Source organism: Capricornis sumatraensis, chromosome 8 (assembly GCF_032405125.1).
Source record: "Capricornis sumatraensis isolate serow.1 chromosome 8, serow.2, whole genome shotgun sequence".
Taxonomy (NCBI): domain Eukaryota; kingdom Metazoa; phylum Chordata; class Mammalia; order Artiodactyla; family Bovidae; genus Capricornis; species Capricornis sumatraensis.
The window spans coordinates 40,237,708-40,309,796 of NC_091076.1; positions in this window are offsets into that span (position 1 = coordinate 40,237,708).

A 72,089-nucleotide genomic window follows, 5' to 3' on the forward strand; every position below is an offset into this window, starting at 1 on the left:
CACACACTGATTAGTAGAATATGGAAAAGCAAGTATTAGCAACAAAATGAACTAAATCATTCTGAAATAACTGAGAGAAATGGCTCTCAAGATTTGACTAAGAAACAAGTACAAATTATTTTCTAATTAATTTATCCAATAACACACCACTACTGGTAAGAATAATTCAAAGAGCACAAAATTGACAATGGCTGAACTTCAAAAGGTAAACATTAGACTACAAAATTTTTTTTTTAATTGCAAAATTTGAACTCAGTAAATTGTGCTTGTTAGGGACAGTGGCCCCAAAGAAAAGCTCACAACTGAAGGTATAATCTCATTGGGGGAAAAATAATTAATTTGCAATCAAAACATCTTTGAAAAGATAAGGCAGAAAAGAAATGATTTTGATGAAAAAGTTTCAGTAGATAAAAATATGAATTAAAGAAATTAAAAGTTATTTAAGTATAGGACAGATTGACTAAGATACCTTTTCAAAGAAAATTTTTCAGTGTTAATTCTGACCAAAAAAAAAAAAAACTTATAAATTACAATATAAAGTCAACATTATCTTTAGAGTTAAGGTGGGGAAGTCAAATACTTACTTGGTTAAAATGTCAGAGTAAAAGCATCTTACATCTATACACCGAACATTGCAATAAGTGTTTTCTAGAACAAACTGTCACAAGGCTTTAAAATAGAAACTTAAAATGATCTAATGGAGCATGCAGTTCCATATAGCAGAATGAGTGCATTAACCTCTTCTTCCTTTAAAGACCTCTTGAAATGAGAGTGTGTGTGTATGTGTGGAGAAAGGGAAATTTACATGTATAAGAAATGAAACTACATATATATACATACATACATATGTGTATATATATATACATATATAGAGGGAAAAGAGAGAGGAAAATATATATGTATAAATGGATAAGGAATGAAACTATATATATACACATATATACAAGGAGGGGAGAGAAGGAATTTTATATACATACATGGATTAAAAAAATGAAACTACAACAATAACATAAGAATGAGAAATGGGGTCTACATTTCCTTCATTGCTCTAAAACAAAAAGGAAACTTTCATATCAAGCGGTAATTCAGATGAGAAGTCCAGAGAAATCTCTCAATTTAGAATAGAAGAAAATGCTGGGTAGAATTGTTTTCATTTTCTTATATGTTTGTAAGAGTGAGAAAAAAAAAAAACCCTCAGAGGGTAGAAATGAAGAGAAAACAAAAATCCAGAGAGGTAAACAAGCTCTGAAGTTGGTATTTATCACAGGGATAAATAGGCTACCAATCCATGGTGGCCTAGGGCTTAGGTTTTTACAGAAGACACACTTGGGCCACATACAAAGTGAAAAAGAAATATTGGTCCCTGAAAACAAGACAGATCAGATTGAGACACTGGAACAAATACATACCATCCAAAGGCAATGAAAAAAATTAAAAATAACTCATAAGGGGAAGGAAATGGTGAGAAACCTGCATCCTTTGGTCTTAAACCTTATGGATGGGGAAAAAAGATGTCTTCCTGGAGAATTCCTAAATGCAAGCCTACACTCATACTGGTTTGGGGCCAGAATTTATGCTACCTATATAAACTCAAAACTAAAAATGTAGCTGAAAGTGGTCCCAGCATTATAAAGCCCCAGGAACTTGCAAAGGGCCAACTCACAGGAAAAAGACACAGATGCTGGAAAAGATGAAGGGCAAGAGGAGAAGGGGGTGACAGAGGATGAGATGGTTAGGTAACATCACCAACTTAATAGACATGAGTTTGAGCAAACTCCTGGAGACAGAGAAGGACAGGGAAGCCTGGCATGCAAAGGGTTGGACACAACTTAGAGACTGAACAACAAGGAACTGTCAGAAGCAAACACTAAAACCTCTTTGCAAGAATGCACCAACAAACCAGGCCTCAAATAATCTCTCCAAGGAATATGAGTTGACAATTATTTAAAAATCACTAAAAACCTATAAAAGCAAATTACCATAAGCAAGAGTCAGTGAAAACAACAAACTCCAAATAACTGTACAAATTCCACAAATATCAGGATTATTGTGTGTAAAACATAAAATAATTTAAAAATTAAAGGAGGGGTAGAAAGCATAATGAAAAACAACAGCACTATCAAATGTGACCAGACAGATTTCTCAAGGGAACCAAACAGAATACCCACAAATATTAGATATAATCATTAAAATTAAAAATAGAAGACTAAATGACAGGTTGGATATAGCTGCAGAAATAATTAGTAACAGACAATGGAACTGAAAAAATTAACGAAACTGAAACATAGAGTGGTATTAGAATGTACAAGAGATATTAAGAGATAGAAAATATATCAAATTGGAGTTCCTGACTATTCAATATTCTATAATAATTTATATGAGAAAAGAATCCTTAAAAAAGGATGAATATATATATATACACATATAACTGAATTGCTTTGCTGTATACCTGTAACTAACACAATACTGTAAATCAACTATATGCCAATAAAATTTTTTAAATGAGATCAGAAACTAAAAAAAAAAATAAAAAAAAATAAAAAATGGAATTCCCAGAGAGGATAGCAAGAATAAAAGAGATACACTGTTTGAAGAATTAATGGCAGAGAATGTTTCCCATAAATGCATCTTAAATGAAAATTATACTTGGAGGGTTCATTCTAGGAGGGAAAAAAAAAAAAGAATACAAAAGGGAATATGACATAAGACACAAGAAATAGCAACTGCCAAGTATTACCAGAACAGAACAGCAAAAGATTAAAAGAATTTCTCTGTCATAATAAAAGAGAATCCATTTGATCTTGACACTTAGAATACATTTTTCTATAATTCTTTGCTCTTCAGCCTTAGAGGATCCAAACAAGATGGTTTCCACAGTTACTTACATTAGTTGCTTTATTTCCTATCCAGTTCAATGTAGTTAGGTTATTCACTTGTAGTAAGTTAGGTTAACTTGTTAGGTATACCCACTTTTAGAAAGTTTCAGTTAGGCCACTTTACTTTTACCAAAGATCTTACATTAGTACCTGTTTTCGAAGGAGCTCAGTCCTGGGTGTTCACTGGAAGGACTGATGCTGAAGCTGAAACTCCAATACTCTGGCCACCTGATGCAAAGAGCTGACTCATTGGAAAAGACCCTGATGCTGGGAAAGATTGAAGGCAGGAGGAGAAGGGGACGACAGAGGATGAGATGGTTGGATGGCATCACCAACTCAATGGACATGAGTTTGGGTAAACTCCGGGAGTTGGTGATGGACAGGGAGGCCTGGCATGCTGTGATTCATGGGGTTGCAAAGAGTTGGACGTGACTGAGAGACTGAACTGAACTGAAAGAAATCTGAGGGTTTCTCAGGTGGCTCAGTGATAAAGAATCTGCACGCAATGTGGGAGACCCGAGTTCGATCTCTGGGTCACGAAGATCCCCTGAAGAAGCAAATGGCAATCCACTCTGCTATTCTTTCCTGAGAAATCCCAGAGTCAGAGGGGGCTGGTGGGCTACAGTCCACGGGGTCTCAAAAGAGTCAGACACAACTTACCAACTACAACAACAACAAAAGAAATCCGAACAGGATTTGTGATTTTATGAAAAAGTCCATTGCCATAATAATGTAGGTCTTTCATAAAAGCAGTGTGAACTTTTGGAGAGGGGGGGATACTCTTTCCTTTATGCCATTTTGGCTTATGAAAGTTTTCATAGGCATGCTCTATTTCCAAGAGAGGAGAAACCTATATTGTTGTTCAGTTGTTAAGTCATGTCTGACTCTTTGCAACCCCATGGACTGCAGCATCCCAGGCCTCCCTGTCCTTCACCATCTCCCAAATGTTTTGAGGATAAGTGAGGGTATATGAAATATTACTATAGTTCTAAGAAAGTTACACAAAAAGATGAACTCAGTGAAGCCTATCATATCCCTGTTACCATTTCTCACTTCTTTCCATCCCATTACCGCTCACCCTCTGTAAATGACAATCTCTTCAGTTCCTGATTTAGCCTATCTATATTTATTCTGCACATTGAGCAAATATCTGTGTGTTTTCTTGGATCCCCTTTTTTATATGAAGGATATAATATTGTTGTTGATATTTAGTGGCTAAGTCATGTCCAATTCTTTGTGACCCCAAGGACTATGACCAGGCTCCTGTGTCCATTGGATTTTCCAGGCAAGAATACTGCAACGAGTTGCCATTTTGACCATTGGTTTGTTTGTTTTTAACTAAACAGTGTGTTCTGAAAAATCATACTTTGTCAATTCATAGTTATCTTAATAATGTTTTAACAGATAGAGTATTTCATGTGGAAGTACTATAACTTAGTTAAGCACTGTCTTTTGTATGGATATTGTGTGTGCATGCCAAGTCGCTTCAGTCATGTCCAACATGTGACATTGTGGACTAGGCCACCAGGCTCCTCTGTCCATGGGATTCTCCAGGCAAGAATATTGGAATGGATACTGTAGTTGTTTCCAGTATTTTTCAGTGACAAACTATGCTGTAATGAATAACCTTCTGCACAAACAATTTTGGTTTTTTAGAGGATAACTTTAAGACAGATTCCTACAAGGCAGATAGTTCAACTGAAAGACAAATACAATATAATTGTGTTGAGTATTGACAAATTTCCCTCCAGAAAGGTGGTATCAATTTGTGTTCTCACCAGCAATGTAGGAAAGTGCCTGTTTCTTCACAGTTTTGCTAACAGAATATGTTGTCATATTTTTTAAATGTTTTCCAGTCAGAGGGGAAAAATATTACTTCAGTGTAAATTAGCATTTCTTATCCCTTTTTTATGACTTTTCTGTTCATGTCTTTTTCCCATTTTTACTGGGTTTTACAGTCATTTGTTCCTTAATTTTTGAGAGTCCTTTACGTATGAAAAACATAGCCCTTTGTCTATGGTACAGGTTGTGAATATTTTATCCCAGTGTGTCAGATGGCTTTTAACTTTGTCTATTGTTAGTTGTCATCATTTATTTTTAATCAAATTTATACACCTTCTTTTTATTGTTGATAGAATTTGAGTTAAAGTAGATTTTCCCAATATAAAATGAAAAAGAAATTTGTGTATATTTTAATTTTGTACTTATATGACTTCACATTTTATGTTTAGATACAAAATCCATTAGAAATTAATGATTTTGTATGGTGTGAAATACAGATCTAATTTTGTCTTTTTACAAGGCAATGATCCATAGTGAAGGGGCTATGATCCATGAAGTGTAAGTACCGCGATGTTAAAGTACTCTTGGGGCATAATGTTGCTTACCACCCTAAAGAAAAACACTCTACAATTCAACAGAATAGGAAGGTACAATAGCTGTGTAACTTGAGAGAGCCTTCAAGAAGAAAAGGAAGTTCACATGTTTTTTAAGTACTGCTAGATGTCAAGTAGTACATATTTTTTTCATATATTATTTATTTTAAATTTCACAACAATCTCATGAAGAAATTCAAGCTAGAGTGTTTCCATTGAAGCTTCAAATTGAAGTTTCATAACTACATGATTCCCAGGGTCATATAGCTAGAAGAAATGGAACCAAGATTCACACCAGGTCTGTGCTAAATCCATGCCCACTCCATCAGCCCATGTTTCATTGGTGCACAACTCTTATTCCCATAAAATATCTCAACTGGTCTAAGAAGCAGTAACTACTCCTCTTCCATCGCTCTTTCTGCTTACCTGAAATTCTTACCTCCATTGACCTGATGAAAAAATTAGAAGACAAAGCTATATAAAGAAGACCACAAAGATTTGTTACCCTGTAGGGCAAGGACTGTTTCCCTATATGGTGTCTTCTCAACAACAAAAGTTATTTGATCACATATGATACACTATTGCTTTTAAAAATACCAAATTTGGTTTTTATGTTTAGCCAGATAAGAATTCATGAGGCTGCAGTAAGATATCGAAAACAGTAAGTTATATCACAGAGAGAGCAAATAGGGGTGAGGCATCCATTCCTTAAAAGGCTAGAGGCAGAGAGTGAATGAACAAGGCAGACAGCGGGGCAGGAAGTTACAGTAAAAAACAATGAAGCCAAGAGGACAGAGCCCAGGAAATATGGCAGCTCTGATCAAAGGGCAGAGAAGTAGGCAAAGTAATCACAGAGGTGCCATGGAAGAAAATTATTTTCAATAAAATACAATCACACATAAAAAGGGATGTCAAACCACCATTCCTCATCTCAGATTTAAAAAATTTTCAAATCAAAGAAACAACATAAATATCATGTACATAATTTACTCATTCTTATTCTATTTTGCCACTATTGGTTTTTTCCCATTGGTGGCATGGTATAGTAAGAAGCATTCTGAACTTATAATCAGGAACCTATACCAAGGCATTTGACTATTCAACATGCCTAAAAGTGAAGTTATTGTCTCTTTCCTCTCCTCCAAGTCTTTCCCATAACAGCAACCTACTCCTTCATACTTCCCTTCTCTTGGAGACATGATTTCCATTCCTGAGTAAACCAACTATCTCTAATCATCTCTCCAACCTTCCCTTCATCTCCATCTCCATTAATAAATCTTAATTCAGGTTCTCATTACTTTTCCTTTGAATTATTTTAATGCTTCCACACTGCTGACAGTGTTCTTCTAACATGCAAATCTGATCCATTTACTTCCTTGTTTAAAATTCTTCAGTCAGTCACCATCCCTTTCAAGATAAAATTCCAAAACTTCTGAACATGATGTACAATGTCCTTCTTTATCCAGTTTCTACTTGGCAATTCAGCCTCATCTGTGATCACAAAGACACATACTCCAAAGGAACTATACCAAACTATTCACACTTCATTGGACACAGCAGACTGTCCTTTATCCATGTCCCTTTACTTTAAAAGTCATGCTAACTTCAACCACCCTTTCTGCGTGTCCTTCAAGATCCACCTTAATACCTGTGCTTAGCTGTATCTAATCCCATCAAATTATAACTAATTCAATATGTATTTGTGAATAAAAGAGTGACTGAAAAAAATCTAAAGTGAGGTCCCGATTCCATCACTTACTAATCCCAGCTCACTCCCTGGTGGCTCAGACGGTAAAGTGTCTGCTCGCAATGCAGGAGACCTGGGTTCAGTCCCTCAGTCAGGAAGATCCCCCAGAGAAGGAAATAGCAACCCACTCCAGTACTCTTGCCTAGAAAATTCCATGGATGGAGGAGCCTGGTGGGCTACAGGAGTCCATGGGGTCGCAAAGAGTCAGACATGACTGAGTGACTTCATTTTCTTTCTTTCTTAACCTAGCAGAGTCTACATTTTCTCAGTTGGAAATAATTACAAAAGTTACATCCCAGGGCAAAAATCACTGCATGCATTTGTGACTCAGTAAAACACTCCATGAGACAAGACTACTTCTCTGGGTGACTGCTTTCAGAAATCCTTGGAAATTATTCCTTGAGAGTCCTTTTAACCAATACTCAGTCCCCACTTCAGCCAGTTCAACTCTGTCATTATGTGTATTTCTTTTCATTCACATTGATTGCTACTGCCTCAAGATTGTTATCAGTTTCTATACAACCTGAATATGGGAAGAAATTCTAGACAGCAATTGCAACTATCTGCAAATAACAACGTAAATAAACTCGCTATAACTCTCCAATACAGTGTGCTAACTTTTTTCCTCTGGGAAGGCAAGCAGGCCCTTCTATAACAAGAAAACTTAGTTAACTGAGGAATGTTAGGAAACATGGCCCTGATGGCTGCTCTGATGATGCATTTTTGCGAAAAAGTCTAGCTTTTGATTCTGTTCAAGCCTTTCTCTGATATCTTGGATCACTCTCTCCAGTATAAGACCTGCTTTCTTCAAAGTTCATTCCTTCTTTTCTCAAATATCAACTGCCATACATTGAGTTATCTAGAAGAAAAACCTTAGAGGAGGACTATTATTGTTCAGTAGCTAAGTCATCTCCAACTCTTTTACAACCCCGTGGACTATAGTCCACCAGGCTCTTTTTACCACAGAATTTTCCAGGTAAGAATACTGGAGTGGGTTGCCATTTCCTTCTCCAGGGGATCTTCCCAACTGAGGGATCAAACCTGTGTCTTCTGCACTGCACTCAGACTCTTTACCACTGAGCCACCTGGGAAGACCAAGAGGAGGATTAGTGTCATGCAATTTATTAAGTTCTTTGAGGAATAACCAGTAGCAGATCAGAGAAACAAGACTGGGGATGGACAGGCAGTGTGAAAGAACATGTTGGATTATCCCCTACCAGACAAACAAGGGATGAGAGGAGGGCTTCAAGGTGAGCTGCTCAGATGGCCCAAGGGTAATGGTTCTGAGAAGGTTGAGATGTAAGCTCACTGAACCTGCATCAGATGCATGATGGGCACAAAAACCAAAATAATAGAAGAATTCCCAGATGACCTGTGTGGAGCAACAAGTCATCCACTTTTAGACCGCCAACAACTTCTTGTATCCAGTAGATACTCAACAAAAATTAGCCAATAATGGTCAAACCATAATCAATCAAGTCTCAACTAACAAAAGAATAGAACCACGTAACTAAGTTTTTAACTTCCCAAAGATATAACTAGATAACACAATCAGATAGCATTTCAAATTTAAATGGCACTTGCAATATGTATGAGTACAACAATGTCCATAATACAGAATGTCTTCTATGATATCTTTCTCTAAATAATCCTAAAAGATTAAATGTGCCTCATAATATATTTTCATTTATTTCTACATAAATTAAGATGATATATGGGCTTCCTAAGAGAGCTTTGGTCTTAGAAATATAAAACAAATTCTAAAATTGGTTAAAGCAAAGAAAAAAAAAAGAGAAATTTAAGTGAGGTTAGAACCATGCTTTGCACTTTATAAAGCTGGCTACTGCACATAGGGTTTAAATAATCACAATTCTATCCTAGAATGTGCTTCCAATTTCTATTCATAGTTCTCTTATACTTACAGTAAACTGGAGATCTATCTTCTTTATTGCCAAATTTGAAAAAAATAGATTAAAAAACAGTAAAATACTCTGACTCTTTCAGCTCATAAATAAATTTAGTTTTTAAATTCTTGCATTCATTTGCAACCTGTATGCCCAAGAATTCAAATTAAAGGGACTATTAATTAAAATGACACCCCAAGGAAAGGCAGTATCAAGCCATTCACCAGAACTCTACTGATGTATAAGTAAAAGCTAAAAAAAAAAAAAAAAAACAAAACTCTGCTCTCATAAGGGCCTTAAATTGTGAAGAGAGAAAAAGTAAATCAGAATCTGGTTGTGGTTATTAAGGCTATAAGCAGTAAATTAAATTTTAGATATATTTAAAAATTGAACTCTACCCTCTTTTATGGACAGAGATCGTACCCTTACCCATGCACTGTCAATTTCCAGAGCTTGTCACAGACCTGGCACATAGTGGCATCTCACTACATAGTTATTTAATCAAGACTATAAAAATCAAATATCTGTTGAGTTACATCATACACAGGACTATGTTAGTCTTCTAATATAGAAGACTGCACATTTATCAAAGAGACAAGAGGTACAGTACACACCCACACACACACACAGGAAATAGTATCAAGCTTACAAGTATATATACTCAAGTGCTATGTAGTATAATTCATATCTTAAAAGTCTAAGAAGGGACCTCCCTGGAGGTCCGGTGGTTAAGAATCTACCTGTCAATGCAGGGGACATGGGTTCAGTCTCTGGTCTAGGAACTAAGATCCCACATGCCAGGAGGCAACCAAGCCTACGTTCCACACAAAAGAAGCTCACACACCACGACTAGCAAAGCCTGTACACTGCTGAGCAGCCGCTATGCCATAACAGAAGCCAGCACCTCGCGACTAGAGAAAGTCCATGCACCGCAATGAAGAGTTAGTACAATCAAAATAAATCTAAGGAAAAATGGAAAAACTGCATGCTAGAACTGTTCAGAAAGGCTCTATAGAAAGGAACTTGAAGACTTGTAGGGGAAGGAGACGGTGGGATGGATCGATAGAGCAGCCACGGGGAGTAAAATGAAGTTGCTCAGTCATGTCCAGCTCTTTGCGACCCCATGGACTGTAGCCCACCAGGCTCCTTCATCCGTGGAATTTTCTAGGCAAGAGTACTGGAGTGGGTTGCCATTTCCTTCTCCCAGGGATCTTCCCAACCAAGGGATTGACCTGGGTCTCCCGCATTGCAGACAGACGCTTTACCGCCTAAGCCACCTGAAACATATATGTAACCATACGTAAAATAGATAGCCAGAGGGAATTTGCTGTATGATGCAGGGAGATCAAATCTGGTGCCCTGTGACATCAAGGGGTGAGATGGGGTGGGAGGTGTGTGCATGTGTATGTGTTGTGTGTGTGTTGTGTGTGGGGGTGTGTGTGTGTATGTGTGTTAGTCGCTCAGTTGTATCCAAATCTTTGCTACCCCATGGAATCAAGCCCTAGAGGGAGGTTTGAGAGGGAGGGGACATATGAATGTCCGATGTCTCATTCATGTTGATATATGGCAGAAACCAATATAATATTGTAAATCAATTATCCTCCAATTGAAAATAAATGTTTTTTAAAAAAGCAAAAAAGAAAAAGAAAGGAACTTGAAGGGTGAACCAGATTTGGAATGAGAAAGAGGGATGATTTGAGAATTCCATGGAAATGCTTGATTATGACAACCAACTGGAAAGAGTATCCATGCAATCTACCCTCCTCACTGCTACAAAAGTGATGTTTCTAAAGTACAAATATCCACCCTTTTGGACTCCCTTATCATTTTCCATCCTCATGACTCCTATATTTGCCCTAATGCACCAAGATCATTTGTACTGAACCCTTCACTTTCCTCAAGCAGTACATGCCATCTGAAGAATCTGTTCTCTCACCAAGTCTTAGCACTAAGACCTCCTAGAGACTACATTGCAAGAATGAAGCCAAATATGCCTCATTAGTGAGACCTTTGCTTACCTTCCCATAGGACATCTGACCCTGTCCCCAAGTGGCCCCTTAGTATTCTGTTGTTATCCTATTATAGCACCTATACTATGTCAGAGCATTAAACTGTTTAGATCTGTATCTCTCATTAGACCACAAGCATCACAAGGACTCATTTTTGAATCTTTAACAAGGGAATATATAAGTGTTTATACAAGTGTTACTTATACAAGTGCTTATAGATGTCTGATAAACAAGGAGGTAACTGAAAGGAAAGAGTGACAGTGAAAAACAAGACTAGCTGAAGAAAAGCATTTATGTTAGAGAGAGAGAACAAACAGGGGCATGTATTACGGAAAGTTCTGAATTTCAGACTCAGAAGTTTAGACTGTTTGGGCGTTCTGAACCAAGAGTATAGAAAGATAAAGGGAGAGAAAAATAAGAGGGTACCAATGCACTATGGCAACTCCAGAGGAAAAAGACACCAAAGGATGAGAGAGGAGACTGATGCAGTTGAAGTTTAAAAGCTTACAAGAAAAGACTCCCTTCCCCATTACAGACCACTGGACTATGGTCAAAGGAACTGTACCACTTGTGAACTGAACTCCAGTTTAAAGAATCAATGGCATTTCTGTGAGAAAATAAGACATGCATTTATTTTCACTTACTTCTGAAATAAGAGGTTGGCAATGAGCTTTTCAAAATGCATAAATTTACAGAGATAAAGAGAATAGGAAATGAGACAACAGACACAAAATTGCAGATGCCAGAAGGCAACAGGATAAACAGAAACTGATCTAGAACACTTAATGAAGGAATGGAAAAAAGCAAACAACCAAATTCATCTTGCAGAATCTTCAGAAGTATCAGGAATTACCAGCATTGAGTACTTCTTGAAGTAAAGGGCTAAAACAGAAGAATCTTTCTGAAAACCTATCTGAGAAGCATTTAGAACCTTAGATCCTTTGCCCAATGCTATGTACCAGATGGCTGTCCCTCCCCATTAGCAGAAAATCAGAATTTATTCTCTGCATGGAAAAATGGGTTTTGGGGATGAGAAGACATAGATCAAGGTAAGAGTGAGATACCATAAAGTAAAACATAGAAAATAAATGAACGATTTGCACACCTTGGGCCTCTTCCCCAACTACCAGAACACCAGACAGGCTTGTACCTTTCAGGGAAAGTACTGGTAAGTCCTTCTGTGCAGAATGTGATCAGCACCCCAAAAAAGATCAGAAGATGCTGACACTGGAGTTTCCCCAATTAAACAACTCCGCCACAACACCTACTGTGAAGCCCATGATTAGCAAGTCACATTCAAGGGGTTCTCTCCAGGTTTTAATGCCCTGGTTTAAATACAAGCAGAGAATCAAAGATCACCAAACATCTGATGAATGTATCTATAAGACAGACCATAAAAACACAAGCACAAAAACGTGGATGTAGCAGAGATCAAACAGGGAAAAGGAAACTTCAAAAAATAATCATTGGGAGCCTCTGCCAGATAGAACATATTGCATTAATAAAACAAGAAGATTTTATAAATTTGGTTTAAAGAACAAAAATGATCTAAAACATGATGAAAGAAATCAAAGGCTGAGTAGAAAGACTGTAAGATGAAGTGAGAAAACCACTGATAAAGTAGAACAAAAAGAGATGGAATCCAGAAAGAAAACCTAAGAAAATCAGATGACCCATCCTGCAGGTCCAATATCTGAAAAACGGAATTTCTGGAAAGATCAGAAAAGATAGAGGAAAGAAGATCATCAATAAAATAATTTATAAACAGTGCTGCAATGAACATTGGGGTACATGTGTCTCTTTCTATTCTGGTTTCCTCGATGTGTATGCCCAGCAGTGGGATTGCTGGGTCATAAGGCAGTTCTATTTGCAATTTTTTAATCCACACTGTTCTCCATAGTGGCTGCACTAGTTTGCATTCCCACCAACAGTATAAGAGGGTTCCCTTTTCTCCACACCCTCTCCAGCATTTATTGCTTGCAGACTTTTGGATCGCAGCCATTCTGACTAGTGTGAAGTGGTACCTCATTGTGGTCTTGATTTGCATTTCTCTAATAATGAGTGATGTTGAGCATTTTTTCATGTGTTTGTTAGCCATCCGTATGTCTTCTTTGGAGAAATGTCTATTTAGTTCTTTGGCGCATTTTTTGATTGGGTCGTTTATTTTTCTGGAATAGAGCTGTATAAGCTGCTTGTATATTTTTGAGATTAGTTGTTTGTAAGTTGCTTCATTTGCTATTATTTTCTCCCATTCAGAAGGCTGTCTTTTCATCTTGCTTATATTTTCCTTTGTTGTGCAGAAGCTTTTAATTTTAATTAGATCCCATTTGTTTATTTTTTCTTTTATTTCCAGAATTCTGGGAGGTGGATCATAGAGGATCCTGCTGTGATTTATGTCGGAGAGCGTTTTGCCTATGTTCTCCTCAAGGAGTTTATACACAATGGAGTATTACTCAGCCATTGAAAAGAATACATTTGAATCAGTTCTAATGAGATGGATAAAACTGGAGCCTATTATACAGAGTGAAGTAAGCCAGAAAAAAAAAAACCAATACAGTACACTAACACATATATATGGAATTTAGAAAGATGGTAATGATGACCCTGTATGCGAGACAGCAAAAGAGACACAGATGTGTAGAGTGGACTTTTAGACTCTGAGAGAGAGGGAGATGGTGGGATGATTTGGGAGAATGGCATTGAAACATGTATACTATCATGTAAGAAACGAATCGCCAGTCTATGCTTGATGCAGGATACAGGATGCTTGGGGATGGTGAACGGGGATGATCCAGAGAGATGATATGGAGTGGGAGGTGGGAGGGAGGTTCATGTTTGGGAACTCATGTACCCCCGTGGTGGATTCATGTCAATGTATGGCAAAACCAATATGGTATTGAAAAGTAAAATAAAGTAAAAATAAAAATTAAAATAATAATAATAATAATAATAATAAAATTAAAAAAAAATAAACACTGCAAAAAAAAAAAAGAATTGTCAGTTTGACAGTGGGTTTATTTCTGTACCCTTCTGTTTAAGTTAAGCCCTTTATATGCCTTAAGGCTAATATTGCACTGACTTAATTATTAAAGCTTTGATATCACACATTACAAAGTACATGTATCACTTTTACCCTTTTAAAATATGATTTTGTGTATTAAAAATTCTTTAAATTTTCATATAAATTTAAAAATGTCTCTCTAAAAAAATAAAAATAAAAAAATAAAATAATTTAAGGCACCTTTCTAAACTTGAAGGGCATGCATTTCCAAACTTAAAGAGCTTGCTCAAGTATTCAGCCAATGCATAAATATGTACACGAAAAAAAAATCATTATAAAATTCTAAAGTAGTAATGACAAGAAAATATCTTACAAGCTTCCCAGAGGAATAATGAAGGACTTGGGGAGGAATAGATTACATTTAAAATATCAGGAGTTACTAATGTAAGGACACAGAACTCTATAGCAACATTTGAAGCTAGAAAACAGTAGAAAATGCCTTCAAATTTCTGAGGAAAAATATTTTCAAACTTACAATTCTATACCCAGCCACACAAATAAGCATGAAGTAATTTAAAGACATGAAAAATCTCACAAAATGTACCTCATATGAATGTTTTATACAGAAGTTACTGGATATTCCTCCAAGTATAAGAAAAAATCAATAAGAGGGAAGAGATAGGACACAGGAAATAAGAGCTCCAACTCAAGGGAGAGAGAAAAAGGAATCCCCAGGATGATGGAAAGAAAGAGTCCAGGAAAAAATGTAAACCAGGGATAAAGAGCAATGAGTCTACAACGGAAGATCTGTCAGATCAGAAAGCTACTGAGATGTCATCAAGTAGATACAATACAACAGAACACCTGATGAGAATGTACTGAGACAAATTTGATATTGTTAGAGAGTTTGGATTTAAATTAGTGATTGGTACATAAAATAGCTGGCAAATGAAAAAAAAAAAGTGAAGTATTAACTGAAAGAAAAAAAAAATCAATGGGAATATTCAGTTCAGTTCAGTCACTCAGTCATGTCGGACTCTTTGTGACAGCATGGACAGCAACACGCCAGGCTTCCTTCACCATCACCAACTCTTGGAGCTTGCTCAAACTCATGTCCATCGAGTCAGTGATGCCATCGAGCCATCTCATCCTCTATCGTCCCCTCCTCCTGCTTTCAATCCTTCCCAGCATCAGGGTCTTTTCCAATGAGTCAGTTCTTTGCATCAGTCAGTCAGTTCAGTCGCTCAGGCGTGTCCGACTCTGTGACCCTATGGACTGCAGCACACCAGGCTTCCCTGTCTGTCACCAACTCCCAAAGCTTGCTCAAACTCATGTCCATCGAGTCGGTGATGCCATCCAACCAGCTCATCCTCTGTTGTCCTCTTCTCTTCCTGCCTTCAATATTTCCCAGGATCAGGGTCTTTCCCAATGAGTCACTTCTTTGTATCAGGTGGCCAAAGTACTGGAGCCTCAGTTTCAGCATCAGTCCTTCCAATGAATATTCATTGACTGGTTCTCTCAAGAGTCTTCTCCAACACCACAGTTCAAAAGCATCAGTTCTTCAGTGCTCAGCTTTCTTTATGGTTCAACTCTCACATCCATACATGACTACTGGAAAAACCATAGCTTTGACCAGACAGACCTTTGTCAGCAAAGTAGTGTCTCTGCTTTTTAATATGCTCTCTAGGTTGGTCATAGCTTTTCTTCCAAGGAGCAAGCGTCTTTTAATTTCATGGCTGCAGTCACCATCTGCAGTGATTTGGGAGTCCCCCAAAATAGTGTGTCACTGTTTCCACTGTTTCCCCATCTATTTGCCATAAAGTGATGGGACCAGATGACACGATCTTTGTTTTTTGAATCTCGAGTTTTAAGCCAACTTTTTCACTCTCCTCTTTCACTTTCATCAAGAGGCTCTTTAGATCTTCTTTGCTTTCTGCCATAAGGGTGGTGTCCTCTGTATATCTGAGGTTATTGATATTTTTCCTGGCAATCTTGATTCCAGTTTGTGCTTCATCCAGTCCAGCATTTCTCGTGATGTACTCTGCATATAAGTTAAATAAGCAGGGTGACAATAGCCTTGACATGCTCCTTTCCTGATCTGGAACCAGTCTGTTGTTCCATGTCTGGTTCTAACCGTTCTTGACCTGCATACAGATTTCTCAGGAGGCAGGTAAGGTGGTCTGGTATTCCCATCTGTTTAAGAATTTTCCACAGTTCTTTTGTGATCCACACAATCAAAGGCTTGGTGTAGTCAATAAAGCAGAAATATAGGTTTTTCTGGAACTCTCTTGCTTTTTCAATGATCCAACAGATGTTGGAAATTTGATGGGAACATTAAAAATAATTATACTACATAGCTTAACTGTATATGAGGTTTACATAGACACACACAAACACACACACAAATATTGATTTGACCTAACTTACAATGTACCTTTATTCAGAAGAAAAGTTCCTACTCTTTAGCCACTATGTCATGTCCATCTCTTTTGCAACCCCATGGACTGTAGCCCACCAGTCTCCTCTGTCCATGGGATTTCCCAGGCACGAACAGTGGAGTGGGTTACCATTTCCTTCTCCAGGGGATCTTTCCCACCCACTCATTGAACCCAAGTCTCCTGTATCTCTTGCAACTGGCAGGCAGATTCTTTTCCATTGAGCCACCAGGGAGGCCCCTCTGAATCCTTATTCTTCTCCTGAATCCTTATTCTTCTTCTGAATCCTTGTTGAGAAGAAGAGGATAGAAAGGAAAAATGAGTACATGTGTATTTGGGGAAGAAATTCCTATGAAAGAGGGTACTATCTCCATCTTCTAGACTAGGAAATTAATAGACAATCCTTTTTAAAAGACAAAGAAGATATAAAGTAGATCTAGAAGTGTGTTACTCTGTGATAAAGAGTTAGATATGAAAAATTTAAAATATTAGCCATTGCAGTTAAAACTGGTAACTTCTGGTGAGCAAGCGATGACAGAAAGAAGGGTCAAAAGACCACTATAGACCTGAACTTGTAGAATGATCTGAATCATTAAACAATGCATAACTCAGATTTTAAAAATAAAAACTTAATTAAAAATGACTGACAGAACCAATTATGCATCTAAATCTATAACCTATAACAGAACATTTCTTGTGCACTGTCACTTGTAAAAACTAAACCATGACAGAGTCACTACTTCACTTGGAGGAGTGCTCTCCTGTTATTCATTTTTTCTCTAGCCTCCTCTTCTCTGTCCTCCCACCACTATATATCCAAAAAACCAAAGGGAAAAAAGAAAAGTTACTGTTGTTGTTCAATTGCTAAGTGACTCTTTGCAACCCTGTGGACTGTAGCACACCAGGCTTCCCTATCCTTCACTAATTCCAAGAGTTTGCTCAAATTCATGTCCATTGAGTCGATAATGCTATCTAACCATCTCATCTTCTGTTGCCCTTTTCTTCATTCGCCTTCAGTTGCCCAGCAGGAGGGTCTTTTCCAAAGAATCAGCTCTTCACATCAGGTGGCCAAAGTATTGGAGCTTCAGCATTAGTCTTTCCAATGAACATTTGGGATTGATTTCTTTTAGGATTAACTGGTTTTATCTCCTTGCAATCCAAGGGACTCTCAAGGGTCTTCTCTAGCACCACAATTCAGACATTAATTTTTCAGTACTCAGCCGACATTAATGTTTAAACTCATATATCTGTACATGACTACAGGAAAAACCATAGCTTTGATTATACAAAACTTTGTCATCCAAGTCATGTCTTTGCTTTTTAATATGCTGTTTTTGTCATAGCTTTCTTCCCAAGAAGCAGGCATTTTAATTTCATGGCTGCAGTCACTATCCACAATGACTTTGGAGCCCAAGAAACTAAAATTTGTCACTGCTTCCACTTTTTCCTGTTCTACTTGCCATGAAGTAAGGGGACTAGATGCTATGAACTTAGATTTTGAATGCTGTGTTTTAAGCCAGCATTTCACTCTAGTTTGATCTATGGTTCCTCTTCCTTTTCTAAATCCAGCTTGTATATCTGGAATTTCTTGGTTCACTGTTGAAGCCTAGTTTGAAAGATTTTGAGCATTACCTTGCTAGCATGTGAAATGAGCACAGGCAGTAGGTTGAACATTCTTTGGCATTGCCTTTCTTTGGGATTAGAATGAAAACTGACCTTTTCCAGTCTTGTGGTCTCTGATGAGTTTTCCAAACTTGCTGGCATATTGACTGCAGCACTTTAACAGCATCATCTTTTAAGATTTGAAATAGCTCATCTGAAATTCCATCATTTCCACTAGCTTTGTTCATAGTGATGCTTCCTAAAGACTAACTTGATTTCACACTCATGGATGTCTGGCTCTAGATGAGTGATCACACCATCATGGTTATCCCAGTCATTAAGATCTTTTTTGTATAGTTCTTCCATGTATTCTCACCCCCTTTTCTTTATCTCTTCTGCCTCTGTTAGGTTCTTACCATTTCTGTCCTTTAGCATGCCCATCCTTGCATGAAATGTCTTGAAGAGATCTCTAGCCTTTCCCATTCTATTGTTTTCCTCTACTTTGCATTGTTCATTTAAGAAGACTTTCTTATCTCTCCTTGCTATTCTCTGGAACTCGGCATTCAGTTGGATATATCTTTTCCTTTCTCCCTTGTTTTTCACTATTCACTATTCTTCTTTCCTCAGGTATTTGCAAAGTCTCCTCAGACAATCACTTTGCCTTTTTGCATTTTTCTTTTTCTTTGGGATGGTTTGGGTCACCGCCGCCTGTACAATGTTATGAACCTGTCTCTATAGTTCTTAAGGCACTCTGTCTACCAGATATAATCCCTTGAATCTATTCATCACATCTACTGTATTACCATAAGGGATTTGATTTAGATCATATCTGAATAGCCTAGAGGTTTTCCCTAGTTTCTTCAATTTAAATCTGAATTTTGCAATAAGGAGCTATGATCTGAGCCATGGTCAGTTATAGGTCTTATTTTTGCTGTCTGTATATAGTTTCTCCATCTTTGGCTACAAAGAATATAATCAAACTGATTTATCTGGTAATGTGTAGAGTCGTCTCTCATTTTATTGGAAGAGAGTATTTGCTGTGACCAGTGTGTCCTCTTGACAAAACTCTGTTAGCCTTTTCCCTGCTTCATTTTGTACTACAAGACTAAACTTGCCTGTTACTCCAGGTATCTCTTGACTTCCTCCTTCTGCATTCCAGTCTCCTATGATGAAAAGAACATTTTGGGGGGGCCAAGGGGGGGCGGTGTTAGTTCTAGAAGTCTTGTAGATCTTCATAGAACTGGTCAACTTCAGCTTCTCCAGCATCAGTGGCTGGGGCATAGACTTGGATTACTGTGATGTTGAATGGTTTGCCTTGGAAACAAACCAAGATCATTCTGTTGTTTTTGAGACTGCACCCAAGTACCACATTTCAGGCTGTTATGTTGACTATGTGGGCTATTCCATTTCTTCTAAGGGACTCGAGCCCACATTAGTAGATAAAATGGCCATCTGAATTAAATTTATCCGTTCTTGTCCATTTTAGTTTACTGATTCCTAACATGTCAATGTTCATTCTTGCCTTCTCCTGTTTGACTACATTCAATTTACCTTGCTTGATTCATGGACCTAACATTCCAGGTTCCTATGCAATATTGTTCTTTACAGTGTCGGACTTTATCATCAGATACATCCACAGCTAAGCATCATCTTTCCTTTGGCCCAGCCTCTTCATTTTTTCTGGAGCTATTAGTGACTGCCCTCCACTCCTCCCCAGTAGCATATTGGACACCTTCTCACCTGGGGAGTCCATCTTTCAGTGTCATATCTTTTTGCATTTTCATACTGTTTATGGGGTTCTTGCAGCAAGGATATTGAAGTGGTTTGCCATTCCCTCCTCCAGTGGATCCTATTTTGCCAGAACTCTCCACTATGACCCGTCCATCCTGGGTGGCCCTTCACAGCATAGTTCATAGCTTTATTTAGTTATGCAAGCCTCTTCGCCAAACATGGCTATGATCCATGAAGCGTAAAAGTTATTTCCAACTTTTAATCCTTATGTAGGAAAAAATTTTAAGGCCAAAGCAACCTCTTGTCTTGAGATAATTATTCTAAGACATAAAGTAAAAATATGATATCAATTACAACTAACTTGACAAAATGACTTAAGTATTGATTCCTATATGCCAACCACATTAAGCATGATATTTATTTGTATTATATATATAATTACTGCAAACCCAGATATATGAAGGCCACTCTTCCACCTGAAGAGAACAAAAAGGAGGTCGACAAATGTCCACAGCTGCACCTTCTCATAAAGTCATTACTTCTTTCCCCTTCTTCCCAGAGGCATTCCATGCCTCCAGTTTTTATAATTTGTGGGCTTCATCTCATGGAGGCACCAATACACTTACCTTTCATGACAGTTATGTGTCATATTCATTATCTGAATTGGTTCTGATTTCCCCAAGGGCTGAATATCATTTTTGGTCTTTGGCTTAATTCTTGGCATGCTGGCATTGTGTTGAGTAACTGCTAAATCATTCCCAGGAGATGCTGCATTGACTGGTCACTGTTTCCACGTTTTCCTCTCACCTCCCCTTTCCTCCTCTCCTCTCTTCTTCCTACTTTCCCACTTTCCCCCACCTTTTCCCCTTCTGTTGCTTCTTCTCCATCTTCTCCCCCACCCAACACACATATTAATGAATATTCACTCCTTAAATATTTTGGGGTAGTGTCTTCCATATTTCACACATGTCTTAGAACAAAGACCACTACAAAACCAAGAAACAATGAACTCTTATCCCTTCCTTTAACAAATGAGAAAAATAAAACAGAAAGAAAATGTCTTGCTCAAAATTTATAACCCAGGACTTTGAATTTTCAGTCTAGTACTCTATATCATGCTACCTTTCTTGTGTTTTGCAAAAGGTATTTTGAGAATATGTTTTATACTCACCATTGAATAAGGAGGCTTTTATTGAATACATCATACTCCAAAACTTTAGTAACCAGCATACAGGCGATACTCAATAAATATTGATTGAATGAAAAGTTAAATATGTACTGAGTTTCAACTACATGCAAAGTATTTTTCTAGGCATTAAAGATTTTCCTAATGTATTAATGACATTAAAATCTAATACATGGTGGATATCATTCAATTATTTTAAAACATTCTGAAATGGGGTGGGGATTATTTTGAGCAATGTTTTATTTTTCTTTACTATTTTGCTTTTTTTTTTCCAAAATACCTAACTCAAAAAATAATGGTCAAATATAATCCTTGTGAACTTAACATATTAAAGAATACTTAACAAAACTCTTCCTAAAATTTTATTTGTTACTTTCTATTTTTTGAAAGAAATGGGTTTCTCAGAACAGCTTCGTTGCTGATGCAGTAAAAATAGATTTTCTCCTGGGACATGATGGTGAGATTTATGTGCATAACTATAAAGGAAAAGCTGTACTTCTGTTTGAAGCATGAACTTTAAAAACAAAAAGTTGTATTTTTTATTTTTAAAGAAATGTTTATGAAAGTTTCTAGATAGTACAGTATCAATCCATCCCACACCTCAGCTCAGCTCAGCTAAGGATAAGAAATTTTCACAATACCTTGCTAATGTGGTCCTGTTTACTATCCAAGGCTGAGAATTTAATCTCCATGTTTAGTCACTCTTGGGTTTCTCTAAAAACAAAATTGTTAATGAGCTAGCTAATGAGATTGTCCTCTCCCACCATTTATCAGTTTCTCAGTGATCTATCTATCTGCCTTTGAGAAGCTGGGCCGTGACCCATCTTGCACAGATCACCAAACACCCATCAGAGAGTAATAGCTTTGTCTCTTTAGAACCAGAAGCTTAGAGATGAAAGAATCTGAATCTCATTACAAACTGCTTGAGCTATCCATTTAGTCATATCAAAGCCAATTTCATATTTCAGACAACAAGTTATAAGGAAAAGCAGCAGGAGAGCCACAAATTCCACATTTGGTGCCTTTTTCCTGAGAAACTACGGTACAAATACACAGAATCCCCTTTATCTTCATCTGCTGTAGCTCATCGCAATTCCACAGCATTTCTTGCTCTTGTTTATATAAAGCCCTTGCTGAATAATTTTTCCTGTTCAGAAGCAGTTTTACCATTAACACACTGTGATACTGTGTAGTCTGAATTGCTTCAAACTGAGGAATAACAGAATTTGTCCTTTTTTAAGCATAATGGTGAAGAAAGGGAATTTTACTTGATACTGACAGATAAGAATCCAAGTAGAAAATGTAAGTTCCCAGAGAACAAAAAAATATTTATGGAATTATTATAACATAGAGGTCCATTTTTTTAAGTCTGAAGTAGATCTATTCTAGTGAGTCATTCAGAACAAGAGAATCACAGATTGTTTATTCATGACAAAGAATGGTGCGAGTTTCTGTTCTATGGGAACAATTTATTCCTTGAGCATGTACTAGAGATCAATACCCTCACACTTTCTTTGTATTTACAAAAGAGACAGCATTCTTTTTTTTGTACCTAAGAACTCCAGGAAAACAGGAATCATGCCTATTTGTTTACTATGCTATGCCCTATATCTAGAGCAGCACCTAGTACATGGTAGCCCCTAAATTAAAATTTATTAAATGTATTAGGTTGGCCAGAAAGCTCATAAGATATTACAGAAAAACCCAAATGAACTTTTTGACCAATCCTATACACTCATTCATTGAGGCACTTGAAATATTTCTGAAACCAAGAGAATTATAGATTTTATATATAACATATATAATTATTATTTTCACCTTGTCCAGTAAACTTTATTTCAATCACTTCTCCCCATTCCTGGATAGTGTGTTTCCAGAATGTGGTAAAAGACTTAGGAAACAAGGCCTTCGGCTGGAAATTTTCTGGGTTCAGAAGTCAGTCTCTACGTTATGCTTCAGATTCCAATGTGTAATATTTGGCAATTTACAGAACTTAATTAGGCCTCATCTTCCTGTGAAAAATGGCACCAAATAGGCACTCAATAAATTGCAGCTGTTAGTATTACTATTTGATGATTTTTTTTTTTTAATGGGCAGGTGAGAAGGCAAGTTACAGGGCAGCCTGTATTTTCCCTTCCCTATGTACAGGCACAAAAAGGTGAGGTTTTAGAGCAACGTTTTTAGACTCCTTTCATCTTCCGTCTCTATTAGCTGCAGGCAGCACTACTGCAATTGGTTTTATTTCTATGACTACAACTCTTTTGATCTAGTTTACTGGCTTCCTCTTTCCCTGACACTCTTATATGTCAATAATGGATAATTCATTGTTCAGGTAAAAGCTCTTTCTTGTAGGATTCACAGAATATACATTAACTGTATATGTAGTCTTTATCACATACCAGGCACTGTTTTAACGACTATTATATTTGATCCTCCCAACAAACCTAGGAGGTAAATACTATTACCCCCACCACCTCCAATTTACAGATTAAGATAATGAGACACAGAAAGACCCATGGTTGCAAAGCTAGCAAATAGGAATTTCAGGATTCAAACCAAGCAGTCTGGTTCAAAATTCTCTCTATGTTCTTAGCTACTATAACAAAGGTTACCTCCAAGAAAATAAATGGAGAAAAAGGATCAGTCTCTGAGGATTAAACCCTGAAATGGAGATCAGTGGATCATAAAGAGATATGAAAAAGTACTTGAAAAGAAGAAAGGGAAAAGGGAGAGGAAAGAAAGAACAAGGGAAGGAGGAAAGAAATGATTTCTAGAGCATGGCACTTGACCATAAATTACTTCTTAAAAATAACAGAATGAAAGTTGTTAGCTAAAGAAACATTAAAAAAAAAAAAAACCAAAGGAATCACAGAAGTAAATTGGCAGCCACCAACCTTCACTTTAATTAGACAGTCTTCATGTAATATGATGGATGTATCAAGGTATTTTAACCTGATGCCATTAGACATTTATCTCCTCTCAGGAGTCAGTATAATGTAATGGCCAACACCTTGGTTTTTGGAGTTTCACTATCTGGACTTGGGATACCAGCCTTACAACATTTTACCCCTATGGGCAACTGGCTTATCTATCTAACCTGACCTTTCCTCCACACATATAGGATTAATAATGATATCTACCACATAAGAAAGTTGTAAGAATTATTTTAAATAATTATATATAATTAATTATATACCTATATGTTACATTACATAGTATATGGAAAGCACTTAGGATGGTGCCTGACATATAGTAAGCCTCATTATCTCATTCTCTCCTTCCTCTAAGAACATCAAGTTCTATCTTAAAATCATAGGGAATCAATAAGGGCGTTTAACAAAGGAATAATTTGATCACAATTCTGTTTTACAAAAACTACTCAACTGACAGAATAATTGAAGTATAGGGGATTGTCAGACTAAATTAATGAAATACCTTATAGAATATTTTAAAGAAAAGAAGCTGCTTATTTTCCTTCTTTCAATTGAGGTATAGCTGGCATACAGTCCATGGGGTCACAAAGAGTCAGACATGACTGAGTGACTGAACAACAACAACAGCAATTATGCTACTTTTGGGTGTACAATAAAGTGCTTCACCTTTTATATAACTTAAGAAATGACCACCTTGATAAGTCTAGTAACCATCTGTTATACAAAATTGTTATGATACTGTTGACTATATTACATATGTTATACATTACATTCTATGGCTCACTTATGAGTGGAACTTTGTATCTCTTAATCCACTTCACCTATTTCATCTATTTCCCTCTCCCTTTCCCTCTGGCAATCACAATTTTGTTCTCTGAATCTTTGAGTTTATTCATATTTTGCTTCGTTTTTTTCTTTTTTAGATTCCACATATATGTGAAATGATACAGTATTTTTCTATGTCTGATTTAGTTCACTTAGCATAAATTCCCTCTACATCCATCCATGTTGTTGCAAATGGCAAGATTTACTTTTTGATGGCTGAGTAATATTTATATTCTTCATGATAAATATATGAATGCACTATATATATATATATACACACACACCACATCTTCTCTATTTATTTACCTATAGATGGATACCTATGTTGCTATTGTAAATAATATTCCAATGAACATAGGGGTACATATGTCTCTTTCAATTAGTGTTTTTTTTTCTAGCTAGATACCCTGAAATGAATTTGCTGGATCATATTGTGGTTCTATTTTTAATTTTTTGAGGAACCACAATTTTTCACAGTGGCTAGCACAATTTACATTCCCAACATAGTATACTGGAGTTCATTTTTCTCCCCAACTTCCCAAAGACTTGTTTGTTGTCATTCTTTTTGATGAAAGCCATTCTGACAGGTATGAAGTGATATCTCATCATGGTATTGATTTGTATTTCCCTGATGATTAATGATATTGAGGATCTTTTCATGGGTCTGTTGGGTCTCTGTATGTCTTCTTCAGAAAAAAAAAAAACGTATTCAGGTCCTCTGCTTATTTTTTTCTTATTGAATTTGGTGGTTGGTTTTCTGTTTTTCTGATACTGAGCACTATGAGATTTTTTTTCTATATTTTGGATATTAAAATATACCACTGTATATCTTGTATCAGATATCAGACATATCATTTGTAAATACCTCTTCCCAATTGGTAGGTTGCCTTTTTGTTTTGTTAATGGCTTCCCCTGTAAAAACTTTTATTTGCTATAGTCCTATTTGCTCAATTTTATTTTTGTTGCCCTTGCTTGAGGAGACATGCAAAAAGACATTGCTAACACCAATGTCAAGAGTTTACTGCCTATGTTTTCTTCTAGGAGCTTTATGTTTTCAGGTCTTATACTGAAGTCCTTAATCCATTCTCAGTTTATTTTTGTATATGTTATGAAAAAGTGATACAGGTTTATTTATTTGCATATATCTAACAAGTTGTCCCAACAGGACTTGTTGAAGAAACTGTTTTTTCCCTATTATACAGTTGACCTTTGAACCGTACAGGATTGAATGGTGTAGTTCTGTTTAAATATGGATTTTTTCATTAAATACATACTATAGCAGTGCACTATAAATGGTTGAATTTGCAGGTGCAGAACCACAGACACAGAGGGTCAACCATAAAGTTATACTCAGATTTTTGACTACACAGAAAGCTAGTGACCCTAACGCTCCACACTGTTCAAATGTCAACTGTATACTCTAGCCTTTTTGTCATAGATTTATTGATCATGTAAGTGTAGACTTATTTCTGGGCTCACTATTCTGTTCCATTGATTTATGTGTTTGTTTTTGTGCTGGAACCATACTGTCTTGATTAATACAGTTTTGTAGCATAGTTTGAAATCAGTGAACATGATGCCTCCATATTTGTTCTTTTTCAAGACTGCTTTGGCTATTCAAGCAGTCCATACAAATTTTAGGACTTTTTTCTAAACCTGTGAAAAATACCATTGGTATTTTGATAGGGATTACATTGAATCTCTAGCTTACTTTTGGGTAGTATGGACATTTTAATATTAATTGTTCCAATCCATTAGCACAGTACAATTTTCTGTTTGTGTCTTCAATTTCTTTCATCATTGTCTTAAAGTTTTCAGAGTACAGAACTTTCATCTCCTTAGGTAGGTTTGCTGCTGCTGCTGCTGCTGCTGCTGCTAAGTCGCTTCAGTCGTGTCCGACTCTGTGCGACCCCATAGATGGCAGCCCACCAGGCTCCCCCGTCCCTGGGATTCTCCAGGCAAGAACACTGGAGTGAGTTGCCAGTTCCTTCTGATGCAATTTTATGTGGGGTTGTTTCCTTAATTTTTCTTTTGATAGTTTATTATTAGTGTTTAAAAATGAAACAGATTTCTGTATATTAGTTTTGCATCCTGCAACTTTACTGCATTCATGTGTTAATTTTAATAGCTTTTCAGTAGAGTCTTTGGGGTTTTCTATATATAATATCATGCCACCTACAAACAGCTACAGTTGTAGTACTTCCTTTCCAATTTACATGCCTTTGTTTCTCTTTTCTTGCCTGATTGTTATGGCTAGCATGTTCCATAGTATGCTGAAAAAAGTGGCAAGAGTGGGCATCCTTGTTTTGTTCCTGATCTCCTGATCTTAGAGGGAAACCTTTCAACTTTTCTCAGCTGAATATGATATTGTGTATTTTTTACATATGGCCTTTGTTCTTTAGAAATATATTCCTCTGTACTCACTTTTTGGAAAGTTTTTATCATAAATTGGTTTTGGATTTCATCAAAAACTTCTTATGCATTTGTTGAGATGATCATATGATTTTTATATTTCATCTTGCTAATGTAATGTATCATTTTGATTGATTTGCAGATACTGAAACATTCTTGCATCCCTGTGATAGCTTCTACTTGATCCTGTTCTACAATCCTTTCAGTGAATTTTTAATTCATTTGCTAGTACTGTGTTGAGAATTTTTTAATATATGTTCATCAGTGATACTGGCCTGTGATTTTCTTTTCTCATGGCACCACTTTCTGGTTTGCTATCGGGATAATTCTAGTCTCATAGAATAAATTTGAGAGTGATGGTCCTTCTTCAGTATTTCAAAATAGTTTGAGGAGAATAGCTATTAATTCTTCTTTAAATGCTTGGTAGAATTCACCTATAAAGTCGACTGGTCCTAGCTTTGTTAGGAGGTTTATAAATTATAGTTGATTTACGATATTATACTAGCTTCAGGTGTACAGTATAGTGATTCAGTATTTCTGCAGATTATGCTGAATTATGTTATTACAAGATAACCGCCATAATTCCCGGGCTTCCCTGGTAGCTTGGCTGGTTAAGAATCCACCCTGGCTCAATTCCTGGGTCAGGAAGAACCCCTGGAGAAGGGACAGGCTACCCACTCTAGTATTCTTGGGCTTCCTTGGTGATTCAGACAGTAAAGAATCTGCCTGCAATGCAGGAAACCTGAGTTTGATCCCTATGTAGGGAAGATCCCCTGGAGGAGGGCATGGCAACCCACTTCAGTATTTTTGCCTGGAGAATCCCTGCGGACAGAGGAGCCTGGCAGGCTATAGTCCATGGAGTCGCAAAGAGTCAGATACAACTGAGCGACTAAGCACAGCACAGCACAGCCATAATTTCCTGTGCTTGTGTTTTCTTCTTGTAAATGAATTCTACTATCATATTGCTGTGGTCAAAATAGATGCCTGATAAGATTTAATCTAATCTTCTTAAAATTATTAAGACTTGCTTTGTAGTTTAGCATGTGATCTATTTTGGAGAATGTTCCATGTGCATTTAAAAAGAATATGCATTATTGCTTTACTGTCACTTTCTCCCTTTAAGCTTCATAATACTTACTTTATGTATTTATGTGTCCTGTAGCTCAAATGGTAAAGAACCTGCCTGCAATGCGGGAGACCAGGGTTTGTTACCTGGGTTGGGAAGTTCCTCTGGAGAAGGGAATGGCAATCCACTCCAGTATTCTTGCCTGGAGAATCCCACGGACAGAGAAATCTGGTGGGCCACAGTCCATGGGGTCACGAGTCAGACACAACTGAGCAACTAACACACACACATGTTGGGAGCAAAGAATCAGACATGACTTAGCGACTAAGCATACATACATTGGGAGCATAGATATTTACATAACTTATATCCTCTTGTTGGATTGCTTTGGAGAAGACTCTTGAGAGTCCCTTCGAATTGCAAGGAGATCCAACCAGCCCATCCTAAAGGAAATCAGTCCTGAATATTCATTGGAAGGACCGATGTTGAAGCTGAAACTCCAATACTTTGGCCACCTGATGTGAATAACTGACTCATTTGAAAAGACCCTGATGCTGGGAAAAATTGAAGGGGGGAAGAGAAGGGGACAACAGAGGATGAGATGGTTGGATGGCATCACCAACTCAATGGACATGAGTTTGAGTAAACTCTGGGAGTTGGTGATGGACAAGAAGGCCTGATGTGCTGCAGTCCATGGGGTCACAAAGAATCGGATGCGACTGAGCGGCTGCACTGAACTGAAAACTCTTCATTATAGTTTTTATTTTAATGTTTATTTTGTCTGATTTAAGTACTGCTACCCCAGCTCAGTTTTTGCTTCCGTTTACATGGAATATTTCCTCTACCCCTTCACATTCAGTCTGTGAAAGTCTTTAGATCTGAAGTGAGTATCTTATAGGTAGTATATATATATGGATCATTTTTTTAAATCCATTCAGCCATTCTATGTCTTTTATGGGAACATTTAATCCATTTACATTTAGAGTAATTATGGATAGGTATGTAACTACTGCCATTTTTTAACTGTTCTCTGGTTACTTTTGTTGTTTTTTTCTGTCCCTTTCTTTTGCTCTCTTCCCTTGTGATTTGATAACTATCTTTAGCATTATGTTTAGATTATTTTTTCTTTTTTTGTGTATTTATTTGTGTGTGTGTGTATCTATTACAGGTTTTTGGTTTTCTGGTTACTATGAAATTTATATATAACAACCTAATGTAGACAGTAGCCTATTTCAACATAAGTTCAAATACCGGTAAAAGCCCTGTATTTTTAGTCCCCCTCACATTTTATTTTTTTGATGTGATATTTTACATCTTTTTATTTTGTGTATCCCTTAATAATTCATTGTAGATAAAGATGATTTCACTACTTTTGTCTTTTAACCTTTCTACTAACTTTGTAAGGGGTTGATCCACTACCTTTCTACATGTTTGTCTTTACTAGTGAGACTTTTTTCATAATTCTTTTACTTGTAGTAGTAGCCTTTTCTTCACTGCTTAGAGAAGACCTTTAACATTTCTTGTAAGGTTGCTCTAGGGTGATAAACTCCTTTAGCTTTTGCTTATCTGGGAAATTCTGAATAATAACGTTGTCAATAAAGCATTCTTGGTTGTACATTTTTTTCTTTTCAGTACTTTGAATATAACAGGCCATTCCCTTCTGGCCTGTAAAGTTTCTGTTGAAAAATCAGTAGATGGCCTTATAGGACTTCCCTGGTACATAACTAGTTGCTTTTTCCTTACTTCCTTTAAAATTCACTCTTTAATTTTTGCCATTTTAATTATACTATGTATAGATATAGGTTTCTCTTGTTTAGGACTGTGCTTCCAAGAGCTGGATATTTGCTTCCTTCCTCATGTTAGGAAAGTTTCCAGCTATTTTTTCATCAGATAAATTCTGTTCCACTTTCTCTCTCTCTTCTCCCTCTGTGACCTCTATAATGCAAATCTTAGTATGCTTGTTGTTTTACCAGAGGTCTCTTAAACTGTCCACATTTTAAAATTATTTTTCTTTTTTTCTGTTAAGCCCAGGTGACTTTTACTATTCTATCTTCCAGATCACTGCTCCACTCTTCTGTATCATCTAATCTACCATGATTTCTTCTAGTGCATTTTTTCAGGTATTGCATGTCAGCTCTTATTGGTTATTTTATATATTTTCTAACTCTTTACTGTTATGATGGTGTGATCACTCACCTAGAGACAGATATCCTGGAATGCGAAGTCAAGTGGGCCTTAGGAAGCATCACTATGAACAAAGCTAGAGGAAATGATGGAATTCCAGTTGAGCTATTTCAAATCTTAAAAGATGATGCTGTGAAAGTACTGCACGCAATATGCCAGCAAATTTGGAAAATTCAGCAGTGGCCACAGGATTGGAAAAGGTCAGTTTTCATTCCAATCCCAAAGAAAGGCAACGTGAAAGAATGTTCAAATGACCGCACGATTGCACTCATCTCACATGCTAGCAAAGTAATACTCAAAATTCTTCAAGTTAGACTTCAACAGTACATGAACCATGAACTTCCAGATGTTCAAGCTGGTTTTAGAAAAGGCAGAGGAACCAGAGATCAAATTGCCAACATCTGTTGGATCATGGAAAAAGCAAGAGAGTTCCAGAAAAACATCTATTTCTGCTTTACTGACTATGTCAAAGTCTTCGTGTGGATCACAATAAACTGTGGGAAATTCCTCAAGAGATGGGAATACCAGACTACCTGACCTCCCTTCTGAGGAATCTGTATGCAGGTCAGGAAGCAACAGTTAGAACTGGACATGGAACAACAGACTGGCTCCAAGTCGGGAAAGGAGTACATCAAGGCTGTATATGGTCTTCCTGCTTATTTAACTTATATGCAGGAAATATTGGATGAAGCACCAACTGGGATCAAGTTGCCAGGAGAAATATCAATAACCTCAGATATGCAGATGACACCACCCTTATGGCAGAAAGTGAGGAACTAAAGAGCCTCTTGATGAAAGTCAAAGAGGAGAGTAAAAAAGTTGGCTTAAAACACAAAATTCAGAAAACTAAGATTATGGCATCCAGGCCAATCACTTCATGGCAAATAGATGGGGAAACAATGGAAATAGTGATAGACTTTATTTTGGGGGGCTCCAAAATCACTGCAGATGGTGACTTCAGCCATGAAATTAAAAGAAGTTTACTCCTTGGAAGAAAAGTTATGACCAAACTGACAGTATATTAAAAAGCAGAGACATTACTTTGCCAAAAAAGGTCCATCTAGTCAAAGCTATGGTTTTTTCAGTAGTCATGTATGGATGTGAGAGTTTGACTATAAACAAATCTGAGCACCGAAGAATTGATGCTTTTGAATTGTGGTGTTGGAGGAGACTGAGAGTCTCTTGGACTGCAAGGATATTCAACCAGTGAATTGTAAAAAAAAATCAGTCCTGAACATTCATTGGGAAGACTGATGCTGAAGCTGAAACTCCAATACTTTGGCCACTTGATGCGAAGAACTGACACATTTGAAAAGACTGATACTGGGAAAGACTGAAGGAGGGAGGAGAAGGGGATGACAGAGGATGAGATGGTTGGATGGCATCACTGACTCGATGGGCATGAGTTGAGTAAGCTCCGGGAGTTGGTGATGAACATGGAAGCCTGGTGTGCTGCAGTCTATGGAGTCACACTGAATCAGACACAACTGAGCAACTGAACTGAACTGAACTCTTTATTGAAATTATCACTGTGTTCATCCATTCTTCTCCCAAGTTCAGTGAGCATCTTTATGATCATTACCTTGAACTCTATTGGGTACACTGCTTATCTTTGCTTCATTTATCTTTTTCTTGGGTATTATCTTGTTCTTTTGTTGGGAATATATTCCTCTATCTCTCAATTTTGCCTAATTATTTGTGTTTATTTATATATATTAGGTAGATCTGTATGTCTCCTGGCTTTGGAGAAGTGACCATATATATATATATATATATATATATATATATATATATATATGTCTTCCCTGGTGGCTAAGATGGTAGAGAATCCTCCTGCAATGCAGGAAACCTGGATTCGATCCCTGCAAAGATCCCCTGGAGGAGGGCAGGGCATACCACTCCAGTATTCTTGCCTGGAGAATCCCCCTGGACAGAGGAGCCTGGCAGGCTATCATCTGTGGGGTTGCAAAGAGTCAGACATGACTGAGCGACTAAGCACACATGGGACCCAGCAGCATGTTCCCCTCTGGCCACTAGAGTCAGATGTTCCAGGATTATTACCCATGTGAGCTGTGTGCTTCCTTCTCTTATTGTGGAACCAAATGCTGTGGGCATGCTGGAAGACAGAACTGGCCCCTGGCCAGTGGTTGCTGCAGGCATGGTATCAGACATGGTAGGCCCCAACACAGCTGGCTGTGTGGCCAGTAACTGACTTCCATGGGAACAACAGTGGGTGGGCAGGCCTCCGACACTAATAGACTAAAGGGAGGATTCCAAAATGGTGCCCACCAGCATAGCTGTCAGCCCTGTAGAACAAGATCACAAAAATTGCTGCCACCGGCATCACATTCCCTGTGAGGACTCCCAGCTGCCCTTTGTCTCTCCAGGGACTCTCTAAGATCACTAAGTGGGTCTGAGCCCAGCACCATTCAAGCTCCTGGGACTCAGAATGTGTGAGTTTTGGCACATTTTTAAGAGTAAAGTCTTGGTTTTCTACAGCCTTCAGCTCTTCTGCATGTAAGCTCCACTGGTTTTCAAAGAAAGACATTGAATGTGCTCATCTTCCTATTATGGGACTCAGACCCCTCATTCCTCAGAGATAAACTGCAGAGTTGTGATATACCTTGTGGATTACCACAATAGAGGGGGAAAAGCTACAATTCAGACAAAGATATGAAACCAAAATAAATATGGCTTTATTATTTGTAGTCCTGTAGTTCTCAGAATTTGATGGACAGCCACAGCCCCCTTAATGTGTTTGCCCCATCTCTACTAAAGTTTTGCATGTGGCTTTCAATCTAATACTTTTAACAGGCAGATTTTACTGACTACTCCAGACCCCATCAGTTCAGTTCAGTTCCGTTCAGTTGCTCAGTCGTGTCCTATTCTTTGTGACCATCATGGACTGCAGCATGTCAGGCTTCCCTGTCCATCACCAACTCCCAGAGCTTGCTCAAACTCATGTCCATCGAGTTGGTGATGCCATCCAACCATCTCATCTTCTGTCATCCCCTTCTCCTTCTGCCTTCAATCTTTCCCAGCATCAGGGTCTTTTCCAAGGAGTCAGTTCTTCGCATCAGGTAGCCAAAGTATTGTAGCTTCAGCTTCAGCATCAGTTCTTCCAATGAATATTCAGGACTTATTTCCTTTAGGATGGGCTGGTTGGATCTCCTTGCAGCCCAAGGGACTCTCAAGAGTCTTCCCCCAACACCACAGTTCAAAAGCATCAATTCTTCGGTGCTCAGCTTTCTTTATGGTCCAACTCTCACATCCATACATAACTTCCTGGAAAACCATAGTTTTGACTAGATGGACCTTTGTTGGCAAAGTAATGTCTCTGCTTTTTAATATGCTGTCTAGTTGGTCAAAACTTTTCTTCCAAGGAGCAAGCGTCTTTTAATTTCATGGCTGCAGTCACCATCTGCAGTGATTTTGAAGTCCAAGAAAATAAAGTCTGTCACTGTCTCCATTGTTTTCCTTCTATTTGCCATGAAGTGATGGGACCAGATGCCATGATCTTCATTTTTTGACCCCCATATTCCCCTCTACTTTTCTATAGTCTTCAGATTCTGGGTCATTCATTTATTCACTCACTTGGACAACATATAAATGAGCACTAACTATCCTTCATGCACTGAATATGACTGTGACAATAAGCAAAAAACAATGAAGTGTTAGACTAAAACAGCTAAAGGAATAATAATCAAAGCCAGTATAATGTAGCATTTCTATATACTAACTTATAAAGTTCACTGTTGTTCCAAGTAATGTCTTCCCACTAGACTGTAAGCTCCTAACTGGAACCAGACATTGGATCTTCAATTCTTTTGAACAGTCAGTATAGTAGTGGCTCTTATGTAGTAGATGTTTACTAAATAATTGTTAGTTGAATGTGCACATTTACAACTTAAGGAGGGATTGTACTTCTCTTAGTAACGTAATAGCTGAATATTAACAACTTCTTGTTGGCCTCCTTTGTTATAAAAAAAAAAGGCACTGTTTTCTCAAAGTTAATCATTGTTTTTCTTTTCTGTATCTAAGTCTCTATTTCAGAACTCACTATTGTGAACTTTATCTTAATGTTGACTAGACAAACTCGGCTAGATTTTTCCATTTACTCATATAAGAATTAGAAATTTAAACAACCTTCAAGAATGCAATTTCAGCAAGTTACTAGTAAAAAGCAGATGAAACCTTGATCATCTTCAGACTGTGCAAAAGTGTTATTACACTAATAATTTAACCATCTTATTAAGCTGGCTTTTAACCTGATGTCCCAAAGAGTGAAGTTTACTTTAGAATCTCTTTAATGAAATACATCTTCAAGCTCTAGAATAGTTCAGTGATGGGTGGTAATTAGCATTAGATGAACAGAAAAATCTCCACTCAACAAACGAGTGTTTACTCTATAAAATCCACAAAGTATCAAGTATAAGCAGATTAATTTAAGTCTTTCAACAAGAAATTAACAAAACAAACCATAAGTCTTCAAATTCAAAGAGGAAAATAATTAATCTTTAAGGAGATGAGGGCATGATAAAATTAGAGAAAAAAACTTTACTCAAATATATGCCCTTTTAATATGACTATAATCACTATAATTTGTTTAAGAAATATTTAATCACATGCCAAATCCTATGATGAGCACCATGGGAAAGACAAGATCAGTAAGTCATGCACCCTTCCCTTAAGCACCTCACAATCAACTAGAGGTAACATGCATAACAAATAATTGCTTAACATAGTTGTAATTATGCTGAACTATAATCAGAGAGCTGACAGCTTAGACAATACTCTTCACTAATAAAGGACATGGTATGCCAAAGGAAATATTATAGGGAAGGAAGAAACAGGTGAGCAGAAGAAGGTGAAACTCTAATGATTTTTGAATTGAGGTGGGGTGGGGAGAGTAATATAGAGAAGTAAATTACTAAAAAAAAAAAAGAAAAGATGTCTACCACTTGCCGCCCCCACCCCCCCACAACACACACACAAACAAAAAACTCCATTTCCCCCTTTTCTCTCCTATTAAGTTTACAGGAAAAACAGAATATTTCAAATATCTAAGAAGGCAAGTACACAGACAAGGATACAGCCAGTTTCCTCTGGGTCCTAGAAAAACCACAGATGTTACTCATATCTGAACTCTCAGAGAAGATGAAGAGTCAAGGTTCCAAGCTAGCTAATTCACAGCACAGGCCAATGAGAAAGCGAACTCATAAAGATATCCACTCTCAGAACCCTCCCACACTGTTCGTAGGAATGTAAACTGATAGAGCCACTATGGAAAACACTATGGAAGTTCCTTAAAAATCTAAAAACAGAGCTACCATATGACCCTGCAACCCCACTCCTGGGCATATATTGGAGGAAAAAAACATGGTACAAAAGGATAAAGCACCCCAGTGTTCACTGCAACACTGTTTACAATAACCAAGACATGGAAACAACCGAAATGTCCATCGACAGAGAAATGGATAAAGAAGACGTGGTATACATACAAAATGGAATGTTACTCAGCCATTAAAAGGAATGAAATGCCATTTGCAGCATTATGGATGGACGTAGAGAGTGTCATACTGAGTGAAGTAACTCAGAGAAGGACAAATATCATATGACAATCCTTACACATGAAATATTTTTAAAAATGGTACAAATGAACTTATTTACAAAACAGATACAGACTCACAGACTTAGAGAAGGATCTCATCATGGCCAAAGGGAAGGATGGGAGGAAGGGATAGTTAGGGAACACATGTCACACCACTACGTTTAAAATGGATAGCCAACAAGGACCTACTGTATAGTATAGGGAACTCTGCTCAATGTTATGTGGAAGCCTGCATGGGAGGAAAGTTTGGGCGAGAAAGGATACATGTATATGATTGGCTGAACCCCTCTCCTGTCCACCTGAAAATTATCACAACATTGTTAACTGGCTATACACCAATATAAAATAAGATTAAAAAAAAAAAAGAAATCTGCAAAAAATAAAAGATACCTTCTCCCTTTGCCTGAGATTGGATTCCCCAGAAATAGAACCTGAAAATAGAATTCATGTGAAAATTAGTTACTAAAAATTGTGTTCTTAGAAAAGCATTGTAGAGGAGTAGGAAAGCAAGACTTGAAAGAGGCCACACCACAAGGGTACAGTATTTAGCACAATCTGACAGGTGGTATCTTTAGTTGAAATACATGGGGGGCTCTGAAAACAGTACAAAAAACATGTATGCAGTCCTTCCAAGGGGTCCAGGGCCTGAAGTATTTATAAAGTCACATTGTTAAGTCACTGGTTAAGAGCTGCCTCCAGTAGGAGGAAAGAGCAGAAAGGAGGTATCCAACAGGTTGAGGGCAGTTCTCCAACAGGTGACAGACATCAGAAATGAAATAACAATAACAGAAGCATTAACAGTAGCTGCTACACTAATTACTGTGAGTGGTGAGAAGGATGTCCAACAGAGTGGTATTTGTATAAAATGAGGAATCACAGTTTCTATATTCAGTTTTTCACTTAAACACACTAGTATCAGTTTTCATGTACACATTTTCTTCTGTTCATTAAATTCATATTTTAAATAACGCATTAATAAGAGGGTTGAGAATTCAAACTCAGACAATTTTCAAATGTTCCCATGATGGTGGGGAGGTAGGAAATTACGTCAGTAAAGCCAGTTCTATTTATTCATCCATCATTCATTCATTCAGAAAATATTTACTGAATACCTACTAAGTGTCACATGTTGTTGTTTAGTCACTAAGATATGTCCAACTCTTTTACAACACCATTGACTGTAGCCTGCCAGGCTCCTCTGTTCATGGGATTTCCCAAGCAAGAATACTAGTGTGGGTTGCCATTTCCTTCTCCAGGGGATCTTCCTGAAACAGGGACTGAACCTGAGTCTCCTGCATTGCAGGTGGATTCTTTACTACTGAGCCACCCAGGAAGCCCAAGTGTCACATACTCTTCTTGAAAAGAATTGAGCCATGAACAAAACAGACAATATTCCTATCCTCTTGAAACTTACATTCTATATAGAAATGCATTAATACATTGCACAATATCAGGGAACTATATAGTTAAAAAAAAACCATAAAGAATTTAAGAGTGATCTAGGGGTGCAGTTTTACTAGAGTGGTCAGACAAGGCCTCTCGGACAATTAATTATTAGTGTAGGTGTCAAGTAAAATGAGGGGCAAGTCAAAAGGATATCTGGAGGGGGCGGTCCTAAGATGGCAGAGGAATAGGATGGGGAGACCACTTTCTCTGCCACAAATTCATCAAAAGAACATTTGAACGCTGAGTAAATTCCACAAAACAACTTCTGAATGCTGGCAGAGGACATCAGGCACCCAGAAAAGCAGCCCATTGTCTTCGAAAGGAGATGTTTTATCAATGGTGCTGTATAGATGGAGAAGTCTTGAGGCTACTGTAAAAATAAGACTGAAAACCAGAAGCAGGAGGACTAAGTCCAAATTCTGAGAACACCAGAGAACTCCTGACTCCAGGGAACATTAATTAACAGGAGATCATCAAATGCCTCCATACCTACACTGAAACCAAGCACCATGTAAAGGCCAACAAGTTCCAGAGCAGGACATACCATGCAAATTCTCCACCAACACAGGACCACAGCCCTGAGCTTCAATATACAGGCTGCCCCAAGTCACTCCAAACCCACTGACATCTCATTACTGGACATTTCATTGCACTCCAGAGAGAAGAAATCCAGCTCCACCTACCAGAGCACCGACACAAGCTTCTGTAACTAGGAAATCTTGACAAGTCACCCATACAGCCCCACCCACAGTGAGGAAACTCTACATTAAAGAGAACTCCACAAAATGTCAGAATACAGAAAGGTCACCCCAAACACAGCAATATAAACAAGATGAAGAGACAGACGAATAACCAGCAGGTAAAGGAACAGGATAAATGCCCACCAAACCAAACAAAAGAGGAAGAGATAGGGAATCTACCTGATAAAGAATTCCAAATAATGACAGTGAAAATGATCCAAAATCTTGAAAACAAAATGGAATCACAGATAAATAGCCTGGAGACAAGGATTGAGAAGATGCAAGAAAGGTTTAACAAGAACCTAGAAGAAATAAAAAAAGAGTCAATCTATAATAAATAATGCAATAAGTGATATAAGAAACACTCTGGAGGGAACAAATACTAGAATAACGGAGGCAGAAGATACGATTAGTGAGGTAGAAGATAGCATAGTAGAAATAAATGAGACAGAGAGGAAAAAAGAAAAATGAATTAAAAGAAATGAGGACAACCTCAGAGACCTCTGGGACAATGTTAAATGCCCCAACATTCGAATCATAGGAGTCCCAGGAGAAGACAACAAAAAGAGAGACCATGAGAAGATACTTGAGGAAATAATAGTTGAAAACCTCCCTAAAATGGGGAAGGAAATTATCAACCAAGTACAAGAAACCCAGAGAGTCCCAAACTGAAGGATAAACTGAAGGCAAAACACTCCCAAGACACATATTAATCAAACTAACAAAGGTCAAACACAAAGAACAAATATTCAAAGCAGCAAGGGAAAAACAACAAATAACACACAACAGGATTCCCATAAGGGTAACAGCTGATCTTTCAATAGAAACTCTTCAGGCCAGCAGGGAATGGCAGGACATACTTAAAGTGATGAAAGAAAATAACCTACAGCCCAGATTATTGTACCCAGCAAGTATCTCATTCAAATATGAAGGAGAAATCAAAAGCTTTACAGACAAGCAAAAGCTGAGAGAATTCAGCACCACCAAACCAGCTCTCCAACAAATGCTAAAGGATCTTGTGTAGACAGGAAACACAAAAAGGGTGTATAAAAACTTGAACCAAAACAATAAATTAAATGGCAATGGGATCATACTTATCAATAATTACTTTAAATGTAAATGGGTTGAATGCCCCAACCAAAAGACAAAGACTGGCTGAATGGATACAAAAATAAGACCCCTATATATGTTGTCTACAAGAGACCCCCCTCAAAACATGGGACACATAGGGACTGAAAGTGAAGGGCTGGAAGAAGATATTCTATGCAAATAGAGATGGTGATGAACAGGAAGGCCTGGCGTGCTGCAATTCATGGGGTCACAAAGAGTCAGACACAACTGAGAGACTGAACTGAACTGAACTGAGAGAGCAAAAGAAAACAGGAGGAGCAATACTCATATCAGATAATAGACTTTAAAACAAAGGCTATGAAAAGAGACAATGAAGGATACAACATAATGATCAAAGGATTAATCCAAGAAGAATGTATAATAATTATAAATATATATGCACCCAACATAGGACCACCGCAATATGTAAGACAAACACTAACAAGTATGAAAGGGGAAATTAACAATAACACAGTAATAGTGGGAGACTTTAATACCCTGCTCAAACTATGGATAGATCAACTAAACAGAAAATTAACAAGGAAACACAAACTTTAAATAATACAATAGACCATTAAACCTAATTGATATCTATAGGACATTTCACCCCAAAACAATGAATTTCACCTTTTTCTCAAGTGCACACGGAACCTTCCCCAGCATAGATCACATCCTGGGCCATAAATCTAGCCTTGGTAAATTCAAAAAAAACTGAAATCATTCCAAGCATCTTTTCTGACCACAATGCAGTAAGATTAGATCTCAGTTACAGGAGAAAAACTATTAAAAATTCCAAAATATGGAGGTAGAACAACACGCTGCTGAATAACCAACAAATCACAGAAGAAATCAAAAAAGATATCAAAATATGCATAGAAACAAATGAAAATGAAAACACAACAACCAAAAACCTGTGGGACACTGTAAAAGCAGTGCAAAGGGGAAGGTTCATAGCAATACAGGCACACCTCAAGAAACAAGAAAAAAGTCAAATAAATAACCTAACTCTACACCTAAAGCAACTAGAAAAGGAAGAAATGAAGAACCCCAGAGTTAGTGGAAGGAAAGAAATCTTAAAAATTATGGCAGAAATAAATGCAAAGGAAACAAAAGAGACCATAGAAAAAATCAATAAAGCCAAAAGCTGGTTCTTTGAAAGGATAAATAAAATTGACAAGCCATTAGCCAGACTCATCAAGAAACAAAGGGAGAAAAAACAAATCAATAAAATTAGAAACGAAAACGGAGAGATCACAACAGACAACACAGAAATACAAAGGATCATAAGAGACTACTATCAGCAATTACATGCCAATAAAATGGACAACGTGGAAGAAATGGAAAAATTCTTAGAAAAGTAAAACTTTCCAAAACTGAACCAGGAAGAAATAGAAAATCTTAACAGACCCATCACAAGCATGGAAATTGAAACTATAATCAGAAATCTTCCAGCAAACAAAAGCCCAGGTCCAAACGGCTTCACAGCTGAATTCTACCAAAAATTTAGAGAAGAGCTAACGCTTATCCTACTCAAACTCTTCCAGAAAATTGCAGAGGAAGGTCAACTTCCAAACTCATTCTATGAGGCCACCATCACCCTAATACTAAAACCTGACAAAGATACTACAAAAAAACAAAACTACAGGCCAATATCACTGATGAACATAGATGCAAAATTCCTTAGCAAAATTCTAGCAATCAGAATCCAACAACACATTAAAAAGATCATACATCATGACCAAGTGGGCTTTAACCAACGGATGCAAGGATTCTTCAATATCCACAAATCAATCAATGTAATACACCACATTAACAAATTGAAAAATAAAAGCCATATGATTATCCCAAGAGATACAAAGAAAGTCTTTGACAGAATTCAATATCCATTTATGATAAAAACTCTCCAGAAAGCAGGAATAGAAGGAACATACCTCAACATAATAAAAGCTATATATGACAAACCCACAGCAAACATTATCCTCAATGGTGAAAAATTGAACGCATTTCCCCTAAAGTCAGGAAAGACAAGGGTGCCTTCTTTTACCACTACTGTTCAACATAGTTTTGGAGGTTTTTGCCACAACAATCAGAACAGAAAAAGAAAAAAAAAATGGAATCCAAAATGGAAAAGAAGTAAAACTCTTACTGTTTGCAGATGACATGATCCTCTACATAGAAAACCCTAAAGACTCTACCAGAAAATTACTAGAGCTAATCAATGAATATAGCAAAGTTGCAGCATATAAAATCAACACACAGAAATCCCTTGCATTCCTATACACTAATAATGAGAAAATAGAAAGAGAAATTAAGGAAAGAATTCCATTCACCATTGCAACGAAATGAATCAAATACTTAGGAATATATCTACCTAAAGAAACAAAAGTCTTATATATAGAAAACTATAAAACAATGGTGAAAGAAATCAAAGAGGACACAAATAGATGGAGAAATATACCGTGTTCATGGATTAGAAGAATCAATATAGTGAAAATGAGTATACTACCCAAAGCAATCTATAGATTCAATGCAATCCCTATCAAACTATCAACGGGATTTTTCAGAGAACTAGAACAAATAATTTCACAATTTGTATGGAAATACAAAAAACCTTGAATAGCCAAAGCAATCCTGAGAAAGAAGAATGGAACTGGAGGAATCAACCTGCCTGACTTCAGGCTCTACTACAAAGCCACAGTCATCAAGACAGTATGGTACTGGCACAAACACAGAAATATACACCAATGGAACAAAATAGAAAGCCCAGGGGTAAATCCATGCACCTATGGACATCTTATCTTTGACAAAGGAGGCAAGAATATACAATGGAGTAAAGACAATCTCTTTAACAAGTGGTGGTGAGAAAACTGTTCATCCACTTGTAAAAGAATGAAACTAGAACACTTTCTAACACCATACACAAAAATAAACTCAAAATGGATTAAAGATCTAAATGTAAGACCAGAAACTATAAAACTCCTAGAGGAGAACATAGGCAAAACACTCTCAGACATAAATCATAGCAGGTTCCTCTATGACCCACCTCCCAGAGTGTTGGAAATAAAAGCAAAAATAAACAAATGGGAGCTAGTTAAAATGAAAAGCTTCTCCACAACAAAGGAAACTATAAGCAAGTTGAAAAGACAGCCTTCAGAATGGGAGAAAATAATAGCAAATGAAGCAACTGACAAACAACTAATCTCAAAAATATACAAGCAACTCATGCAGCTCAATTCCAGAAAAATAAAAGACCCAGTCAAAAAATAGGCCAAAGAACTAAATAGACATTTCTCCAAAGAAGACATACGGATGACTAACAAACACATGAAAAGATGCTTAACATCACTCATTATCAGAAATGCAAATCAAAACCACAATGAGGTATCATTTCACACCAGTCAGAATGGCTGCAATCCAAAAGTCTACAAGCAATAAATGCTGGAGAGGGTGTGGAGAAAAGGGAACCCACTTACACTGTTGGTGGGAATGCAAACTAGTACAGCCACTATGGAGAACAGTGTGGTGATTCCTTGCACTGGGAAGACCCAGAGGGATGGTATGGGGAGGGAGGAGAGAGGAGGGATCAGGATGGGGAACACGTGTATACCTATTGCAGACTCATGTTGATGTATGACAAAACCAATACAATACTGTCAAGTAATTAACCTCCAATTAAAATAAATAAATTTATATTTTTAAAAAAACTGGAAATAGAACTGCCATACAACCCAGCTATCCCACTGCTGGACATACACACTGAGGAAACCAGAACTGAAAGAGACATGTGTACCCCAATGTTCATCGCAGCACTGTTTATAATAGCCAGGACATGGAAGCAACCTAAATGCCCATTAGCAGACGAATGAATAAGAAAGCTGTGGTACATATACACAAGGGAGTATTACTCAGCCATTAAAAAGAATACATTTGAATCAGTTCTAATGAGGTGGATGAAACTGGAGCCGATTATACAGAGTGAAGTAAGCCAGAAAGAAAAACACCAATACAGTATACTAACGCATATATATGAAATTTAGGAAGATGGTAATGATAACCCTGTATGTGAGACAGCAAAAGAGACACAAATGTATAGAACAGTCTTTTAGACTCTGTGGGAGAGGGCGAGGGTAGAATGATTTTGGAGAATGGCCTTGAAACATGTGTAATATCACATGTGAAACGAATTGCCAGTCCAGGTTCAGTGCATGATACAGGATTCTCGGGGCTGGTGCACTGGGATGACCCAGAGGGATGGTGTGTGGAGGGAAGTGGGAGGGGGGTTAAGGGTGGGGAACAGGTGTACACCTGTGGTGGATTCATGTTGATGTGTGGCAAAACCAATACAATATTGTAAAGTAATTGGCCTCCAATTAAAATAAATAAATTTATATTTTAAAAAAAGAATATCTGAAAGAAAAAAAAATCATCCAGGCAATGGAAACGGAAAGTGAAATTTGAACCATAAGAATTCCTGGCATGTTCAAGGAGCAAGAAGAAAATCAGAGCTGTTAGAAGGCAACGAGAGGGAAGAGCAGGAGATAAGGTACAGGAAGCAGTGGGCTGGGGGCAGGGGTTGCTGATGTATACTACTTCATTTCAGGAAACTCACAGAAGTCCCAAGTCACTATGTAAGGTCAAAATGGAAGCTGATTATCATCATAGGGGGATCAAAAAAGACTGCAGAGGAAATACAGCACTGAACTGAGCTCTGTGTGTGTGTGAGTGTGTGTGTGTGTGTGTGTGTGTGTGTGTGACACAGCTGTGTCCGACTCTTTGCAATCTCATGGACTATAGTCCACCAGGCTCCTCTGTCCATGGAATTCTCCACGCAAGAATACTGGAGTGGGTAGTCATTCCCTTCTCCAGGTGATCTTCCCAACCCAAGGATCTAACATGGTTTCCTGCATCACACACAGATTCTTTACTGTCTGAGACACTAGAGAAGCCCAAGCTGAGCTTTACAATGATAGAATTTGTATAAACAGATACGGTTTCTTTGCCGTTCAGTGACTAAGTCATGTCCAACTCTTTGTGACAAAATGGACTGCTGCAGCATGCCAGGCTCCCCTGACCTCCACTATCTCCCAGAGTTTGCTCAAATTTATGTCCATTGAGTCAGTAATACTATCTAACCATTTCATCCTCTGTTGTCCCCTTCTCCTCCTGCCTTCAATCTTTTCCAGCATAAGAGTCTTCTCCAATGAGTCAGTTCTTCACATCAGGTGGCCAAAGTCTGGAACTTCAGCTTCAGCATCAGTCCTTCCACTGAATATTCAGGGTTGCTTTCCTTTAGGATTGATATGGTAGGAGGCGCTATCACAAGACAATGAACTACAGGAGCAGTGACATAAGAGGGATTAAAACATTTAGGGTCAAGAGGGAACAGGGTCAAGATTAGGCTGCCTGGAGTGTGAAAAACCACCAAGAGAATTCTGGATGCCATTCTAAAGGCCAGAGTTTCCCAACCCAAAAAATTAAGGTTTTTAAAAAAACTTTACAGCATTTGTATACTGCCATTACAATAATCTACCATAATGACTTGCATTAGTAAACTTTATAAAAGAACTAATAACACATTAATTAGAAGGAAATGCTGGTTAATTAAAGAAAAACACCACTATATTTTGTATATTTACTACTTTCTCTTTTTCTCCATATATATTATTTATTTTACAGGGAAGTAAAAACAAAAAAAATACCTGATTGTCACACTGTTAGTAGATGGTAGAACTTAGGTTGTCTGACTCATTGTTATGTGGCTCCACAGTCTGCACTTGTAGATGTTAAATTGTTGGAATGTAGATATTAGGTGACTGGAAATGCATAACCAAACATACATGTATAAGCACAGTGAACAGTCTGTAAAGATTATTGGAGAAATCTGAATTTGTTTTTGTTTGACTAAAAAATTAATACCTTCTAAAGAGATGAAAGATCTGACTGAAGACACTTCAGTTAAAGATCTTCAGATCAATTTATTAAAACCATGACACAACAGATAAAAATGATCACTTTAAGACTCAAAACATCCCCACCCATGCCAGGTATGCCAGGCAAGGTGAAGACATCAGATGTCTGAACAAAATCTACACATTTTTGTATAATTTTTGTATAATTCTATGGAGTTTTTCAAGAGCCTTCCACCCAAAGGACCACTTAAACAGAGACTAGATTTTGATTCATTTAAATCTAAGCACTAGATGAATCCTATGGGAAGCAATACATCTGAGTGAAAAAATCTTCATTGTTAAATCTGTTAAAATCACAGCCCCAAGTCTACTAGTACAGACTTACTGAATAGTAATATTATGACAACTGCCCTTTTGAGTTCCAGGGCTACAACAGTGAAGAATACAGACAAAGAAAAAAAAAATTCCTACCTTCATGAAACTAACATCCTTGTCAGGGACAAGGATCAGGGACATAGGACACAGACAATAAACAAATAAATAAGTTAAACACATCAGGGAGAGTTGGTGTCACACGATGAGGAAAAACTCAAGCCAGGAAGGGATGTGGAGGGTGTTGGGGGAGAAAAGAAGGGTTAGGTTAGCAGTTTCAAGCAAGATGATGGCCAAGGAAAGCCTCATTGAGTAAGGGACCTTGGAGTAAAGATCTAAAGGAGGTAAGGAAGTAAGCCATGCAGGTACTGAGACAAGAACCAGAGGAAGGTGGAAATCTGCCCTGTGAATCAAGGAACAGTATAGTCCAGTGTGTCTGGAACAGGGCAAACAAGGAAGAGAACATAAGACATGAATTTAGAGAAATAACAGAGGATAAACTGTACATAGTGTTTATTGACCACGATAAAATTATGGATTTTGCCCTACATGAGATGGGAAGCCATCTAATAGTAATGCACCAAGAGATTAATCTATATTATCTCATTTAATCCGAAAATCTACATGAGTTTGTTATAAGGTAGGCATTAAAATTAACCCCATACACTTAATTAACCATTTATATAAAATTAACCATACACATAAAATTAACCTCCCCCATTTTATAGACAAGGAAGGAGAAGTTTAGAAAGATTAAGACATTACTTCAACTCCTAGAAAAGGGCATTACCAAAATCCAAAGGCAGTAATCTGATTCCTAAGTCCACTCTTAACTACCTAAGATTACTGCCTAAGCAAGAATAGTAGTTTCTTTTTCAGACAACAGTATTCAGATGAAAAGAGCATATCATCTTACTCTATACAGCATATACCACACTCAAAGTTCAGTTTTGAGTACAACATTTCACAAACTTGGATATATCAAGAAGAAAGATACTAGAATGATTACCTAGAAAACACATGAGGAACAGCTGAGAGAACTAAGGAAACTTCAGTTGAGGAAAAAAAAAAAAGACTTGAGAAGGAAGAAATGAGAGTGAGAGCTATAATGAAGAGCTATAATGTGAAAGAAGTAAATTATACAACCAGATGTTCTCCAGAAGGTGGAACTTGGAGCAGGACAGATACTTCAGCTCAACATGAGGAAAACCATCAGAGACCCATCCTCTCCATATGAGCTCCTTGTTTGTACTGAAACAGAACAAAAGACTATATCCAGGGCATTATTATACAGAGGATTCCTGAACTTGCACAGAGGATTTGGTTAGATGGACAAAGTCCCCTCTCAACTCAAAGATCCCGTGATCTAATTTTCAACACAGGTTTCAAATAAATTCAGAAAACAAGAGTTTTAGAATAAAAGTATACAGTGCTTGGAGGTGCTTAGCTGTTCAGTCATGTCCGATTCTTTGTGGCCCTTTGGAATGTAGCCCGCCAGGCACCTCTGCCCATGGGATTTTCCAGACAAGAATACTGGAGTGGGTAGCCATTTCCCTCTCCAAGGGATCTTCCCAACCCAGGGATTGAACCCTGGTCTCCTGCACTGCAGATTCTTTACCATCTAAGCCACCAGGGAAGCACCACCCTCTCTCTGTAATCTGTAAATTTCCCAGGAAGTTTTACTGAGTTATTCTCCTATTAAGCAAGCTGTCAAACCACCTGCCTAATAAAGGGGAATGGAAAGGAAGGGAGGCTTGAATAGAGGAATAGGTTTAGAAAGAAAAACAAGTATCTAAAATTTACAATAAGGGTGAAGATTTCCTCTGCATGTAGAATATTCCTATGGTTAAATATGTTGTATAACATCACTAAATGATTTAACTTATTTACCTGTGCCAGATAATACACAGACATCTGTCTAGCTAAAATACTAAATCAGCACTGACATGTTGTAGATACTCAATATTTGCAGAATAAATAAAAGAATAGGTTAATGTAATCCAGAGAGTTCAGTGCTAATGGAAATTGAGTTTCAAAAAGTAACTTGTAAGTACCTACTGTGTACCAGACATCATGCTAGCATGTAGCCACTTGGAACAATTTTTAAATGTTTTGGAATGTTAATGCTTATAAAACATGGAAATGTTCATTTATCTTTTCATATAGTTGTCAGAATATAACAAGAAGTAATTGAAGATAAATTCAGAGTCCCTCTTTCCATGCAATGCAAGGAAATTCTAGTTTGTATATTACAAGTTGACAGTATCATTTTTCATATGGTTTGCAGATGACTGGCTCATAAGATTAAAAATAAGTCTAGTCCCTTCTGATCTTAAAACAAATCATATTCCTCATTATTAATAGAAGATTTACCCATAAGCAGAAACAATTGTACTAGCAATTGTTTCTGAGAACCAATAATTTATAGATGAACTAGTTACAGCAAGATGATTTCATGTCTTCAGTAAATAAGCATCTTGACTGAGGTCCAGCTAAGCTGCTTCTTCAAATTCTCCTTAACAGATAAATATTGTGATGAGATTCTGTTGTTGTTATTCTACTAACAGGAAAAAACTGCTAACTTGTCAAATTGTAGATGTCATCTATTTAAAAAGATGTTGTTAGGATGGTGTTAGCAGACACTCAAATCACTAACCATATCCCTTCTGGCCTCATCATTACAGTGAAGTCATTCTTCCAAAGGACTTCATAAGTTTTCTGGAACTAGCACCCCCTCTGTCACTGTGGAGGGCAGGCTGAGAGCGCAGAAAAAACAATAAACATTCATTAAAGAGCAAACCTTAACTATCCCTTAGCAACAGAAGTTGGTATATAAATATTCCAGCTGCTTTGTCACTGGAGGAGGTAACAGAGAATAACTGAGGCTGACTGATGCTACACAGACTCCCGAGTTCCTCACTGTGATTAAGAAACCATCTTGACAATGCACCCTTTACTGGTACCTATCTTCCCTGTCTTAACTTCCTCACTGTTCTTGTGGGGCTTCCTGGGATCATCTCCCAAATAAACCACATAAATGAATATGAATTCTGTTTTTTCGTGCCTCCTCTAAAGGGAACATAAATTAGACAAAATTATTCAGCCCTTTAATATTCATTATTTAACCCTATCTTTACAAATACCATTCCCATTCCTGCCCACTTGTTTCTCTTATACCTCACTCCATAACTAAAAGCAATGACTTATTTCTTCTTAGTAAAAAAAAAAAAGATAATAAATGACTATTTAAAAGAAAAATTATCAACAAAATTATTTAATCTAGAGTGTGATTATGCCAAGATCAAATAAAACGAAGCCATATGCTTGAAAGAGACATTAGAAACAGGAGAAACTCAGGACAAGAGTCCAATCTCAGTCAGTTAGTGTCTCTATTAAATGAATACAGCCCATTAAATGAACGTATGTGTTTAATCACCAAGTCATGTCCAACTGTTTGTGACCCTATGGACTGTAGCCTGCCAGGCTCCTCTGTCCATGGGATTTCCCAGGCAAGAATATTGGAGCGGGTTGCCATATCTTTCTCCATTAAATGAATGTAGCATAATTTAAAAACTAATAACCTGCTATTCCCGAGAAGGCAATGGCACCCCACTCCAATACTCTTGCCTGGCAAATCCCATGGACGGAGGAGGAGCCTGGTGGGCTGCAGTCCATGGGGTCGCGAAGAGTCGGACACAACTGAGCAATTCACTTTCCCGTTTCACTTTCATGCATTGGAGAAGGAAATGGCAACCCACTCCAGTTTTCTTGCCTGGAGAATACCAGGGGCAGCGGAGCCTGGTGGGCTGCCGTCTATGGGGTTGCACAGAGTCGGACACGACTGAAGTGACTCAGCAGCAGCAACCTGCTATTCAACATTCAAATAGTGTTTAATATATTACTATTATAAACAAATATGCTTTAATTAGCATTCTTATGCATAAATATTTGCTCTTAACATTAATTTCTATGGTATTTGTTGGATAAGAGACAAAGTATTTTTAAGTTTTTGATTTATATATAACCAGAATGTTGAACTTATTTTCATTCCCACCATCATGAAAATTATTTATGTTTTAATATATTTTTACTCTTGGATCCTTTTATTTTCATAATCTTTGAAAAATACAATTATTAAAGATGTATTTATTAAACTTTTGAAATCACCAATTAATATTTTTATTTTTATAGATTCACTATTCATGACTTTATCTCAAGTGTGCATCAGTGTGGCTTTCCTCTTGTCACTGAATAGCTTTCACATCTTTTACAGTATATCTCCAGAAAAGCTGTTTTAATGATGGTGTTCATTTAATGTAACTATACCCTATTACTAAATTTAATGTTAATATAGTTAGTGTTTTAAAAAACTCCAGGAAGTAAAATATAGTAAGTAATTTTTGATAGATTTTTTAAAAAAAATAGTGTAAGGGAGAATCCCTTTAACTTAACATAGATTTTGGTTGATTGGTTGGTTTTGCATTGTTTTCTTTTGTTTATCTATAATGAAGGTCAAAGTGTTTCAGAGGTGGTATAATAGCTGGTATGAGAGCAGATTACATGGATCAAATTCTCACTCACCATTAAGTATGGGGCTGATCTTGAGAAATTTACTTAACCTTTATCTTATTTTCCTTATCTATAAAATGGGAACAACAACAATAATATCTGCATCATATCATTATAGAGAGAATGAGTTAATGCAAAGTGCTTACAGTAGTATGAGGCACATGGTAGCCACTTGATAAATGTTAGCTAATTATAAACAGTATAGCATTATTATTATTATTTATTGGGAGGCAATCTAGCAGAGTGCTTTAATATTACTGGCATTTTTCTGTTTATAGAATTTGAGAAAGTTACTAAACTATTTCCATCTTTCCATTTTTCTCTTTTAAAATATGAAGATAAAAAGACTATCTTCCTCATTAAGTTTGTATGCAAATTGTATACATCATTTAAAATAGTACTTAAAACAGCTCACTACAGGATTCAAAAAACATAAGCTAGGATTACTACCTATTAAACTTGTTTCTTAATTTCTCTGTGCCATTACCATTTTACACAATAAATTTCCTAATGGTAACTACAATTGCATTTGCAGAATAAATCTTCCTTGGTGTTTTTTACAATTTACTTTTCCTCCCAGCTTTATTGCCTGGAGAAGGGAAAGGCTACCCACTCCAGTATTCTGGCCTGGAGAATTCCATGGACTGTATAGTCAATGAGGTTGCAAAAAGTCAGACATGAGTGAGTGACTTTCACACCAGCTTTACTGAGATATTACTAACAGATATATATGTAAGTTTAAGATGTATAATGTTATGATTTGATACACATATATAGTGCGAAGTGACTATGACAATAAGGTTAGTTAACACCTCCATTCCCTCACATAACTACCATTTGTATGTGTGGTAAAAAATTCAAGACAGTATAGTATTATTAATTACAGTCATCAGGCTGCACATTAGCTCTCCAAGATTTATCCAGTAATTAGAACTTTGTACCCTTTCACCAACATCTCATTTTCCCTATCCTTCAGCCTCCAACAACCACCATTATGCTCTCTACTTCTGAGTTCAGCTCTTTTAGATTTCACATATAAGTGAGAGCTACCCTGGTGGCTCAGATGGTAAAGAATCTGCCTGCAATGCAGGAGACCAGGGTTTGATCCCTGGGTCAGGAAGATCCCCTTGAGGAGGAAATGGCAGCACACTCCAGCATTCTTGCATGGAAAATCACATGGACAGAGGAGCCTGGAGGGCTACAGTCCACTGGGTTGCAAAGAGTCAGACATAATTGAGTGACTACATACACATAAGTGAGAGCAAGAGTATTTATCTTTTTCTACCTGACTTATTTCATAGCATCATTCACTCAAGCTCCATCTGTGTTGTCACAAAAGGCAGGATATTTCATTATATGTCCTCTCTATTGATATACACTTAGGTGGTCTTGGATACTGTAAATGAAGTTGCAATGAATATAGAAATGCAAATGTCTCCTTAAGACACTGTTTCCTCTTCACAGCTAACATCATATTCAATGGTGAAAAGCTGAAAGTATTCCCTCTGAAATCAGGAACAAGACAAGGATGCCCACTCCTACCACATGTATTCAACACAGTTTTGGAAGTCCTAGCAATAGCAATCAGAGAAGAAAAAGAAAATCAAATTAGAAAGGAAGAAAACTGCCAGTGTTTGCAGATGGCATGATACTATACATAGAAAATCCTAAAGACACTAGCAGAACACTACTAGAGCTCATTAATGAATTCAGTAAAGTGGAAGAATAAAAATTAATACACAGAAATCAATGGCATTTTTATACACTAATAACAAGATATAAGAAAGAGAAGTTAAGGAAACAGTCCCATTTATCCTTGCATCAAAAAGAATAAAATAGCTAAGAATAAACCTATCCAGGAGGCAAAAGATTTGTATTCTGAAAACTATAATATCTGTCGAATAATCTGAAGACAACACAGATGGAAAAAAATACTGTGTTCTTGGATTAGAAGAATCAATATTCTTTAAATGACCTTAATACCCAAGGCAATCTATAGGGATTGCATTGCAATTCAGTGCATCCTTATCAAATTACCACTGGCATTTTTCACAGAACTAGAACAAAAATTTAACATTTGTATGGAAACACAAAGATCCTGAATAGCCAAAACAATCTTGAGAAGGAAGAACAAAACTGGAAGAATCACACTCCCTAACTTCAGGCTATACAACTACCATAATCAAAACAGAATGGTACTGGCACAAAAACAGACACCTAACTCAACAGAACAGAAACTCTAGAAATACATTCATATGCTTATGACAAATTAATCTATGACCAAGGAGGAAAGAAAGTACAGTGAAGAAAATACAGTCTCTTCAATACGTGGTGCTGGGAAAATTAGAGAGCTACATATACAAGGATAAAATTAGAACATTCTCTAACACTATATACAAAAATAAAGTCAAAATGAATTAAAGACTTAAATGTAAGACCAGATACTATAAAACTCCAGAGGGAAAGAAGGGCAGAATACTATTTTACATAAATCACAGCAGTATTTTTTGAACACATCTCTTAGAGTAATGGAAACAAAAGCAAAATAAATGAATGGGACCTAATTAAACTTAAAAGCTTTTGCACAGCAAATGAAATTATAAACAAAACAAAAGAACAGGAGAAAAATATATTGTTAATGATGCAACCAACAAGGGATTAATATTCAAAACATACAAACAGTTCATATAGCTCAATATAAAAAAAATTTAAAAATGGGCAGAAGCACTAAATAGACATTTTGCCAAAGAAAACATACAGATGGCCAACAGGCACACAAAAAGATGTTCAACATCACTAATTTTAAGAGAGTTGCAAATCAAAACTACAGTGAGTATCAACTCACATCAGTCAGACTGGCCATCAGTTGAAAGTCTACAAATAATAAATGCTGGAGACAGTGTGAAGAAAAGGGAAACCTCTTACACTGTTGGTGGGAATGTGAATTGGTGGTGCAGCCACTATGAAGAATAGTATGGAGGTTCCTTGAAAAAATTAAAAATAGATTTACCAAAACAAAAAAGGACACCAAAAGATCCAGCAATCCCACTCCTGGGCATACATCCAGAAAAACCAAAAACTCTAATTCAAAAAGATATATGCACCCCAATGTTCACTGCAGCACTATTTATGATAGCTAAGACATAGAAGTAACCTAAGATGTGGCATATATATGTGTGTGTGTATTTGTATTTATACACATACATATAATAATACTCAGCCATAGAAAAAGAATGAAATAATGCCATTTGCAGAAATATGGATGGATCCAGAAATATGGATGGATCCAGAAATTATACTAAATAAAGTAAGTCACACAGAGAAAGACAAATTATTATACATCACTTATTGTGGAATCTAAACAAAAATGATGCAAACTAACTTATTTACAATACAGAAGGAGACTCTCAGACATACAAAACAAACTCATGGTTACTAAAAGGGAAAGGTGGGGATAAATTATAAGTTTGGGATTAAGAGACACACTACTGTATATAAGATATTTTATACATCAACAAGGGATGATACTGCATAGCACAGGGAACTATATTCAGTATCTTATAGTAACATAATGGAAAAGAATCTGGTAAATTATACACACACACTCATATATGTATGTGACAGAGACAAGATGAGCAAAACTGCACCCACTGCATGTAAAAGACATGTGTGCATACTCAGTCACTAAGTCATATCCAACTGTTTTGCAATTCCATGGACTGTAGCCCTCCCAGCTCCTCTGTCCATGTGACTTCCCAGGCAAGAATACTGGAGTGGGTTGCCATTTTCTCCTCCATATATATATATGAATCACTTGCTGTATACCTGAAACTAATACAACATTGTAAGTGAACTATAGTTCAAAAACCAAAAAAAAAAAAAAAAAAAGGTGTTTTCATTTTCTTGGGATATATACCCAAAAGTGGGAGTACTAAATGCAATTAGTAGTTCTATCTTTAACTGTTTGAGGAGCCTAAATACTGTTTTCCACAGTGGCTGTACCAATTTGCATCCCCACCAACAAAAACAGTGCACAGCCATTCCCTTTTTCTCCACAGCCTCATCAATCACTAACTGTCTTCTGTCTTTTTGATAATAGGTGTGAGGTAATATCTCACTGTGATTTTTATTTGCATCTCTACAATGATTAGTAATTCAAGTACATTTTCATGTACCTGTTGGCTAGTTGTATGTCTTTTTTTGAAAACTATTCCTTTGTCCATATTTTAATTGTATTGTTTGGTTTTTATACTATGGAGTTGTATGATTTCCCCATATATTTTGGATATTAACCTCTTATCTTAAATACTGTTTGCAAATCTTTTCTCCCATTCCATAGTATGCCTTTTTATTTTGCTTATTTTTTCCTTTGCTGTGCGGGAAATTTTTAGCTTGATATAGTCCTACTTGTTTATTTCTTCTTGTGCCCCCTGTACTTTTTTTGGTCATATCCAAGAAATCTTTACCAAGACCAATGAAGAAAACTTTCCCATATGATTCCTTCCTAGTTGCTTTACAGTTTTAGTCTTCATTTTGAGTTAGTCTGTGAGAGGTGGAAGGATTTCATTCCTTAACAAATAGCTATCCAGTTTTCCCAACATCATTTATTAAAGTGACTACCCTTTCTCTATTGAGTCTTCTTGGCTCTACTGCCAAACAACAGTTGATTGTATATATATGGGCTTATTTCTACGTTCTCTATTCTGTTCCATTGATCTATGCATCTGTTTTTATGCCAGTACTATACGGTTTTGATTGCTACAGAATTGTAAAATAGTTGGAAAGCAGAAAGTGTGATGCCTCCAGGTTTATTGTTCTTTCTCAGAACTACTTTGTCTATTGATGACAGTCTTTTGTGGCTCTACATAAATTTTAGGATTACTTTTTCTACTTCTGTGAACTATGTCACTGGAATATTGATAGGGATTGAATTGCATCTATAGATGGACTTGGACGATATGGACGTTTAACAACATTAATTCTTTTGATCTATAAACATGGAATATTTTCCATTCACTTGTGTGTTCTTCAATTTCTTTCACTAAAGTGTCCTAATTTTCAGTGTACAGATATTTCAACTCCTTGGTTAAATTTATTTCTAAGCATTTTATTCTTTTTTGATACTTTTACACATGGCATCTTTTTCTCTATTTTTTCAGTTCTCATTATTAGTGTATAAACACACAACTGACTTTTGTATGTTGCTTTTGTATCTTTCAATTTTACTGAATTCATTGATTACCTGTAACAGTTTTTTGTAAGAGTCATTAAGATTTTCTGTATAAAAGGTCTTATCACATACAGAGAGAGTGTTACTTTTTTTCTTTCCAATTTGATTGCTTTATATTTCTTTTTCTTGCCTATTTATTCTGGCTAAGAACATGTGTACACCCATGGCAGATTCATGTTGACGTATGGCAAAACCAATACAATACTGTAAAGTAAAAATAAAATAAAATAAAATCTGAAAAAAAAAATTTTTTTAAAGAAAAAAAAAAAAAACCCTTCCATCCTGTGTTGAATATGAATGGTCAGTGTAGGCAACCTTGATTTTTGTGATCTTAGTGGAATAACTTTTACACTTTAACTGTTGAATTTGTTGTGTGCCATAGGTTTCTCATACATAGCCTTTATTATGTTGAGGTGCATATCTTATTTTTTGGGCTCCAAAATCACTTCAGATGGTGACTGCAGCCATGAAATTAAAAGACACTTTCTCCTTGGAAAAAAAGTTATGACCGGCCTAGACAACATATTAAAAAGCAGAGACATTACTTTGCCAACAAAGGCCCATCTAGTCAAGGCTATGGTTTTTCCAGTAGTCACACTGGATGTGAGAGTTGGACTATAAAGAAAGCTGAGTGCCAAAGAATTGATGCTTTTGAACTGTGGTGTTGGAGAAGACTCTTGAGAGTCCCTTGGACTGCAAAGAGATCCAATCAGTCCATCCTAAAGGAAATCAGCCCTGAGTGTTCATTGGAAGGACTGATGCTGAAGCTGAAACTCCAATACTTTGGCTACCTGATGCAAAGAACAGTCTCATTGGAAAAGACCCTGATGCTGGAAAAGATTGAAGATGGGAGAAGAAGGGGACGACAGAGGATGAAATGGTTAAATGGAATCACCAACTCAATGGACAAGAGTTTGAGTAAACCCTGGGAGTCGGTGATGGACAGGTAGGCCTAGGATGCTGCAGTCCATGAAGTCGCAAAGATTCAGACACAAATGAGCAACTGAATTGAACTGAATTGACATACCTTCTATATCTAGTGTGTTGACAGTTTTTATCATGAAAGGATATTGAATTCTGACAAATGATTTTTCTGCATCTATTGAAATAATCATGATTTTATCCTTCATTCTGTTAGTGTTGTGTATCACCTTTACTGATTTGCATATGTTGAATCATCCTTGCAACCTAGGGATAAATCCAACTTGATCATGGTGTTATTATCCTTTCAATACACTACTGAATTCAGTTTGTTAGTATTTGTTTTTGAGAATTTTTGCATCTATATTCATCAGGAATATTAGCTTGTAAAAAGTTTTATTTTCTCATGTCCTTACCTGGTTTTGGTGTCAGGTTAATGCTGTCCTTATAAAATTAGTCTGGGAGTATTCACTTCTCTTTAATTTTTTGGAAGAACCTAAGAAGGAGTGGTGCTAATTCCTCTTTAAATGTTTAGTAGAACTCACTAGGACACAATTTGGTCTGGGCTTCTCTTTGTTGGAGATTTTTTTTTCTCTTACTAGTAATTGGTCTGTTCAAATTTTCTATTTCTTCATGATTACATCTTGGCAAGTTGTACATTTCTAGGCATTTATTTATTTCTTCTAGGTCATTCCAGTTTTTTGGCACATAACTGTTCACAGCAGCCTCATGAACCATTGTATTTCTGCTGTATCAACTATAATGTCTCCTCTTTCCCTTCTGATTTTGAGTTTTCTCTTTGCTTTTCTTAGCCTAGCTGAGAGTTTCCCAATACTGTTTATCTTTTCCAAAAAACAGCTCTTAGATCTATTGATCTTTTTCCTCTCTCCATTACATTTATTTCAGGTCTGATCTGTGTAATTTCCTTCTTTTTGCTAACTTTGGACTTACTTTGTTCTTTCTTTAGTTCCTTGAGGCATATAGGTCAGTTGCTTATTTTAGACCTTTCCTTTTTCTTAACCTAAGCATATATCACTAAATGCTTCACTCTTAGGACTGCTTTTCTAATTTCCATAAGTTTTGGTATGTTGTATTTCTATTTTATTTTGTTTCAAGAATTTTTAAATTTCTTTTTTAATTGCTTTTTTGATCCATTGATTATTCAGGAGTGCCTTGCTTGATTTCACATATTTGTGAACTTTCCAGTTTTCCTCCCGTTACTAATGTCTAATTTTGTGCCATTTTGGTTGAAAAGGATATTTGGTGTGGTTTCAATTATCATTCGTTTGCTAAGGCTTGTTTTCTGGCTTAATATGTATTTATCCCAGAGCATGTTCCCCATAAGTTTGAGAAGAATGTGTATTCTCCTGCTGTTGAATGAACTGTTCTATTATATGTTCACTACTTCCATTTGGTCTAAAATACAGCTCGTCTAACGTTTCCTTATTGATTTCCTAGTTGAATGATTTATCCATTGTTGAAATTTGGGTATTGAAATCCCTTGCTATTACTGTATCCTTGTTTATTTCTCCCTTTAGATCAGTTACCATTTATGCCTAATATATTTAAGCACTGTAATCTTTGATGAATACATATTTATAATTATATACACTCTTGAATTGTCATTATATTAATACCTGTCTCCTGTTACAGTTTTGGACTTAAACTATTTTGTCTGATGTATATACAGGTATTTATGCTTTCTTTTGCTTTCTATTTGCATGGAATATCTTTTCCCACCTCTTCACTTTCAATCTCTGTGTGTCCCTAAAGCTGAAATGAGTCTCTTGGAGACAGCATACAGTTGGGTCTTGTATTTTAATCCCTTCAGCCACTTTATGTTTTTTGATTACAGAATTTAATCCAATTACTAATAATTGAAAGTAATTACTGATACATAAGGTTGATTAATGCTCTGGCTTTTTGTAGTTACCTTGTTTCTGTCTTCCTATTGTGTTGTCTTTCTTTCTGGGTTGATTTTTTTTTTTTTTTTTGGTAACTGCAATGCTTTGATTCCTTTTATTGGAGGTATGGGGTCTTCTGCTGTCATTTAGAAGTTGTGATGTAGGATGTGTTTTATATTCTGATGAATTTTTGATGTATTTATGGGGAGGCAAGTGATTTCCCATCTTACTCCTCTACCATCTTGAGGACATTTTCTTTACCTTGTATGTATTATCTACTGAACATTTTTGCTTTGTAAGCCATGAGGCTTACATAAAACATCTTTTTAGTTTTAAGAATTGACTTTACACTAATTACAATATAACTTCAATCACATACAAAGCTTTATCCTTTCTCTATCTAATAATTTGCTTTAATAATTTACCTTTTCCTATATTATTTATCCATTTACAAATTATTGTGGCTGTAGTTTAATACTTTTGTTGTTTAATCCTTTACACCAGAGTTAAATGATTACTATCCTCACCTTTTCACAATATTAGAATATTCTGAATTTGACAATAAATTAACCTTTACCAGCATGATATACTTTCTTGTTCTCTTGCTACTAACTAGCATCCTTTAATTTTAGCTTGAACAACTCCTTTCAGCATGTCTTGTAAAGCAAGTCTAGATGTGACAAACTCTCTGTGATTTTGTTTGGGAAACTCTATCTCTTGCTCAATTCAGAGAGACAACTTTGTTGGGTAAAGTATTCTTGGTTAGCTGGTTGTTGTTTTTTGTTTTTGTTTTTTTTTCTTTCAGCACTTTGAATACATCACCTCACTCTACATCACCTCACTCTGTCCTGGCCTGAAAGATTTCTACTGAGAAATCCTCTGGTGACCATATGAATATTTCCTTTTATGTGAGAATATTTTTTCTCTTCCTGCTTTTAAAAATTCTCTCTATGTCCTTGCTATTAGACAGTTTTATTACAATGTACCTTAGTGAAAACTGTTTGGGGTTGAAATTTTGACTGATTAATTTTATGAACTTGAATATCTAAATCTCTCCCCAGATTTGGGGATTCTCAACTTTTTTTTTTTTAATGAACTCTCTTCTTCTTTCTTACTCTCTTATTCTAGTGAGACTCAAGTAATATCCCAACTGTTTCTTTTACAACTATTCCATATCTTCTCTCATTATATGATTTCAAATAACTTGTCTTTTCGTTCACTAATTCTTTCTTCAGTTTGTTTAAATCTGTTGTTGAAAGCCTACATTACACCCTTCAGTTCTGTCATGATAATCTTCAACTCTTGGATTTCTGCTTTTTTGTTTTAGTGGTTTTTATTTGTCAAACTTCTCATTTTTGCTTATGTATTTTTTTTTCTAATTTCATTTAGCTGTCCGTGTTTTCTTTTAGTTCACTGAATTTCTTTAATAGGATTATTCTGAGCTCTTCAGAATAATCAGTCACTGAAATTTTATTAGGTTGTTTTGATGATGTCATGTGTCCTTGATTATTCAAGATCCTTGAGGCGGGCAGTCCTAAGATGGCGGAGGAATAGGACAGGGAGACCACTTTCTTCCTCACAAATTCCTCAAAAGAACATTTCAACGCTGAACAAACTCCACAAAACAACTTCTGAATGCTGGCAGAGGACATCAGGCACCCAGAAAAGCAGATCATTGCCTTCAAAAACAGGTAGGAAAAAATATAAAAGATGAAAAAAGAGACAAAGGGAAGGGAAGCCCATCCCAGGAAGGGAATTTTAAGAAGAGAGGTTTCCAAACACCAGGAAACACTCTCCCTGCCGAGTCTGTGGCGAGCCTTGGAAGAACAGAGGGCAACATAACAGGAAGGAAAAATAAATAAATAATTAAAACCAACAGATTACAAGCCCAACAGTAACTCCCCCAGTGGAAAAGCAGCACAGATGCCTGCATCCGCCACTAACAAGTGGGGGCAGAGCAGGGAGGCGCAGGCTGCAGTGCTTTGTAAGAATCGGGCAGGAACGCCCCACCCATAACCAGAACGAACTAACTTGGGCTAGCAAACCAGACTGTGGGATAGCTACCGCATGAAAAGCTCAAACATAAGACACCACCAGGACCGCGCACAGAACAAAGGATGGAATGGAAATAGCCAGCTGCAGACCAGAGCAGTAAGGGCTGGAAAGAGGCAATCGCAGCCCCGCAGAGACTTTACCTACCAAACTGCAAGCAGGCTCCTTTGCTAAGACTTCTGGGGGTGCTGGACAGTCACCATCTGCCTCACAAGGGGCGCCAGCAGTACACCCAGAAAACTGAGCAGCAAAGACAGGAAAGGCGACATGTCACAGTAACCGCGCTCTCCAAACACCTGAGATACTCGGACCTGGGAAGGGCACAAAACGCAGTCCCAACCGAATCTATGCCTCTGAGAGCTACCTGAGTGCCGAACCTGAGCGGCTTAGACTGGGGAGGTGCATGCAGCCTAGGGCCGTCCTCAGACGGTTCCCAGCTGAGCAATGTAGAGACGGAGCGGTTTGTGTGCCGCAAGCAGGGACAGGCCCAGTGGTGCTGAGACACTGCATACACATGACAGTGTTATTTGTTTGCAGCATCCCTCCCTCTCCACAGCATGACTGAACAAGTGAGCTTAAAAAAAAAAAAAAAGTGTCCACCACCGACCCCCTGTGTCAGGGGGAAATCAGACACTGAAGAGACCAGCAAACAGAAGAAGTTAAACAGAGGGAACCGCCTTGGAAGTAACCCCGCACTGCCCACAACACCAGAGAAAGGGCCAGATATATCTTTACTATTTTTACAATCATTCCTTTTTTATGTTTGTTTGTTTTTTGTTTTTTTTGTTGATGCTGTTGTGGGTTCTTTTTTTTCTTCTTTTCTTTTTCTTTTTTTTCTAACTTTTTAAAATTGTTAAGTCTTCTATTTCTCCTCTAATTTTTATCTCTATAACCTACTATTACTTTTCAAAAAAAAAAGAAGACTTTTTTTTAAAGCAAACACCATATATAGTCTTTGTGTCGTTGTTGGTGGTGTTTTTTTAATAATTCTTGTGGCTTTGTCTTTGTTGTTTTCTTGTTTGTTTTTTTTCCTTTTTCCTTCTGCTTCATTTCTTTAATATTGTATTTTTGAAAATCCAACCTCTACTATAGATTTTTAATCTTTGCTTTTTGGTTTTTGTTGTCAATTTTGTACATTTAAAAACCCAAAATTCACTACCCAATTTTACCTGAGACCGAGATTACTGGCTTGACCACTCTCTCCTCCTTTGGACTCTCCTTTTTCTCCACCAGGTGGCCCCTGTCTCTTCCCTCCCCCTTCTCTTCTCTATCCAACTCTGTGAATCTCTGTGTGTTCCAAATAGTAGAGAACACCTAAGGAACTGGTTACTGGCTGGATCTGTCTCTCTCCTTTTCATTTCCCTCTTTTATCCTCCTGGCCATCTCTGTCTACTTCCTCCCTCTCCTCTTCCCTGTATAACTCCGTGAATACCTCTCAGCGGTCCAGGTGTGGAGCGCACATAAGGAAGTGATTACTGGCTAGCTTGCTCTCTCCTCTTTTGATCCCACCACATATCATTCCAGTCACCTCTAACTACCCCCTCCCTCTTCTCTTCTCCATGTAACTCAGTGAACCTCTCTGTGTGTCCCTCAATGTGGAGAAACTTTTCATCTTTAACCTAGATGTTTTATCATCAGTGCTCTATAGATGGAGAAGTCTAGAGGCTACTGTAAAAATAAAACTAAAAACCAGAAGCAGGCAGCTTAAATCCAAAGCCTGAGAACATCAGAGAACTCCTGAATTCAGGGAACATTAATCAATAGGAGCTCATCAAATGCCTCCATACCTACACTGAAACCAAGCTCCACCCAAGGGCCAACAAGTTCCAGAGCAAGACATACCACACAAATTCTCCAGCGACACAGGAACACTCCCCTGAGCTTCAATATACAAGCAGCTCAAAGTTACTCCAAAACCATTGACGTCTCATAATCCATTACTGGTCACTCCATTGCACTCCAGAGAGAAGAAACCCAGGTCCACCCACCAGAACTCCAACACAAGCCTCCTTAACCAGGAAACCTTGACAAGCCACTGATACAACCCCACCCACAGTGAGGAAGCTCCATAATAAAGAAAACTTCACTAATTCCCAGAATATAGAAAGGCCAACCCAAACACAGCAATATAACCAAGATGAAGAGATAGAGGAATACTCAGCAGGTAAAGGAACAGGAGAGTTGCCCACCAAACCAAACAAAAGAGGAAGAGGTACGGAATCTACCTGAGAAAGAATTCCAAATATTGATAGTGAAAATGATCCAAAATCTTGAAATCAAAATGGAATCACAGATAAGTAGCCTGGAGACAAGGATTGAGAAGATGCAAGAAAGGTTTAACAAGGACCTAGAAGAAATAAAAAAAGAATCAATATATAATGAATAACACAATAAATGAGATCAGAAACACTCTGGAGGCAACAAATAGTAGAATAACAGAGGCAGAAGATAGGATTAGTGAAATAGAAGATAGAATCGTAGAAATAAATGAATCAGAGAGGAAAAAATAAAAACAAATTAAAAGAAATGAGGACAATCTCAGAGACCTCCAGGACAATATGAAACACCCCAACATTCGAAGTATAGGAGTCCCAGAAGAAGAAGACAAAAAGAAAGACCATGAGAAAATCCTTGAGGAGATAATAGTTGAAAACGTCCCTAAAATGGGGAAGGAAATAATCACCCAAGTCCAAGAAACCCAGAGAGTTCCAAATAGGATAAACCCAAGGCAAAACAACCCAAGACACACATTAATCAAATTAACAAAGGTCAAACACAAAGAACAAATATTAAAAGTAGCAAGGGAAAAACAACAAATAACACACAAGGGGATTCCCATATGGATAACAGCTGATCTTTCAATAGAAACTCTTCAGGCCAGCAGGGAATGGCAAGACATACTTAACGTGATGAAAGAAAATAACCTGCAGCCCAGATTACTGTACCCAGCAAGGATCTCATTCAAATACAAAGGAGAAATCAAAAGCTTTACAGACAAGCAAAAGCTGAGAGAATTCAGCACCACCAAACCAGCCTCTCCAACAAATGCTAAAGGATATTCTCTAGACAGGAAACACAAAAAGGGTGTATAAACCCAAACCCAAAACAATAAAGTAAATGGTAACAGGATCATACTTATCAATAATTACTTTAAACATAAATGGATTGAATGCCCCAACCAAAAGACAAACACTGGCTGAATGGATACAAAAACAGGACCCTGCTATATGCTGCTTACAAGAGACTCACCTCAAAACAAGGGACACATACAGACTGAAAGTGAAGGGCTGGAAAAAGATATTCCACGCAAATAGAAACCAAAAGAAAGCAGGAGTGGCAATACTCATATCTGATAAAATAGACTTTAAAACAAAGGCTGTGAAAAGAGACAAAGAAGGACACTACATAATGATCAAAGGATCAATCCAAGAAGACGATATAATTATAAATATATATGCACCCAATATAGGAGCACCTCAATATGTAAGACAAATGCTAACAAGTATGAAAGGGGAAATTAACAATAATACAATAATAGTGGGAGACTTTAATACCCCACTCACACCTATGGACAGATCAACTAAACAGAAAATTATCAAAGAAACCCAAACTTTAAATGACACAATAGACCAGTTAGACCTAATTGATATCTATAAGACATTTCACCCCAAAACAATGAATTTCACCTTTTTCTCAAGTGCTCATGGAACCTTCTCCAGGATAGATCACATCCTGGGCCATAAATATAACCTTGATAAATTTAAAAAAATCGAAATCATTCCAAGCATCTTTTCTGACCATAATGAATAAATATTAGATCTCAATTACAGGAGAAAAACTATTAAAAATTCTAACATATGGAGGCTGAACAACACGCTGCTGAATAACCAACAAATCACAGAAGAAATCAAAAAAGATATCAAAATATGCATAGAAACAAATGAAAATGAAAACACAACAACCAAAAACCTGTGGGACACTATAAAAGCAGTGCTAAGAGGAAAGTTCATAGCAATACAGGCATACCTCAGGAAACAAGAAAAAAGTCAAATAAATAACCTAACTCTACACCTAAAGCAACTAGAAAAGGAAGAAAAGGAGAATCCCAGAGTTAGTAGAAGGAAAGAAATCTTAAAAGTTAGGGCAGAAATAAATGCAAAAGAAACAAAAGAGACCATAGAAAAAATCAACAAAGCCAAAAGCTGGTTCTTTGAAAGGATAAATAAAATTGACAAACCATTAGCCAGACTCATCAAGAAACAAAGAGAGAAAAATCAAATCAATAAAATTAGAAATGAAAACGGAGAGATCACAACAGACAACACAGAAATACAAAGGATCATAAGAGACTACTATCAGCAATTACATGCCAATAAAATGGACAACGTGGACGAAATGGAAAAATTCTTAGAAAAGCAAAACTTTCCAAAACTGAACCAGGAAGAAATAGAAAATCTTAACAGACCCATCACAAGCATGGAAATTGAAACTATAATCAGAAATTTTCCAGCAAACAAAAGCCCAGGTCCAAACGGCTTCACAGATGAATTCTCCCAAAAATTTAGAGAAGAGCTAACACCTATCCTACTCAAACTCTTCCAGAAAATTGCAGAGGAAGGTCAAATTCCAAACTCATTCTATGAGGCCACCATCACCCTAATACCAAAACCTGACAAAGATGTCACAAAAACAGAAAACTACAGGCCAATATCACTGATGAACATAGATGCAAAAATCCTCAACAAAATTCTAGCAATCAGAATCCAACAACATATTAAAAAGATCATACACCATGACCAAGTGGGCTTTATCCCAGGGATGCAAGGGTTCTTCAATATCCACAAATCAATCAATGTAATATACCACATTAACAAATTGAAAAATACAAGTCATATGATTATCTCAATAGATGCAGAGAAAGCCTTTGACAAAATTCAACATCCATTTATGATAAAAACTCTCTAGAAAGCAGGAATAGAAGGAACATACATCAACATAATAAAAGCTGTGTATGACAAACCCACAGCAAACATTATCCTCAATGGTGAAAAATTGAAAGCATTTCCCCTAAAGTCAGGAACAAGACAAGGGTGCCCACTTTCACTGCTACTATTCAACATAGTTCTGGAAGTTTTGGCCATAGCAATCAGAGCAGAAAAAGAAATAAAAGGAATACAAATTGGAAAAGAAGAAGTAAAACTCTCACTGTTTGCAGATGACATGATCCTCTACATAGAAAACCCTAAAGACTCCACCAGAACATTACTAGAGCTAATCAATGAATATAGTAAAGTTGCAGGATATAAAATCAACACACAGAAATCCCTTGCATTCCTATACACTAATAATAAGAAAGTAGAAAAAGAAATTAAGGAACCAATTCCATTCACCATTGCAATGAAAAGAATAAAATACTTAGGAATATATCTACCTAAAGAAACTAAAGACCTATATATAGAAAACTATAAAACACTGATGAAAGAAATCAAAGAGGACACTAATGGATGGAGAAATATACCATGTTCATGGATCGGAAGAATCAATATAGTGAAAATGAGTATACTACCCAAAGCAATTTACAAATTCAATGCAATCCCTATCAAGCTACCAGCCATATTTTTCACAGAACTAGAACAAATAATATCAAGATTTGTATGGAAATACAAAAAACCTACGAATAGCCAAAGCAATCTTGAGAAAGAAGAATGGAACTGGAGGAATCAGCTTGCCTGACTTCAGGCTCTACTACAAAGCCACAGTCATCAAGACAGTATGGTACTGGCACAAAGACAGAAATATAGATCAATGCAACAAAATAGAAAGCCCAGAGATAAATCCACACACATATGGACACCTTATCTTTGACAAAGGAGGCAAGAATATACAATGGAGTAAAGACAATCTCTTTAACAAGTGCTGGGAAAACTGGTCAACCACTTGTAAAAGAATGAAACTAGATCACTTTCTAACACCACACACAAAAATAAACTCAAAATGGATTAAAGATCTAAAAGTAAGACCAGAAACTATAAAACTCCTAGAGGAGAACATAGGCAAAACACTCTCTGACATAAATCACAGCAGGATCCTCTATGATCCACCTCCCAGAATTCTGGAAATAAAAGAAAAAATAAACAAATGGGATCTAATTAAAATTAAAAGCTTCTGCACAACAAAGGAAGCTATAAGAAAGGTGAAAAGACAGCCTTCTGAATGGGAGAAAATAATAGCAAATGAAGCAACTGACAAACAACTAATCTCAAAAATATACAAGCAACTTATGCAACTCAATTTCAGAAAAATAAACGACCCAATCAAAAAATGGGCCAAAGAACTAAATAGACATTTCTCCAAAGACGACATACGGATGGCTAACAAACACACGAAAAGATGCTCAACATCACTCATTATTAGAGAAATGCAAATCAAAACCACAATGAGGTACCACTTCACACCAGTCAGAATGTCTGTGATCCAAAAGTCTGCAAGCAATAAATGCTGGAGAGGGTGTGGAGAAAAGGGAACCCTCCTACACTGTTGGTGGGAATGCAAACTAGTACAGCCACTATGGAGAACAGTGTGGAGATTCCTTAAAAACTTGCAAATAGAACTGCCTTATGACCCAGAAATCCCACTGCTGGGCATACACACTGAGGAAACTAGAATTGAAAGAGACACATGTACCCCAATGTTCATCGCAGCACTGTTTATAATAGCCAGGACATGGAAACAACCTAGATGTCCATCAGCAGACGCATGGATAAGAAAGCTGTGGTACATATACAAATGGAGTATTACTCAGCCATTAAAAAGAATACATTTGAATCAGTTCTGATGAGATGGATGAAACTGGAGCCGATTATACAGAGTGAAGTAAACCAGAAAGAAAAACACCAATACAGTATACTAACACATATATATGGAATTTAGAAAGATGGCAATGATGACCCTGTATTCGAGACAGCAAAGAAGACACAGATGTATAGAGCAGACTTTTGGATGCTGAGGGAGAGGGAGAGGGTGGGATGATTCGGGAGAATGGCATTGAAACATGTATACTATCATGTAAGAAACGAATCACCAGTCTATGTCTGATGCAGGATACAGGATGCTTGGGCCTGGTGTACGGTGATGACCCAGAGAGATGTTATTGGGAGGGAGGTGAGAGGGGGGTTCATGTTTGGGAACGCATGTACACCTGTGGTGGATTCATGTCAATGTATGGCAAAACCAATACAGTATTGTAAAGTAAAATAAAGTCAAAAAAAAAAAATCCTTGTGGCCTTGCATTGATGTCTATGCATTCAAGAATCTCTTCTATTCTGTACAGACAGCCTTCAGCAGGTGAAGCACTTCATCACTCAACTTGTGTAGAGATTCTGGGTAGGCAGTCTGGTAATGTCTGAAAGCAAGTTTGCTGCTGGAGTCCGTGGGAAGTCCAGTTCCAGGGTGAATTGAAAGGTTGAGATAGTGGTAATCAGCCTGCTACCAGATCCCACAGACACCCTGGGTTCAAAGTGTCCTGGAGCCTAGGTTTGTATGCATTAATTGGGAGTCTGAGGGCACAGTATTCTGCCACACCCAAGGTAACCAACCAGCCAGTACTGGGATGGGTCATGAGTCTGGGTATGTGGAAGCCCACTGGAATCCTGGACCTTAAGAAACTGTCCAGAACTGAGAAACATCTTGTGTCACTGAGCTGTCTGGGACTGCTGGAGCTAGCCAACACCTCGGGTAGATAGGAAGCCTGAGTTCACAGGAGCCCTCTGAAAGTCTGGATCCACTGGAACTGCCTATGACACTGAAGCTGGTAGATACTAAGGTCAGTCATGTGGCCATGGTTCACATGGTTCAATGGTTCATAGGAGTCGACCAGGAGCTTGGTTCTATGGTATCTTCCAGGAGCTGCAGGAGTCACCCTGGACTTCTGGAGCAAACAGAAACCAGGTTGAACCAGGGCCCTGGATTCACAGGGGCTCATCTTCAGCCTAGTGTCACTGCCTGAGGCTACTGGAGCCTACTGCGGCTCCTTGAGCCGCAGGCACCAGAAGGCAAGGTGCCTGGGTTCCTGGGAGCCCACAGAGAGCCCAATACCATGGCACCTGTCTCTGGGCTGGGCTGCTCTGGTTTCAGTTCAGTTCAGTCGCTCAGACACATTCAACTTTTTGCGACCGCATGGACTGCAGCATGCCAGGCTTCCCTGTCCATCACCAGCTCCCAGAGTTTATTCAAACTCATGTCCATCAAGTCGATGATGCCATCCAACATCTCCTCCTCTGTTGTCCCCTTCTCCTCCCACCTTCAATCTTTCCCAGCATCAGGGTCTTTTCAAATGAGTCAGTTCATCACATCAGGTGGCCAAAGTATTGGAGTTTAAGCTTCAGCATCAGTCCTTCCAATGAATATTCAGGACTGATTTCCTTTAGGATGAACTGGTTGGATTTCCTTGCGATCTAAGCAACTTTCAAGAATCTTCTCCAACACCACAGTTCAAAATCATCAGTTCTTCAGTGCTCAGTCTTCTTTAGAGTCCAACTGTCACATTCATACATGACTACTGGAAAAGCTATAGCTTCGACTAGATAGACCTTTGTTGGCAAAGTGATGTCTCTGCTTTTAATATGCTGTCTAGGTTGCTCTGGTTTGGGGGAGGGTTAATGGGTATGAATCTCTTTCCTACCCCTCTCAGTATGTTCTTTCTTATTTCTGTGCTTCATCTAGGTTCTATAATATATTCCTTCATCTAGAATCCTTAGCTCATGAAATTATTTCATGGGTAGACAGTTATTCAAAATGATGTTTCTAGGGGAGATGAAAGTAGGAATACCTTTGATAGCATTTTGTTGACATATTCAATTATACTCTTAGAATTTATTAGTACTTTGTTTAGGATTTTTCATTGACATTCACAAGTGAGATTAATCTGTATTTTCTTCTTTTAGTGTTATCTGTGTTCAGTTTAGGTATCAGACAGAGTTAAGCTATTTTCTTAAAGCTAGAAAGATTTTCTGCTATTTCACTCCTTTGGAAATAGGTGCTTTTCATGAGAATTACCTATTTTGGAAAGTTTTAAAGTATTTAATCCTACCTAAGTTTATTTCATTTAAAAATAAATAAATAAATAAAGATAATTCTTTGACAAAATTTAAATTTATTCCAAGGTTATTAGTCTATTCTATTTTTAAATTTCTAATTCGATCATTTTGGCAATTTATATTGTAGAAACAGAAAGTTATAAGCCCATATTCTTTTCAGCTAGAAATTACTTTTAAAAGATGCTATATTCTTCAGCTAACACAATTGCTTTAAAGAAACAAAATACACTAGCCATCACTTCTCATTAAATTGATGAGGCAACTTTATTCTTACAATTGTTCAGGCCATAATCTTAAAACACAACCTTTATCCCTCTCTCCTCTGATATCTTATCCATCAGCAAATCCTTTGAAATATTATATATCCCAATCCAACTACCTCTCGCTATCTCCACTGTTTTCCCAAACTCCAGGGTATCATTATTTAAAGTATTTCACTGACCTTTTGATAGATCCTCCTACTTTTTCTCTTACATCTTCTAGTGTAGACTGTAGTGAACAACCTACATCTCTCTATCAGAACAAAGGCCCTCAAATCTCCAGCTGCCAGTTTTGTTGACTACTAACAGTTCACATTTGAGTCCCTCCCTAGAAATTGCCCTCAGCTCAAAGAGAGCTCTCTCACTCAGAGTCACATCCCTTCCCCACAGGTATCCAGTATCCAATGACTGGTCAATGTGTGATCTGGTCGCCTTGCCCCAATTTAGGATAAGCTAAAATCTAAGCTCCAAGGCTCAGAGTAATCAACTGAAAACTGTTTGGTAACCACTTATCAGTTCAACTCATCACTTGCCTGCTTGTGTCCTTACCCCCTCATAAGTGTGTTCTGAGAGTACACCTCAAGAAAGTTTCCAATATGAAAATTCTCAATCCCTTAATCTGTTTCCTAGGGCCACAGACTTAAGAGAGCTGGCACAAGGGGTATTCTGAAAAAAAATAAAGAAAACCAAACTATAAAATTGAATTTTTGAATTTTTGCCAGCCAGCTGGCAATGAGAACATCGATAATGGAGGCAGGTAGGCAGAATAACTGATAATAACTCCTGGAATTGTTAAAACTTTCACCTGTAGTCAGCTGGCATGAAAAACTGGTGGGAAGGAATACACTGGCAGGTACAATATCTCAGTCTTGCAAGAGGTTTAGAGGAAATAATAATTATAAGAACAAAAGATCTGAATGGATGTTACTGAGTGCAATCAATGCTTTGAAGAAAGACAATGCAAAGCTCAGAGTCATTAATCACAGATTAAGACAAACTGTGAAAGCCAGAAGAACTTTGTAGCAATGTAGAAAGACATTCTCATCTCCTGCAGCCAGAAGGCAGAGATTGGTAAGGATCAAGTCAGGACATAATTATATAAGAATTGCAGAAATTCAGTGAAGGTTCAATCCACTTCTGGAGCAGAGAGAGAAAGGTAATCGGGAAGGTGAAGTTTCCTGGAGGTGTGGCATTATAAGGAAAGAAGAAAGCAAGTGGTAGAAATTAATGGCCCTATACAAACAAAAGAGAAGAACAAAATCCGAAGTACACCAATCCCACCCCTACCCCAAACAAAACACCTTTTTTAAAAAATTGAAGTATAGTTGATTTACAACGTTTTATTAGTTTCAGGTATCTAGCATAGTGATTCAGTATTTTCACAGGCTACATTCCATTAAACGTTATTACAGGAAAAAGGCTATAATTCCCTGTGCTATATATCTGTGTTGCTTATCTATTTTATACATGGTAGCTTGTATTTCAGTCTCAGATTCCTAATTTGCCCTCCTCCATTCCCTCTCCTTTTTGGTAACTGCTAGTTTGTTTTCCTTATCTGTGAGTCTGTTTTGCACACACATTCATCTGTAGTACCAAATACTTTTAAAATGCACTTTGTGCTAAGTAGCTTCACATGCCCAACTCTCTGCAATCCCATGGAAGAAGCCCCAAATGTACTCTGCTGCTGCTGCTGCTGCTGCTGCTGCTGCTGCTGCTGCTGCTAATTCGCTTCAGTCATGTCTGACTCTGTGTGACCCCACAGATGGCAGCCCACCAGGCTCCCCCGTCCCTGGGATTCTCCAGGCAAGAACACTGGATTGGGTTGCCATTTCCTTCTCCAATGCATGAAAGTGAAAAGTGAAAGTGAAGTCCCTCAGTCGTACACCAATAAATGAGGGTACCCAACCAAAGGAATCTTGCAATGTATGCAAGTACCTACTCTGCCTATAAAGAATCCTCTGTCATTGTTGGTCCAAGAAAACATAAAACATTTCAAAAATGAAAAGAAAACCACAAGCAATAATCCTATACATCTGTAAAAAGGAGAAAAGAGAAAATGTGATCAAGGTATTCAACAGAGACTTTTGTATACTTAGGAGATACATGCTGGAGCATCAAGATGTCATGATACCTGCAATTAAACTTCAAATTACTCAGCAAATATATACACAACTGGAGAGAAGGCATGCAACTTTGGCTAAATATTAATATTTAGGTAATCTAAGAATGTGCTTCCCAGACGGTACTAGTGGTAAAAAACCTACCTGCCAATGCAGGAGATGTAAGAGATGAGGATTTGATCCCTGGGTTGGAAAGATCCCCTGGAGGAGGGCACAGCAATCCACTCCAGCACTCTTGCCTGGAGAATCCCATTGACAGAGGAACTTGGTGAGGGACAGTCTTTAGGGTCGCAGAGTCAGACACAACTGAAGGGACATAGCATGTACACGTGTACAATCTAAGAATGTATATGGGTGTTTTTTGTGCTACTCTTTTAACTTCTCAGTACATTTTAATTTTTCTAATCAAGAATTGCAGGGAAATCTGAGCTTGAAGTATAGAAGCTAAAAATTCTTTGTTATTT